This window comes from Trichomycterus rosablanca, chromosome 13 (assembly GCF_030014385.1).
Source record: "Trichomycterus rosablanca isolate fTriRos1 chromosome 13, fTriRos1.hap1, whole genome shotgun sequence".
Lineage (NCBI taxonomy): Eukaryota > Metazoa > Chordata > Actinopteri > Siluriformes > Trichomycteridae > Trichomycterus > Trichomycterus rosablanca.
Window position 1 is genome coordinate 27567657 of NC_086000.1, and position 72089 is coordinate 27639745.

General features: G+C 41.3%; 1 protein-coding gene across 1 annotated transcript; it reads left to right on the forward strand.

The window, feature by feature from the left end:
- Nucleotides 1-20493: 20493 nt before the first annotated feature.
- Nucleotides 20494-53765, forward strand: LOC134325352 (syndecan-1-like). Its single transcript, XM_063007523.1, has 5 exons — nucleotides 20494-20658; nucleotides 48297-48375; nucleotides 48915-49543; nucleotides 50169-50283; nucleotides 52872-53765. The coding sequence occupies exons 1-5, from the start codon at nucleotides 20593-20595 to the stop codon at nucleotides 53036-53038; spliced, it is 1056 nt and encodes a 351-aa protein (XP_062863593.1). The 5' UTR covers nucleotides 20494-20592; the 3' UTR covers nucleotides 53039-53765.
- Nucleotides 53766-72089: the final 18324 nt, after the last annotated feature.

Below are 72089 nucleotides of genomic sequence, written 5' to 3' on the forward strand. Positions count from 1 at the left end.
ACAATACGTTAACATGTAGGATAGCTTAAATGACCATTTGCACCACAGTGTTCACTATGGTGTGCTGATTAACGTTGTGTGTATGCTAAATGCTTGCCCAGCACAGCTGAGCTCTCAGGTTTGAATCACAGTGGTTGTACCAAACTGGCCTGTTGCTCAACAGACACAACTGGTTATGTCTGAGCAAAGGAAGGGTGAACAGAGATTGTCATTATTGCCCCTGTATTAGCTATTTTCTGGTTGAAACACTGGCACAAGTAGTGAAGTGTGACTTTCTGTGGGATTCAAAAGCTTGCTAGTTGAGTGGGTGCAGCTCTTCTTGGCCCACTATGGGGGTGGTGCAAGTGGCAGAAAAATTTTAGTGGAGATACTGAAAATGACTAGTCTGGAAGAAAGGGAAGAAATGAATTAAACATGATATATACACTGATCAGCCATAACATTAAAACCACCTCCTTGTTTCTACACTCACTGCCCATTTTATTAGCGCCACTTACCATATAGAAGCACTTTGTAGTTCTACAATTACTGACTGTAGTCCATCTGTTTCTCTACATACCTTTTTAGCCTGCTTTCACCCTGTTCTTCAGTGATCAGGACCACCACAGAGCAGGTATTATTTAGGTGGTGGATCATTCTCAGCACTGCAGTGACACTGACATGGTGGTGGTGTGTTAGTGTGTGTTGTGCTGGTATGAGCGAATCAGACACAGCAGCGCTGCTGGAGTTTTTAAATACTGTGTCCACTCACTGTCCACTCTAGTTGGTCTACCTTGTAGATGTAAAGTCAGAGATGATCGCTCATCTATTGCTAATGTTTAAGTTGGTCATCTTCTAGACCTTCATTAGTGGTCACAGGACGCTGCCCACAGGACGCTGCCCACAGGGCGCGATGACCATTTTTGGTTGGTGGACTATTCTCAGTCCAGCAGTGACAGTGAGGTGTTTAAAAACTCCAGCAGCACTGCTGTGTCTTATCCACTCATACCAGCACAACACACACTAACACACCACCACCATGTCATTGTCACTGCAGTGCAGAGAATGATCCACCACCTAAATAATACCTGCTCTGTGGTTGTCCTGTGGGGGTCCTGACCATTGAAGAACAGCATGAAAGGGGGCTAACAAAGCATGCAGAGAAACAGATGGACTACAGTCAGTAATTGTAGAACTACAAAGTGCTTCTATATGATAAGAGGAGCTGATAAAATGGACAGTGAGTGTAGAAACAAGGAGGTGGTTTTAATGTTATGGCTGATCAGTGTATATTCCAGGACCAAAAACCCTCAGTGAGCAAGTCTAGGATAACAGTGGCGAGGAAAAACTCCCCAAATATTACAAGGAAGAAACCTTGAGAGAAACCGGACTCAACAGGACCCATCTAATGTCAGCCTATAATTAGACAGCTCAAATAGATCAAGACTAGGTTTCTTAATAAGGGGTTTAATAACTACATCACCACAGACCTTGCGACTGTGCAAAAAAGAAGTCCCTGTTGCAAAATAGGCACCTAAAAAACAGCTAACATTTTTGTTCATTTCATTGAGACAAAGAATAAGCAAGAAAGCGGCATTTCCTCTTGCATGGCAGTCCAATCGGATGTGAAGTTTAGCAGACCTATTTCTCCCTTTTAGCGCGTCCAATTGCCCGATTGCGTCATGCTTCCTCTCCACCAATGCCGATCCCCAATGTGATTGAGGAGAACAAAGCTAACCCTCGCCCCCTCCGACATGTGGGCAGCAGCCGTATGCATTTTGTCACCTAAACTTTGACGAGTGCTAATGCAGCTCAGCACTGTGTACGGAGAGACACACCCTGACAGCACTCTTTTCCCATTTCTGTGCAGGCCATCAATCAGCCAGCAGAGGTCGTAATTGCATTAGTTATGAGAGAGTCCTTATCCGGCTCAATATCTCACCCCTATCTAAACAACAGGCCAATCGTTGTTCATGTGGCTGATGTATTCGAGATCCCAGCTCTGGTGTCCCAGCGTGTGTTTTTACCGCTGTGCCACCTGAGTGGCATGAACAACATTTTTTAATGTTGAAACTTGACTTTCTGTATCTCATAGCATTTGTCAATGCATCAAAGTGTCTATAATGCTTTATTGCAAGATGTTACCACTACAGAGTAGGAATTATTTGGGTGGTGGATGATTCTCAGCACTGCAGTGACACTGACATGGTGGTGGTGTGTTAGTGTGTGTTGTGCTGGTGGATCAGACACAGCAGCGCTGATGGAGTTTTTAAACACCTCACTGTCACTGCTGGACTGAGAATAGTCCACCAACCACAAATATCCAGCCAACAGTGCCCCATGGGCGGCGTCCTGTGACCACTGATGAAGGTCTAGAAGATGACCAACTCAATATATACTTTATATCTACAAGGTGGACCAACTAGGTAGGCGTGTCTAATAGAGTGGACACGGTATTTTAAAACTCCAGCAGCGCTGCTGTGTCTGATCCACTCATACCAGCACAACACACACTAACACACCACCACCATGTCCACCACCACCACCTGAAAATGATCCACCACCTAAATAATACCCACTCTGTGGTGGTCCTGACCATTGAAGAACAGGGTGAAAGCAGGCTAAAAAAGTATGTAAAGAAACAGATGGACTACGGTCAGTAATTGTAGAACTACAAAGTGCTTCTATATGGTAAGTGGAGCTGATAAAATATACAGAGAGTGTAGAAACAAGGAGGTGGTCAAAATGTTATGGCTGATCGGTGTATTTCCAATGGCATATGAAGCATATCTGTCATCACTGGGTCAGAATAAAGATGTCACACTTCACATGCTTTATGAACAACAACCAAAAAAAAGCCTGTTTATCATTGGAAACAATCTATTACTGCATTAGTGATAACATGATCGAACAAGCAGCAGACCTCATCACAGATAAGATTTTCTTTGGCTGCCACTCCTCAGCAGTTCATGGTTAGATCAAGAAGAAAAATATGGAGTAAGGAGAAGAGAAGAGAAGTCAGTATTGAGGCCACATCCAGGTCTGATTTCTCTCATTATGGTTGCTTGTCCATAAAATAATTCCATCCCGGTGTAGATGTTTTTGTCTGTTATGGTTCTGGATTTCTATTACCCCTTTTCCACCAAAAAAAACTTGGTTCTTGAACCGGTTCTGTTCATGTTTCTCTGAACCTTGGTGTTCTGTAGAGAACCGACGCGCGTTTCCACAAGTTTTTGAGAACCAAGCCTGCGTCATCAGCGGTGGGTGTTACTTACTAAGAGTTAAGAGCAGTAATAACATGGCGGAGTGTGTGGATTATGTGCGAGCATTTGTGCTGCTGTTACAGATGTTTGTTTTAATGTAAAAAGCAGCGATCTAACTATCGGTGATAAGAAGACGTGACGTGTTTGTCTCGGTTGTTGTTTTCTTTAGTTTATTGACGTGAGAGGAGTTTTGCGCTTCGCTTTCACCACGACTCTCGGCGCAAATAGCCGATTTGCTCAGCGCTCGACTCGAGCGGTGAAACATCATTAAAGTTCCACAACATGAACATTAATCTGTGTGAAATAAACATCAAATCCACTCTAAAATACCACATGTATCTGTGTTTAGCTGGATTTACTTCACGTGTGTTTATGCAGCTCGGGGAGTTGAAAAAGCTTCATGCTTTATTTTTCACGTTAAGCGTGTTTCGTTCTGTCCGGGTCACTTTTATCTCGTAATATCACAGAATACATCTTTTTAAAGGCGCTTTGAAAATATCAGCGGCAAACTGGTTCAAAATGTAATCAGGTGAAGTTTAAAAGATAAAAATGCAGCATTAAGCTCCATACGAGACTCCAGCGGACGGCATTGTTGCTAACGCGCTATGCTGTACAACATGACACGCCCACAGACGGACGTCACGGTTCGGGCTGAAAAACCAAGTATTCTGTGGTGCCAGATTGGCCCGCTAGTTCACTGTCTGGAATCTCTTTTTTCCGGTGGAAACACGCGGAACCGGTTCAAAATCAAGTTCGGGAACCAGAACGGGCTCCGTGCCGCGTCGGTGGAAAAGGGGTATATGTGACTCTTAAACCTTGTATTATCCTTCCTACCAGTTTTCAGGATTTAGACACCTGATTTTAGTTTTAGTCTAGACTACAAGCCTACCAGTTCTGGCAAGCATATAGACATAAACTGAATTATACCCAGAAAACATTCTTGTGGGCTCATCAAGTGCAAAGGGAAGGGTGGGAGCCGTGGGTGTTGCCTGTCAGGCAGCACCTCCCTACCCCCTTTCTAAGGTCTAGCAGCTATCTGTATTTACAAACTCCTGTCACTTTCTAGAAGATTGCAAGCTCAGAACATGGAAGGATATTGATTATTTGGAGGAAACTCATGTGGGCTTAGGGACAGCATGTCAAACTTCTTACAGACAGTAAATAATGGTGAAAATCAATCTCAGCAACAGATGAACAGAGGGCTTTAGTCCCCAGCTTCACTGTTATTTACTTACTGCTAACAGGAACCTGTCTGTCTCATTTTCTTTATAGCTAAATAGGTTGGAAATAGTTTAGGGCAGCACGGTGGCTTAGTGGGTAGCACTGTCACTTCACAGCGAGAAGGTCCTGGTTTCGATCCCCAGGTGGGGCGGTCCGGGTCCCTCCAAACTGGAGTTTGCATGTTCTCCCCGTGTCTGCGTGGGTTTCCTCCGGGTGCTCCGGTTTCCTCACACAGTCCAAAGACATGCTGATAGGCTAACTGGAGGAGACATTGAATTGTCCCATAGTTACCTAGCCGCTGGGATGCACAGACCAGTGCATTGTAGTGTAGGGAGGGTTGTGTCAGGAAGGGCATCCGGCGTAAAACTGTGCCAAATCCCCTCGGCGACCCCTAACGGAAAGAAGCCGGAAATGCCGACCCGTAACCGAAAAATGGGACAAAGGCTGAGGAACAAGAAGAAGGTTGGAAATAGTTTAGATTTATTTATTTACTTGTAATCTAACAACTGCTTACTTCTTGTCACTTGCCATCACAAACTCATTCATTCACATTTACATTTTCGGCATTTAGCAGATGCTCTTATCCAGAGCGACTTACAGAAGTGCTTCCATAGTAAACATTACCTTACTCTAGTTTAAGTAAACAACAGTCCAAGAACACAAATCTGCTTTTATTTTTTCAAGAAATGAATAAGAGTGTTAGTAAGTAAGTACAAGTCAGTTTAAGTGCTTGGTAAAGAGGTAAAGGTTTTTAATCGTTTTTTGAAGACAGTGAGAGACTTAGATGTTTGGACAGACAAGGGAAGTTCGTTCCACCACTTGGGTGCCAGTACAGAGAAGAGCTTTGATGCTGGTCCTGGGTGGAGGATCAAGTCGAGCAGGACTAGTGGCTCGGAGGTCGCGCGGTATAGAGCGGGGTTTGATTAGACCTCGAAGGCAGCTTGGGGCTGGTCCATTTTTGGCTTTGTAGGCAAGCATCAGTGTTTTAAACTGAATGCGTTCAGCTACAGGAAGCCAGTAAAGAGAACGCAGCAGTGGGGTGATGTGGCAGTGTTTAGGTTGGTTAAAAACCAGACGAGAAGCTGCATTTTGAATGAGCTGCAAGGGTTTAATAGTGGACATAGGAGCACCTGCCAGGAAGGAGTTGCAATAGTCCAATCGTGACATCTGAGTAGCTTCCATGGAGAGAAATGGTTGAATCTTCCTGATGTTGTAGTGGAGGAACCGGCACGATCTTGTCATGTTGGCTACATGAGAAGAGAAGGTCAGCTGGTTATCCAGGACAACACCAAGGCTTCTTACATTATCAGATGGTCTGATCTTGGAGTCATCAAGAGAGATGACTAGGTCCTGGGTTGGAGATTGATATCCAGGAATAAGTAACAGTTCTGTCTTGCTGAGATTGAGTTTTAGATGATGAGCTGACATCTATTGTGAGATATCTCACAGACATGCTGAGATGCGAGCTGAGACTTGTGTGTCCAGAGAGCGGGTATAGTATTGAAGTAGTCAGTTCATCTTCTGCATGTTTCTAACAAGTAAAAGGCAGCTGGACTACCAAAAAAATGTGGTCATGGAGAATACCTGTCATACTCATTTATAGACAGTAAACAGATGTTTAAGAGGATTAAACCCATCACCCCTGGTTATCTGCAGCACTTATACTAGATGACGTGACAAAGTGTCCCCCTAGAGATGAATTGTATGGTGATATTTTATCCAAATGATGCAAATGTAAATATATTCTGCAATAGCTTTTGTTATGGTAACTGCTATGGTTACCAAACATATTCTGTTTCAGAGATTTTAAAGATAAAATGTTTCTGTAAATAGGCGCCAGATCTTCCCAAGAAATCTGAGTGGCCTGTCTGAACATAGCCGAGTTTGGCACTTGTATGAGTGTTTGATTGGAGTTTTACATGTCGGTTGTGTAACAGTGCTCGACCCGGGCCGTGACTTTCTATTGAATCACAAAGCAAAGCAAGAACAAGAAAGAATAAATACAACCCAAGTGCAAGTGCTTTTTTTTGTCAGTGGGTTTTTAACTTTGGCTAAACACCCACTGACAAAAAGGAGACGACTGCAAATAAATAAGGCGGCCAAAATAAAAGAAAGAAGTAGAGAATGGAAGACTCATCTGCAACATCTGCAGCCTACAACAGAGAAAGTGGATAGAACAGGGATAGTGCACAGCTGGGAACTGGTTGTCACAATATGACAGGCTGCTCTGGCTGTCTCCGAAAACTCAGTTCTTGGAAAAAAGGAAAGATAGGAAACCCTCAGACCCCAACTACACCAACTGGCACCGCTCGCACATAACATGAATGAATGGAGTCCGCTCTGGAAAAGGTATGTCACGTCTCTGGGGCAATCTGCTCCTCCATGGCATTTCCATCATGAGGCCCAGAATGCTGAGACACATAGAGGAGTATGATTATTGCATGACTATTCTTATTTTAATGCATTTTTCTCCCGATTTAACACAGTCAATTTGTCTTCCACTGCTGGGGATCCCTGATTGCATTCAAGGAGCGTATATTGCTGCTCACGCCTTCTCCGACTTGTGCGCAGTTTACCTTCTTTTCGCCCATGCACTCTGCACAGATGCCTATATCTGCTAGTCAGCGTTTGAAGACCCCACTCACATAGTCCAGTCATTCCGCCTTAGCAGACAAGGTGGCCAATTAGTGTCTGCTGCAGGCACTGCCAATTATGCCCGCTAGATGGCCAGTTTCGAACCAAAGAGTTCAGAATAAGAATGACTATTCTTATACCGAGCAGTACTGCCTGACTGACTTATTTAGGCGGCATTATTCCTTTTGGTATTTTATCCATTTAGCTACGACAATGTTATTTTTCACAAGGTGTTAATTTGTTACAGCAAAAGTGGTAAGTCCTGTGTATTATGTATGATGTAAGTTTTACAGTCTGGGTTTTTGCCACATATTATACTTTTGACCAGTGGTCCCCAACCTTTTTTGCACCACGGACCGGTTTCATATGAGATGTAATTTCAGGCTTGCACACCAGCACTGAGTTTCTGAACTCCTCGGTTCGAAACTCGGTGTAGCCACCGGTCGGCTGGGTGCCATCTGGAGGGCATAATTGGCAGTGCCTGCAGCAGATACTTATTGGCCACCGTATCTGCAGGGTGGGGACCGGACTATGTGTGGGTGGGTGGGTCTTCATACGCTGTGTAAGGACCCTGATTGGCGGAAAAGATGCATGTGCAGAGTGCAGGAGCGAGAAGAGGAGGGCTGTACACGTGTTGGAAGAGGCGACGTGCTCTCCTCTGATGCAATCTGGTATCTCTCAGCAGTGGAAGACAAAAAATCAGTGCGCTAAATCGGGAGGAAAATGGGGAGAAAATACGTTTAAAAAAAATCATAATGATTTCACTAGTAAACACACACCATACCAACCACCAAGCAAACCAACATACAAAACCATTTAACCTCTTCCTAGCAACCTAGCAAACACCTGGAAATCTAATCCATATGGCAAAATATGTCTTGACAATTGACTTAACACCAATGAATTGTGGGTTAACCGCCATTTTTGAGGTATGCAGTGGTCAAATCTGTTCTGTATTAAACCCCAAGCATTTTCCTTTTGTTCACTTGTTCTTGATGAAGTGGTACGATTCTTCTTATAGATAGATAGATAGATAGATAGATAGATAGATAGATAGATAGACAGACAGACAGACAGACAGACAGACAGACAGACAGACAGACAGATAGACAGATACTTTATTTATCCCGAAGGGAATTATTGGTCTCCAGTAGCGGAACAAGAACAAAAGAAAAAAGAAGAACTAATACAAATGTACAATGTGCATGTATACAATATACAAAATACAAGAAAATGTGCAATTGTGTGTTCAAAACTTTTACTTGAAATATAAAAAAAAATAGCAATTATATTATATAGCAAATATATATATATATATACAGTGTATCACAAAAGTGAGTACACCCCTCACATTTCTGCAGATATTTAAGTATATCTTTTCATGGGACAACACTGACAAAATGACACTTTGACACAATGAAAAGTAGTCTGTGTGCAGCTTATATAACAGTGTAAATTTATTCTTCCCTCAAAATAACTCAATATACAGCCATTAATGTCTAAACCACCGACAACAAAAGTGAGTACACCCCTAAGAGACTACACCCCTAAATGTCCAAATTGAGCACTGCTTGTCATTTTCCCTCCAAAATGTCATGTGATTTGTTAGTGTTACTAGGTCTCAGGTGTGCATAGGGAGCAGGTGTGTTCAATTTAGTAGTACAGCTCTCACACTCTCTCATACTGGTCACTGAAAGTTCCAACATGGCACCTCATGGCAAAGAACTCTCTGAGGATCTTAAAAGACGAATTGTTGCGCTACATGAAGATGGCCAAGGCTACAAGAAGATTGCCAACACCCTGAAACTGAGCTGCAGCACAGTGGCCAAGATCATCCAGCGTTTTAAAAGAGCAGGGTCCACTCAGAACAGACCTCGCGTTGGTCGTCCAAAGAAGCTGAGTGCACGTGCTCAGCGTCACATCCAACTGCTGTCTTTGAAAGATAGGCACAGGAGTGCTGTCAGCATTGCTGCAGAGATTGAAAAGGTGGGGGGTCAGCCTGTCAGTGCTCAGACCATACGCCGCACACTACATCAAATTGGTCTGCATGGCTGTCACCCCAGAAGGAAGCCTCTTCTGAAGTCTCTACACAAGAAAGCCCGCAAACAGTTTGCTGAAGACATGTCAACAAAGGACATGGATTACTGGAACCATGTCCTATGGTCTGATGAGACCAAGATTAATTTGTTTGGTTCAGATGGTCTCAAGCATGTGTGGTGGCAATCAGGTGAGGAGTACAAAGATAAGTGTGTCATGCCTGCAGTCAAGCATGGTGGTGGGAATGCCATGGTCTGGGGCTGCATGAGTGCAGCAGGTGTTGTGGAGTTACATTTCATTGAGGGACACATGAACTCCAATATGTACTGTGAAATACTGAAGCAGAGCATGATCCCCTCCCTCCGGAAACTGGGTCGCAGGGCAGTGTTCCAGCATGATAATGACTCCAAACACACCTCTAAGACGACCACTGCTTTATTGAAGAGGCTGAGGGTAAAGGTGATGGACTGGCCAAGCATGTCTCCAGACCTAAACCCAATAGAACATCTTTGGGGCATCCTCAAGCGGAAGGTGGAGGAGCGCAAAGTCTCGAATATCCGCCAGCTCCGTGATGTCGTCATGGAGGAGTGGAAAAGCATTCCAGTGGCAACCTGTGAAGCTCTGGTAAACTCCATGCCCAGGAGAGTTAAGGCAGTTCTGGGAAATAATGGTGGCCACACAAAATATTGACACTTCAGGAACTTTCACTTAGGGGTGTACTCACTTTTGTTGCCGGTGGTTTAGACATTAATGGCTGTATATTGAGTTATTTTGAGGGAAGAATAAATTTACACTGTTATATAAGCTGCACACAGACTACTTTTCATTGTGTCAAAGTGTCATTTTGTCAGTGTTGTCCCATGAAAAGATATACTTAAATATCTGCAGAAATGTGAGGGGTGTTGTTATGATTCGGGGAGGAAGGACCCAAGGATGCAGAGGAAGTTGGATTAAAGGGTTTTATTTACTAAATAATAAACACAATATACAAGAAAATAAACAGAAAAACACAAATAACAAAAAGGGGAAGCGCGAGGCGCGAACCCTGGTCGCTCACCTCCTGGCTGGGAGCTTACGCAGCCTGCCACAGCAGCGCTGAAAGCAAAACCGCTCCCAGCACTAAAGAGGTGAAGCGACCGGGTTCGCGAGGTGGAAAACCTCGCGCTGTTGGCCGGAGAAGGGGGAAAAAACACGGGCTATTTACAAGCCCGGGTGTTACGGTCGGCAGCAAGGATTGCTGGAACGCAACCGCGTCATTACGCTACAGAACACAGCGGCGCTGTCACCAGCCAAGTTGGCTGGGAAGTGGCCGCTGTAATAGCGCTCCAGACAGCGGAACGCGACGCTGTCACCAGCGGTTTACGCTGGGAGGGGATCGCGTTCCTCTGGGCGCGATAACAGGATCTCATGGTGGCGGCGGCACGGCGGCTCGACGGCTCGGCGGCAGCGGCCCGACGGCGACCTGAAGGCAGCGACCAGGCGGCGGCACGACAGCGGCGCCTCAAATGGCGGCAGCTTGGCGGCGGCGGCGGCCTGGTGGCGCCCCAATACCGGTGGCCCGGCGGCAGCGGCACAGCGGCGGCGGCACAGTGCGGCGGCACAATCTAGAGATAAAACAAATAAAGAAACATAAAAGGGCACCGCAGTGCCAAACAAACTGAAAGAAAGAAAAAGGCCAACAAACGCAGAAGATGCGACGGCTGCAGCTCTGCGCCTATCCCTTAAATAGGGGAAGGCACAGGACACAGCTGCAGCGCATTCGCCCTAACGAGCTGGCCAGGTATTTCAGCCAGCTCGTTCACTGCTCTGTAAGGCCTGTGGCGTCAGGGAGAGATGGCACATTCCCCTGACGCCACAGAACCTAACAGTACCCCCTTCTTAAAGAGACCTCTCCTGAGGTCTCTAGCCGGCGGTCCCGTCCCCTCCAGTGGCTGAGAGCCACTGGGGGAGTGCCCCCCCAAAAAAATTTTTGGGAGAGAACGGGGTCCTCTGCTGGGTCCAGGAATGGTCGCATCTTACTGTTATGATTCGGGGAGGAAGGACCCAAGGATGCAGAGGAAGTTGGATTAAAGGGTTTTATTTACTAAATAATAAACACAATATACAAGAAAATAAACAGAAAAACACAAATAACAAAAAGGGGAAGCGCGAGGCGCAAACCCTGGTCGCTCACCTCCTGGCTGGGAGCTTACGCAGCCTGCCACAGCAGCGCTGAAAGCAAAACCGCTCCCAGCACTAAAGAGGTGAAGCGACCGGGTTCGCGAGGTGGAAAACCTCGCGCTGTTGGCCGGAGAAGGGGGAAAAAACACGGGCTATTTACAAGCCCGGGTGTTACGGTCGGCAGCAAGGATTGCTGGAACGCAACCGCGTCATTACGCTACAGAACACAGCGGCGCTGTCACCAGCCAAGTTGGCTGGGAAGTGGCCGCTGTAATAGCGCTCCAGACAGCGGAACGCGACGCTGTCACCAGCGGTTTACGCTGGGAGGGGATCGCGTTCCTCTGGGCGCGATAACAGGATCTCATGGTGGCGGCGGCACGGCGGCTCGACGGCTCGGCGGCAGCGGCCCGACGGCGACCTGAAGGCAGCGACCAGGCGGCGGCGGCGGCACGACAGCGGCGCCTCAAATGGCGGCAGCTTGGCGGCGGCGGCGGCCTGGTGGCGCCCCAATACCGGTGGCCCGGCGGCAGCGGCACAGCGGCGGCGGCACAGTGCGGCGGCACAATCTAGAGATAAAACAAATAAAGAAACATAAAAGGGCACCGCAGTGCCAAACAAACTGAAAGAAAGAAAAAGGCCAACAAACGCAGAAGATGCGACGGCTGCAGCTCTGCGCCTATCCCTTAAATAGGGGAAGGCACAGGACACAGCTGCAGCGCATTCGCCCTAACGAGCTGGCCAGGTATTTCAGCCAGCTCGTTCACTGCTCTGTAAGGCCTGTGGCGTCAGGGAGAGATGGCACATTCCCCTGACGCCACAGAACCTAACAGGTGTACTCACTTTTGTGATACACTGTATATATATATATATACAGTATATATATATTACCCATACACATTATGATAATCAAGATATATATAGGTATGAATGAATATATGTAGTAGAACCAATATATACATGTAATTATAAATATAAGAGATAAAAATGTCAAAGAATTATCAAGGAATTATATGTAGGTTTGACATGACGGTATGAGTGTCAGTGTGCATGAGTTAAAGTCAAAGTCCAGTTTAACTACCCCGTCGTTGTGTGGTGTTAAACAGTCTAACTGCCTAAAAGGCAGTTAAACATTCTTAATGCAACATTCACATTAATACAGCTGTAGTATTAATCCAAACATGTAACTACTTAAGTAAAGGATATGTATAGCTCTTACGCCATTGTGTCCACCTACAGTTTGAGTTACACTGTGTGCTGATACTTCATCTTGTTTGCCTTGTGTTATGAATAGAGCTGCTTTTGACTCAGTCTTGCATGAATAATAAAGTACGTATAATCAATTTTTTATACATGTTTTGACTGTTTCCTTGTTATTAACATTTTGACCAGATGATGTATGAAAACCAGTTCTTACACCAGTTCTTACACCATTCAGTTCCCTTATTAGGTGCTATGTAGAACCATTTTCATTTACAGCACATTGGCCATCAATCAGAAGAACTGTTATGGGGATTCAAACAACCCCTAGAGGTTAGTTTGGAACCACTACTCGGGAAATCAAGCTCAGAAACAGAAATCAATGAAAGAGGGTTTTAATACCAGTACCCCAAACTACAATCAGCAATGTAACAAAATACTACAGCGTAAGTAAAGGAAGTTAATGTTCATAAGCACATAACACATGTCCAGACGAACGGAGTCGGTTCCAGGGCTTCTAAAACGTAAGTGTCCAAATCTCAAGTATCGCCTGGACCGCTCCCACCTGCAACAAACAGAATAAACACAGCCGAGGTAAAGGCTCAAAAAAATAGGAACAGGGATCTACTAATAATGCTCTAGTCCGACGACCTAACGAGACCAACTGGCAACAAGGATTCCCACACCACTTCTATATATAGTGCTCGTGATTAGACTACTTAAGCCCCGTGCACCAATAAGAAAAGAACAAAAGGTGTGGCTAAAACCCTCCACCAATGTGACCCCGTAACAGTACCCCCCCCTTAACGGGTGTCTCTCGGCACCCTAACCAACTTGCCCGGGAACTCTCTCCGAAACTGTTGGATGAGCGAAGGGTCGAGGATGGCAGATCTCGGCACCCAGCAACGTTCCTCCGGTCCGTACCCCTGCCAGTCGACGAGGAACTGGATCCCCCTGCCCCGTCTCCTGGAGTCCAGCAGCCGGCGCACCGTGTAGGCGGGTTGATTCTCCACTAATCGAGGTCCTGGTGTCTCATTCGGGGAAGAATTAAGTGGAGAATGCAGCACCGGTTTAATGTGGGACACATGGAATGTGGGATGAATCTTCATGTGGCGAGGAAGCTTAAGCCGAATTGCCGATGAACTGATGACACGAGTAATGGGATAAGGACCAATAAATCGGGGGGCTAGTTTGTTAGATTCCACCCTTAAAGGAATGTTTTTAGAGGATAACCAAACTAGTTGTCCCACCTTGTACAGCGGGCTCGGCCGTCGCCGTCTATTCCCGGAGATGACCGTGGTCGCTTGGGCTTGGCGGAGAGCGATGCGCGTGTTCCTCCACATCTTCCTACACCTCCTCATGTGATGAGCTACTGATGGGACTGCTATGTCCACCTCGCCCTCCGGAAATAATGGTGGAAGATAACCCAAAGCGGCCTCGAACGGCGACCTTCCTGTGGCTGCGCTTCGTGCCGTGTTGTGAGCGTACTCCGCCCAGGACAAGAACTTGCTCCAGCTGTTAGGGTGTTGAGCGGCTACACAGCGCAGCGCAGTCTCCACCTCCTGGTTAGCCCTTTCCGTCTGACCATTAGACTGCGGGTGGAACCCCGACGAAAGGCTGACCGACGCCCCCAATGCCTTGCAAAAGGCTCTCCAGACCTGTGACACGAACTGTGGTCCTCTGTCTGACACAATGTCCGCGGGAATCCCGTGGACCTTAAAAACATTGTCAAATACCAAAGTGGCTGTTTCCAGCGCGGAAGGGAGTTTAGGTAAAGCAAACAGTCTGATAGTCTTGGAAAACCGATCCACCACATTTAAAATCACAGTCTTACCGTTCGACGGTGGAAGTCCTGTGATAAAATCCAGAGCTATGTGGGACCAGGGCCGCCCTGGAATCGGCAGAGGCTGAACCAACCCCGCAGGTGGTGCATGAGATGCCTTGTTGCGGGCGCAGACGGGGCATGCTGTGACGAACTCCCTCACGTCAGTAGACAAGGAAGGCCACCAGAAATGTCTCCGAACCAAATCTTCCGTCCTGGCCACCCCCGGATGGCAGGCGAATTTGGAGTCGTGCGTCCATTTCAGTACCTCCGATCTGGCTGTTGTAGGCACAAACTGGCGGTTGGACGGTCCTGTGCCCGGGTCAGGGTCAGCACGTAGGGCCCTCTCGATGGATCGACGAAGCCCCCAAGAGACCCCAGCGATCACTCGAGCCGTCGGAAGTACGGACCCCTCTGCGTCTGTGTCCTCCGCCCCCGGATGGAGTCTCGAAAGAGCGTCTGGCTTAGTGTTCTTGGTGCCTGGACGATAGGTGAGGATAAAATTAAATCGATCAAAAAATAACGCCCACCTGGCCAGTTGGTACTGTTATGGGGATTCAAACAACCCCTAGAGGTTAGTTTGGAACCACTACTCGGGAAATCAAGCTCAGAAACAGAAATCAATGAAAGAGGGTTTTAATACCAGTACCCCAAACTACAATCAGCAATGTAACAAAATACTACAGCGTAAGTAAAGGAAGTTAATGTTCATAAGCACATAACACATGTCCAGACGAACGGAGTCGGTTCCAGGGCTTCTAAAACGTAAGTGTCCAAATCTCAAGTATCGCCTGGACCGCTCCCACCTGCAACAAACAGAATAAACACAGCCGAGGTAAAGGCTAAAAAAAATAGGAACAGGGATCTACTAATAATGCTCTAGTCCGACGACCTAACGAGACCAACTGGCAACAAGGATTCCCACACCACTTCTATATATAGTGCTCGTGATTAGACTACTTAAGCCCCGTGCACCAATAAGAAAAGAACAAAAGGTGTGGCTAAAACCCTCCACCAATGTGACCCCGTAACAAAGAACCATATCATGATACAAAGAACCCTTTAAGCATGCAAATGAACCATTGTCTTGAGAGGGTGTGCAAATCAGTGGTGGACAGTGATCAAGTATAGTAATGTAAATTTTAATATCTGTACATTATTTGCACTTGTAAGTAAACAAATGAAAAACTAAGTACATCACATCTTTGTGCAAAATAGGCATCATCAACAATACAAACATTTACCACTACAAGAGGCAACATCGTTGGTGTAGATCAGGGGTGTCAAACTCACGGCCCGCGGGCCAGATCCGGCCCGCCACGTCATTTTAAACCGACTGTATGATTGTTGTGATGGTTCGAGTCGTTACAGAGACGCAGTTATAATTTAATGGGACACCTGCGCCTTTAAATTCAACTGGCGACATCGTAGTCATGGCAACTAACTTTAACCTCGCTGAGTAGCCATGTGACTTTTACTGCAGTAACGTAAACAATAATAAATAAATACAAATAATTATCTTTCAGTATAATACCAAAGCATCGTCTGTAAGTAGTGGCGTTTATATTCTCAGTTGTTTGTAAATGTTTAGTGAGTAAATCACAACGCTTTAGTTACAAATTTACCGTAATTAAATACAATTGTTACTGTTACTACAGCAATTAGTATCTTTACACAAAATGCTAACTCGTTAGCGCTATTTTACGTTTGGTTAAATCTCATATTGTACCAGATGTAACACTTGACTACAGCTGTGTGCCTTTACTGTATTAAGTTCTTTATTGTTTTTATTGTTTGTTGTTGTATTTTTACTTCATTTTGATGCACACAGTGTATCACACAGCTGGCGAGCAAAAAAAACCGACTGTATTTTGAAGGGAGCTGTCTGTCTGTCTGTCTGTCTGTCTGTCTGTCTAGCTGAGAAAGGGGGATAAACTATTAGTGAGGGCAGAATGATTGTCTTAAAAATACACTGTAAAATCCTAAACAAACTGCATCTTTCAAAACGCAGGCTGATTTTGTGACCTCCAAAGTGACACATCCCGCCAGTAGATGATGTTACACATATTTACACATGATCCTAAAATGTACAAGAAGATAAGTAAGAAAATTAAGCATAAGGAGGAAGTTTAATGAAAGTGAAAACAGGTTTGTGCTTCAGGAAGAGAAACCGGTGTGTCTCTTGTGTTATGAGGCTGTGTCTGTGGTAAAGGAGGACAATATAAATGCAGAATTCAGCCTCCAAGAAAAACAACAGACTGCAATCACAGCAGGATACGTTACAATCGGCCCTTTGAGGGCCACAATAATGCTGATGCTAATAAAAATGAGTTTGACACCCCTGGTGTAGATGATTGAACAAAATTGTATATACCGCCAGTTAGCTCCATAGAAAAATACTAGGCCTAATACAATAATTATATGGACATAAGCATCTAACAGTTGTTGTTGTTCTATTCACTTGCAAGCAACTTATCCACTCATACCAGCACAACACACACTAACACACCACCACCTTGTCAGTGTCACTGCAGTGCTGAGAATGATCCACCACCCAAATTATACCTGCTCTGTGGGAGAGTCTCTCCTGGGAGAGTCCTGACCATTGAAGAACGGGGGCCCCATTGAAGAATGGGGCTAACAAAGCATGCAGAGAAACAGATGGACTACAGTCAGTAATTGTAGAACTACAAAGTGCTTCTATATGGTAAGTGGAGCTGATAAAATGGACAATGAGTGTAGAAACAAGGAGGTGGTTTTAATGTTATGGCTGATACATATATACATGTATATATATATATATATATATATATATATATATATATATATATACAGTGTATCACAAAAGTGAGTACACCCCTCACATTTCTGCAAATATTTTATTATATCTTTTCATGGGACAACACTATAGAAATAAAACTTGGATATAACTTAGAGTAGTCAGTGTACACCTTGTATAGCAGTGTAGATTTACTGTCTTCTGAAAATAACTCAACACACAGCCATTAATGTCTAAATGGCTGGCAACATAAGTGAGTACACCCCACAGTGAACATGTCCAAATTGTGCCCAAAGTGTCAATATTTTGTGTGACCACCATTATTATCCAGCACTGCCTTAACCCTCCTGGGCACGTCTTCAACCTCTGCAGCAATGCTGGCAGCACTCATGTGTCTATTTTTTAAAGCCAACCTCTGGATATGACGCCGAACACGTGGACTCAACTTCTTTGGTCGACCCTGGCGAAGCCTGTTCCGAGTGGAACCTGTCCTGGAAAACCGCTGTATGACCTTGGCCACCATGCTGTAGCTCAGTTTCAGGGTGTTAGCAATCTTCTTATAGCCCAGGCCATCTTTGTGGAGAGCAACAATTCTATTTCTCACATCCTCAGAGAGTTCTTTGCCATGAGGTGCCATGTTGAATATCCAGTGGCCAGTATGAGAGAATTGTACCCAAAACACCAAATTTAACAGCCCTGCTCCCCATTTACACCTGGGACCTTGACACATGACACCAGGGAGGGACAACGACACATTTGGGCACAATTTGGACATGTTCACTGTGGGGTGTACTCACTTATGTTGCCAGCTATTTAGACATTAATGGCTGTGTGTTGAGTTATTTTCAGAAGACAGTAAATCTACACTGCTATACAAGTTGTACACTGACTACTCTAAGTTATATCCAAGTTTCATGTCTATAGTGTTGTCCCATGAAAAGATATAATGAAATATTTGCAGAAATGTGAGGGGTGTACTCACTTTTGTGATACACTGTATATGTGTGTGTGTGTGTGTGTGTGTGTATGTAAATGCACGTGTATATGTGCACATGCATGCACATATGGGTGTATGTATTTATTTTAGGCATTTAGCAGACGCTTTTATCCAAAGCGACTTACATTACAGTTATAGTACACAGTGTGAGCAATTGAGGGTTAAGGGCCTTGCTCAAGGGCCCAACAGGACTTGAACCAGCATCCTTCTGATTACTAGTCCAGTACCTTAACCGCTAGGCTACGGCTTGCCTAAGGAATGTGTACATATATGGACATATACAGTACATGTAGTAGTAATTTCTCACCATTGCACAACAGTGGTTTGCACATTATGGACACTTTTTCACTTTAAGGCTTTCATTGCACCCTTTTTATTTTTTAATTTATATCTACTTAAAGTTTTTTTTAATCTCTTAAATGTTTCTATATTATTTTGTAAAGTTATTTTTATTTTGTACGTGTTCTTTTTCTCTTGTTATTAAAACTAATGTGCGGGCAGTTGTTAAAGCATTTCACTGCTAGTTATACCATGTATGACCTGTATGTGACAAATAAAACTTTAAAACTTGAAACTAGTAAATGAAAGGTTGTTGGTTCAAGACTTACATCTGCACACTGTTGGGCCCATAGGCAAGGCCCATAACTCATTATTTGCAATGTACACAGTCACAACTGTGAGTTGCTTTGAATAAAAGCGTCTGCTATATGCAAAAACGTAAACATGTGTTGCTACTAGAGCTGGGCGGTTCTGAATCACTGTAATGAATCAGGAATCACGAGTCCGAGGTCTCAGTTAACCCGGATCCTTTGAGTCCTCTGACTGGCTGCTAAGTACACAAGGCTAGTGAGCAGACTCACTAAAAACACCGCGGACTCAAATGATTTGGCTGAACCGGCTTTACTCCAGTCCATGATCTAAGTAATAAGTTAAATATTCCAATAAACAAGCAGTTAAACACACTGGTTTTTGTTATGTGACTGATTTTATACACATGCTATTACTATTATTATTATTATTATTATTATTATTATTATTATTATTATTATTATTATTATTATTATCAGTAGTAGTGATATAGATTAGTAATGCAGCATATTGTCTTGTAAGCAAAACAACAACAAAATATAGTTATATTATTATTAAATATTATCATTATTATTATTAATCATAGCCCCTTCCCATGGTAATTTATTGACTGTTTTGGTGCCACTGTGGCTGCCTGACTGGGTCAAGTTATCATGGCAATTTGTTGTTGACCATCCCCCTTGAACCCTTGACCCATTAATATACCCATCTGATTGGTAGGTGAGTCCACCCCCTCTCCCCCCTCCTTGTCCCTATCCGTCATGATCAAGATTCCACTTAGAAATGGGGTCAACTTGTCACTGACAAGAGAAGTGTGAGGTGCCAAGAGAATAAAGAGAGAAGGATTTATTTACAGTAGATGAGTGCACAGAAGACAAGTGATTTTTGGATGCATTTTCATGCAGTAAATCAATCGCAATCAAGATGTCAGTACAAGTGACTCAAGTGAACCGGATCAGATGACTGAGTGACTCAGATTAACCCGAATCCATAAAATGAACCGAATTTACCACCACTAGTTGCTACTAGTACTCCCAATCAATAAAACTATTGCTAAATTTAAAAAAGATATAAACACTGAATGTTCATTTTGTCACAAATATGAAGAATCCCTTACTCACTTATTTTGGGATTGCTCATTTTGCTAAATTTTTTGGACTGATTTAAATAATAATTATAACTTTAAATCGAAAACTGAATTTATTCTATTTTGAATAACTAAAAGTGATATATCAAATTCAGATGAGACTTATATTGTCAACCTTCTCTTAATATTATCCAAATATCACATTCATTGTTGTAAATTTATGAATAATAGACCAAACCAACACTTTTAAGGCATCCTTTATATCGTACATTAATACGTTAAAACTCTGTAAAAATGTGAAGGCAAGACGTACTTTAACATTGCTAGAAAACTTCTCTATCCCTTAAGGTCATTTTAGAAAATCATTAAATGGTATTATCTCCTAGCTAACTCCAACTTTAGCTAATTTTTAAAGTTTATTTGATTTCTATTTCTATAACCTCGAGCAATTTTTAGTTGATAATTGTCTAATTTTCATTGTGTATGTTACATCTTGGCTGTGATTGATGTATTATTTTGTAATATATTTGTTGTTCAATAAAGTTCATAAAAAAAAAAAAAAAGTTGCTAGTAGTACTTCAGTTTGATGACCGCTGAGACAGAACGCTGTTAGCGGATATAGCCATATATGGTAGTAGGTGGAGCCAAAACTCACCTAAATACAACCGTGTATGTGGGCGGAGTGAATGGAGTCACTCATTCTGCTCTTATCAGTCGTTCCTGCTCTCGCTCAGACTTCTGCAGGCGTCGAGCTGCTCTTTAGCTCTGTTAAGTACTTTTATATTTTTGCTAATTCACCAAACAGCCGCCTGTAATCGCTGTGAGAAGATGAAGATTCATTTAGGAGTCCCGGTCCTTGTTTTCCTCTGCTTGTGGATACCTGTTGCTCAGTCGGTAAGTTTTAATTGAATCAGTGCGACGTGTTTGAGAGTGTGAGAGAGACTCGTTACACTGGATTACATGATTTGTTACCATTTGTTTTCATATTAGCGTTCTGGTTTCTGCTCGTTTCCTCACAGTGCGCACATGGTTTCATTGTTAAACCCCAGAGCTCAGTGTTTTAAAAGCCACGAAGAGTGTATAGCGTGTTTTAGATTAATTAATGACTTATTGGTAAATATCCAACAATGACCGTGTCGAATACAAAGTAGAAACAGCTTTGTGATAGGTCTGAATTTGAAATAGTGCTTTTGGCATGGAGTACACACCTGGCTGGTTCATTGAGAGAAGAGATTGTTTAGACATGCAACACTGTAGTGGCTACAAGTACAGAAAAGATACAACAAGGGTTCATTGTCAAAATACAAAACAAAGGTTCCTCACAGGTACATTTTTGTTTACCAAAAATGGCAATTTAATGGTAATATTCTACAGTTCTTTAACATGTGACCTTAAGTTGAAGAACTGGGGATAAATAAGCCCAACTTTTAAGATCTCAGAATGGCAAGTTATCTAGTTTCTGACTTTTTTTACATAGATCTTAGTAAAATATTTTCTGTTTCTGTTTTATCCTATCTATAAGTCTTTTTATGAAGGACGTACGATTTATGTAAAGATTTTATATAGGATTCTCAAGTATAGCCTATTTCAAAAGCCTGGTGAGGTGTAGGGGCTGTTTGGAGAAACAGAGAACCTTTATATATTTCAGAGGTTTCAGGTTCATTGTCAGACTACAATACAAAGGTTCCCCACAGGTACATTTTTGTTTACCACAAATGGTACTTAATTAGTCCCTATTAATAATATTGTACATTTCTTTAACATGTGGCCTTAAGTTGAAGAACTGAGGATAATTAAGCCAAACTTTTAAGATCGTAGAATGGCAAGTTATCTAGTTTCTGACTATTTTTACATAGATCTTAATAAAAACATTTTCTGTTTTGTTTTATCCTATCTATAAGTCCTTTTATGAAGGACATATGATTTATGTAAAAGTTTTATGTAGAATTTTCAAGTATAGCCCATTTCAAAAGCCTGGTGAGGTGTAGGGGCTGTTGGATATTTCAGAGGTTTCAGGTTTATTGTCAAAATACAATACAAAGGTTCCTCACAGGTACATTTTTGTTCACCCCTAACGGTTCTTTAATGGTCCCTATTAATAATATTGTACATTTCTTTAACATGTGACCTTAAGTTGAAGAACTGAGGATAAATGTTATCTAGTTTCTGGCTATGTTTTTACACAGATCTTAATAGAAACATTTTCTGTTTTGTTTTATCATATCCAAGTCTTTTTTTGTAAAGATTTTATTTAGAATTCTCAAGTATAGCCCATTTCAAAAGCCAAGTGAGGTGTAGGGGCTGTTTGGAGAAGAGGTTCATTGTCATAATAAAATACAAAACAAATGTACCTCACAGGTACAATTTTGTTCACCACGAATGGTACTTTAATGGTCCTAATAATAATATTCTACAGTTCAGTAACATGTGACCCTAAGTTGAAGAACTGAGGATAAATAAGCCCAACTTTTAAGATTCCAAAATGTTAAGATATCTTTTGTTCTAAGAGTCCAAGAATGTCGCTATCAAGGACCGTTAATCAACCAAGATGCCTTTTGTCTTGGACCTTAGTGTTTGCAAAAGTTTTCCAGACCTCCAGGCTACATGTCTTGTAATAGCTTATTATTATTTTTAATGATTGTTATACAGTACTACCATTTAGCATTATAAGGGTTAGTTGGTTTGTCGTTTCGTAGAACCTTACAACTGGAAGAAAAAAAATTATAAACACACTGCCTACCAATCATTCAGTAAACAACCAAGAGATCAATGTTCAATAAAACTTTAAGCAAGTTAAGCTGCATGACTTGTGATATATTAAGTAGGACAATCATACCAGGTTATTTCTTCGATTTGATCTGGCACAATTGTAATAATTTCTGGAATTCTCTAGTTATATTTAGCTATATTTTTTTACATAGGTCTTAGTAAAATTATTTTCATATACACAGCAAGAATCATAAACGCAGCAAGATAAAGAGATGCTTTATTAATCCCCAAGAAAATTATAATACAGATGCCTACCAATCATCCAGTAAACACCCAAGAGTTCAGTGTTTATAAGATGACTGAAATTGCTATTTCAGTTAGTTTTAACTTTTTTTATTCTCTCTATAGGCTATTAGGAATTGCAAGCCAGTCAAAGTAGTGGGCAAAGCAACATGTCTTTTGAGCACTGATGGTCAGTAACGCGTTACTCTAATCTGACCACATTTTTCAGTAACTAGTAATCTAACGCGTTACTATTTCCAATCCAGTAATCAGATTAAAGTTACTTATCCAAGTTACTGTGCGTTACTATTTTTGTCATTTTCCTTAGTGAAAAGATATATTTTTGCTTTCTTCTTGCGTCTCGGGGAGTGACGTCTGTTCTATGCGACAACTAAGTCACGGGCTGCATCCGGAATCGCATACTTAGAGTCTGTACTAGATTGGAGGAAGTATGCACTACTCGGCTGGTAAAGAAGTACATCTTACCAACGTCAAGTGAGGACGTGATGACGTAATATCACCATAGTTACAGACTCATTACAAACCCCACTTGCCAAAATTGAGGATATTTATCGTCTTTTTGTTATTTATTTGTCTTTACTTACACTTGTGAACAGAGGACTCCGTTTTCCACTATCTTTCTTGTTTCTTATTCCGCTTCAATCGCCTACGCAGCTCCAGTTGCATTATGGGATACATTAGCAGACATTATATAACTAATAAAGTAACTTGTAATCTAACTTAGTTACTTTTAAAATCAAGTAATCCATAAAGTAACTAAGTTACTTTTTAAAGGAGTAATCAGTAATCAGATTACTTTTTCAAGGTAACTATGCCATCACTGCTTTTGAGCCATGTGAATTGTATAGTTCAAACTCCTGAAGATTTTCTATGGTTTGTTTCTTTGGGGAAAATCCTTAGAGGCAGCAACAGCAGTGTTAAAATTACTTAGTCTTAGTCAACAAAACAAACAAAAAAGTTTAAAGAAATTGTTCTGCCTAGAAGTTTTCCGTTGAAAGGAGGAACCGTTTAGATAACCTTTAAGGATCTCTAACGTTACAGACAAAACCTGTTCTGCTTAGTCGTTTCCTAGTTACTTTTTCATGCCCTTATAAATACACCCTGAATGTTTTAGCTATCGTTGATCTTCACGGGCAAGGCTGGGCCGCTGTCTTAAAAGTAAAAGTGTTACTGCAACACTGATTTTCCAGATTTCCTTGTGTGGTTAAAAGGAAGCCATAGCTCTCACCTTGCAAGCATTCACACATGACTTCTCAATCAGGAATGCTGCAGTGGAAAGTTCGAATGTCTTGGGGGGTTTTATTGATGCTTGTTGCTTTCAGCCAAGTCTTAATTAGCCTGCTCTTACTATTCGTTGTAGGTCTAAACATCGTTCTGTTTGGTGCAGACCATGCTGACATATGAACAACTTGCTTTGCTATTTACTTCCATGGAATGTAATTACAGTAGGCATGAATCTGTAGTAAGAGCCAAGTGATATTTATAGACCTGCACCTCACTTTCATTCTATAGTTAAGAAGTTATTTCTCTGTTTCAGGGACTTGGACATTAAATGTTTATGCTTTTTTAATATTCGAATCACACCTGTTTAGCATGGGCAATTCTTTTGCAGTCTTACTTATTTCTGTTTAGGGATGCATCGATACCATTTTTCCCAACCGAGTACAAGTACATGTACAGGGGTTGGACAATGAAACTGAAACACCTGGTTTTAGACCACAATAATTTATTAGTATGGTGTAGGGCCTCCTTTTGCGGCCAATACAGCGTCAATTCGTCTTGGAAATGACATATACAAGTCCTGCACAGTGGTCAGAGGGATTTTAAGCCATTCTTCTTGCAGGATAGTGGCCAGGTCACTACGTGATGCTGGTGGAGGAAAACGTTTCCTGACTCGCTTCTCCAAAACACCCCAAAGTGGCTCAATAATATTTAGATCTGGTGACTGTGCAGGCCATGGGAGATGTTCAACTTCACTTTCATGTTCATCAAACCAATCTTTCACCAGTCTTGCTGTGTGTATTGGTGCATTGTCATCCTGATACACGGCACTGCCTTCAGGATACAATGTTTGAACCATTGGATGCACATGGTCCTCCAGAATGGTTCGGTAGTCCTTGGCAGTGACGCGCCCATCTAGCACAAGTATTGGGCCAAGGGAATGCCATGATATGGCAGCCCAAACCATCACTGATCCACCCCCATGTTTCACTCTGGGCATGCAACAGTCTGGGTGGTACGCTTCTTTGGGGCTTCTCCACACCGTAACTCTCCCGGATGTGGGGAAAACAGTAAAGGTGGACTCATCAGAGAACAATACATGTTTCACATTGTCCACAGCCCAAGATTTGTGCTCCTTGCACCATTGAAACCGACGTTTGGCATTGGCACGAGTGACCAAAGGTTTGGCTATAGCAGCCTGGCCGTGTATATTGACCCTGTGGAGCTCCCGACGGACAGTTCTGGTGGAAACAGGAGAGTTGAGGTGCACATTTAATTCTGCCGTGATTTGGGCAGCCGTGGTTTTATGTTTTTTGGATACAATCCGGGTTAGCACCCGAACATCCCTTTCAGACAGCTTCCTCTTGCGTCCACAGTTAATCCTGTTGGATGTGGTTTGTCCTTGGTGGTATGCTGACATTACCCTGGATACCGTGGCTCTTGATACATCACAAAGACTTGCTGTCTTGGTCACAGATGAGCCAGCAAGACGTGCACCAACAATTTGTCCTCTTTTGAACTCTGGTATGTCACCCATAATGTTGTGTGCATTGCAATATTTTGAGCAAAACTGTGCTCTTACCCTGCTAATTATTAGTAGTATTATTTAACTTTACTATTCTATTACTATTCTATATATATTTCTTATTTTTAAACCTGTGGTGTTTTTAACGTGAACCAATGCACGTAATCTAGTTTTTTCTGTACACTTCGGTGTACAGTAAAATGACAATAAAGTAAATCTTGAATCTTGAATCTTGAATCTAATTGAACCTTCACACTCTGCTCTTACTGGTGCAATGTGCAATTAATGAAGATTGGCCACCAGACTGGTCCAATTTAGCCATGAAACCTCCCACACTAAAATGACAGGTGTTTCAGTTTCATTGTCCAACCCCTGTATTTTTGTACTTGCCGATACCAATACCTATGTAGAATACCGTTTTTTTAAACAAAAACACACGTGAGAAGTTTAATGATACCACGTCCAAAAATGCACGTCAACAAGTAGTGATCAAAGTGTTTGTGTGCTGACATGATGAAATCAAGGAAAAATAAATGAATCTGAGTGGATTTGGCAACACGAACAGCATGGATTGTTCTGTAGTGAGTTGGAGGTTAATAAATATTTTTGCAATGTTGGTGTTTTGTTGTTATGTTTTGTAGAGAACAATCAGGTCAGAAATACTGTATAACGTGTGTGTGTGTGGCGGTGTATTCTGATAGAAACTATATTATCCCCCTGTCCCACCTGTTTACACTCCTCTCCTGCGTCTCCCCTCACACCGTGTCCTGCGTTCTCATTGGTTGTTCGCACATCTGAGATCAGATATCTGACGTGCTAGAAAACTCGAGCGCTCGGTGAGCCGGTCGGATCGAGTTGTTGGATAGTTCACACTTAGTGATCGAGAGCCGGGTTTTGATCGCCGAGCGAACGCCGAGTTGCTCCCGAGCCGGCAAATCTAGCGCCGACCCGTCGCTGAGCGAAAATCAGGGCAAAAATCGTGTAGTGTGAACCAGGCATAACGCAGCAACGTGCACTAGGCACACGGTATCGGATGTTTAGTATCGGAGCCTCGTTTGCGAGTACAAGTTAATGAGCGCGGTATCGGGCAAATACCCGATACCAGTATCGGTACTCATGCATCTCTATTTCTGTTTTAGTTTAAGGCTTACTGAAGGCTTACTTTTTCTCTGCTGTGCAAATTTAACTGAATATTGTGCATGAACAATTTTGGAAATGTCATTGTTTGACTGTACAGATAGTCAGTGATGTGTTCACAGTTACTTATGGTCGCTTTATTTGAGGCAGCATATCAGGCTGATACAAGGGCTACGCATTTAAGAATACAAACAATGCATTAAACTGTATTTTCCCATAAAAATCACTTGCTGTGTATAACACACGTACTTGAAAAGCCTCATGGTGAACCCTCTCATGAAAGTGGCCTTATGTGATTCAAGAGTGAGCAGAGTACCAGGTGCTATCTGCAGCAAACACTGAAAAACATGAAGGCAAACTGAACACACCCAAACGCTCCATTATCCAGGCCATTAGTTTTTCTTGTCTGTCATGCCCTCTCAGCATGTTTGGTTTTCTTAGCCTTCCCGGGTTGGCTCCGCTACTTGCTATGAAAGCCTAGCCTATTTTGAGATGAGAAACTTCTCATGAGGTTCTCTGGTAAGAGGGATGAGGGTAATTAAGTGATTAGATCATTCATCCAGTTGGTTCAAGGACTTTTTATACTAATGGTCCTTTTCCTCCATCTGTGCTGTGATGACTTGAACTGTCTGGGCACAGATTAACCCTCTGGCTTGATTTTCAGTACAGTGGATGACTGGATGAATCTGAGCAGGCTAAAGAACTGCATAAGCATGGTACTATTATAATTGTGTTTTTATGCATCTTATTATTGTAAGTATGTGGCCCATTACAAATTACAAAGCCATGGAAATTATATATAAAACCTTACTCTGGTTGGCTTTTAAGCTTTTATTTAGAAATGCTTTCCACAAGTTAGTGTGTGTAGCATTCGGTTAAGACAGTATTTGTGAGGTCAGACAATGATGGACAAAAAGGCTTGGTTTGCAGTCAATATTCCAATTGATCCCGTAGGTGTTAAATGGGGTTGAGGTCAGGACTCTTTGAAGACCGCTGGTGTTCCTTCAGATCATTCCCCAAACTAATGCCACAAAGTTGAAAGCCTAGTATTGATTTGATACCAGTAGGAGGGGTGTGATCATGTTTTGTCTGTATAGTGTGTGTATACATACACTATATGGTCAAAAATATATTGTTGATGCCCATTTTGTACATATTTATCTTGGTAAGGGTCTCAGTGGGTCCAGTTCTACTAGGAAACACTGGACGCAAAGGAGGAATGCCCCAGACAAGGTGCCAATCTTGTTCCTACACTCACGGTCCATTTTATCAGCTCCACTTACCATATAGAAGCACTTTGTAGTTCTACAATTACTGACTGTAGTCCAGCTATTTCTCTACATACCTTTTTAGCCTGCTTTCACCCTGTTCTATGAGCAGGACCCCCACAGAGTAGGTATTATTTAGGTGGTGGATCATTCTCAGCACTGCAGTGACACTGACAAACGTGGTGGTGTGTTAGTGTGTGTTGTGCTGGTATGAGTGGATCAGACACAGCAGCACTGCTGGAGTTTTTAAATACCGTGTCCACTCACTGTCCACTGGTCCACCTTGTAGATGTGAAGTCAGAGACGATCGCTTTGAGTTGGTCATCTCCTAGACTTTCATCAGTGGTCACAGGACGCTGCCCACGGGGCACTGTTGGCTGGATATTTTTGGTTGGTGAACTATTCTCAGTCCAGCAGTGATGTGTTGATGTAATGTGAACTCCATCAGCATTGCTGAGTCCTATCCACTCATACCAGCACAACACACACAAACACACCACCACCATGTCATTGTAACTGCAGTGCTGAGAATCATCCACCACTTGAATAATACCTACTCTGTAGTGGTCCTGGGAGAGTCCTGAAGAAGTCAAGTCAAGTCAACTTTATTTATATAGCGCTTTTTACAATATACATTGTCTCAAAGCAACTTTACAAAATCCAGGACCAACAGATACAAATAATACCTACTCTGTAGTGGTCCTGGGAGGGTCCTGACCATTGAAGAACAGCATGAAAGAGGGCTAAAAAGCATGCAGACAAACAGATGGACTACAGTCAGTAATTGTAGAACTACAAAGTGCTTCTATATGGTAAGTGGAGCTGAAAAATGGACAGTGAGTGTAGAAACAAGGAGGTGGTTTTAATGTTATGGCTAATCAGTATATAAACAGGTAGGAGGATTACATTCACTGTTTACTCTGGCATGTATAACAAAGCTAGCTGGTGTACATTAATGTAGCAAATTTATCTGGTTATATAGATCATCATTTAGCATACAGCATTTCCTCAAGATAAGCAGAAATTGTGCTCAGCTTACTCCAAGAGAACGTTGTCTATAGTGATGCAACAGTAGCCTAGTGGTTAGGGTACTGGACTAGTAATCAGAAGGTTGCTGGTTCAAGCCCCACCACTGCCAGGTTGCTGCTGTTGGGCCCTTGAGCAAGGCCCTTAACCCTCAATTGCTCAGATTGTATACTGTATACTGTACTGTAAGTCGCTTTGGATAAAGGCGTCTGCTAAATGCTGAAAATGTAAATGTAAACAGTGTACCTTCACAGTCAGATGTGGCCAGAGTACCGTTTGCTATCTGTTGTGGCAGCTCAGTGGTTGCAGTCATAACAGAATTATTGCTGTGACTACAGACTGGTTCACATGGTCGTGTCATATTGCCTGATTCACCGAGCCCGTGTCTACACACAGAGAGCTGGCTAAGGCATGTCTTTATCTGCAGAAGCATCCTTTTGTTGAATGATTTGTAAAGCTTTGAATCACACCTCTCTTCAAAACAGCAATGAGTAGTGCTGTGTTTGTGTAGGGCCTACTAGCCCCCCGACACGAAGGTGGATCTGCTTCGTCTCTCGTTGATTAATTAACATAACAACTAAAACCGACTCCCGAGTGTTCTGATTAAGCAGGAGTGAATCACCAGTCCTGAGGTTTTCACACATTGGCTGAAGATCATCGTCTCCGTTATTTTAAGGAGCCGTCAGTTGGGAGCTCTTTGAGCCTTTTATTTGGATTTTCTGATAACCTGCTGGGTGATGAGACTAATCCCGTCTTGCAGACAAGCTTACTATCTTTGATTGTTGTCTGACGAGTGAGTGGCTTACTAGTTTATTGGTCATGTAATTTAATCCATACCATAATAAACAATTCTCTCTGAGTTGCAGTGTTTTACCAGGGGAAGGTTTATTTGTTTGTGGATAATTAACACCTTTTCATTTACATTTGTGGCATTTAGGAGACGCTTTTATCCAAAGCAGTAATAGTCTGAGCTATTAAGGCTTAAGTGCCTTGGGTGCCAGGGCTAACGGTGGCAACCTTAGTGGTGGTGGGGTTTAAACTGGCAACCTTCTGATTACTAGCTCTGTGCCTTAACCACTGCCCTAAATTTCCACTGCCTGACCGAATATAAAAGTAGTTTTAAATTCATTCTTAAAAACATAAATTGTTAAATAATGCACTTCGCTAAACAACCAACCATTAATGGGGAACAATTGTGCTTAGTAAATTTTCATGTCAGGAAATAAATATAGTTTAAACAATGCATTTCTTTGCCAGACAAGCCTAAGAAACCGGGACTAACTGTGTTTGTATCATTCAGGGTCAAAAATAATTTCCCACAGGCCGCTCAGGTGGCGCAGCAGTAAAATACGCTAGCACACCAGAGCTGGGATCTCGAATGCATCGTATTGAATCTCAGCTCTGCCATCTGGCCTGTTGTTCAGATTTGGGCGGGACTAAGCCGGATGGGGTCTCTCTCCCATAACTGGTGCAGTTACGACCTCTGCTGGCTGATTGATGGCGCCTGCACAGAGATGAGAAAAGAGTGCTCTCAGGGTGTGTTTCTCTGTACACAACACTGAGCTGCACTGCACTCGTCAAAAAGTGCAGGTGATAAAATGCATACAGCATGCTGCCCACGTGTCTGAGGGGGTGTGGGTTAGCTTCGTTCTCCTCGATCAGAGCAGGGATCGGCATTGGTGGAGAGGAAGCATGACGCAATCTGGCAATTGGACGCATTAAAAGGGAGAAAAAAGGGAGAAAAAGGGGGGGCAAAATGCATAAACACAATATATTAAAAAAAATTATAATAATTTCCCACAGGCCACTCAGGTGACGCAGCGGTAAAATAAGCTAGCACACCCAGAGCTGGGATCTCGAATACACCGTATTGAATCTCAGCTCTGCCGTCTGGCTACATGAACGATGATTGGCCATTGTTCAGGGACGGGAATGCCGGCCCAGGGTTCCTCATAACTGGTACAATTACGACCTCTGCTGGCTGATTGATGGGAAATAATGCTGAACAGGGTGTGGCTCTCCATGCACAAGGCTGATCCACATATGAACTCGCCCCGTGTAAGTGAAATGAGGCAGTCGGTACTTCACACATGTCGGATGGGCCGTGTGTCAGTTGCGAAGCTCCTCAGACAGCAGTGGAGGGTTGTATCAGTAGAGGTGAAGTGTAACGTGACCAGGGTGGGAAATTTGAGAATAAGAGAAAAGAAGTCAGGTCAATGTTTTATTAATTTAAATGCAGTCTGGGAAATATTGGATGTAGGAATGTGACCTCATGTCTGGCCAATCTGCCATATGCCCATTATTACTGCCTCTGTTTGTTTATTAGGATTTTAACATCATGTTTTACACTTTGGTTACATTCATGACAGGTTACACATAAATCATCAGTTTAGATTTAATGTCAAACACTGTCACGGGAGATTTAGTATTTTCAGTTCACCTAATGCCTAGTTCACACTACACGATTTTTGCCCTGATTTTCGCTCGGCGACTGGTTGGCGATTGATTTTCCGGGTCGGGAGCAACTCGGCGTTCGCTCGGCGATCAAAACTCGGCTCTCAGTCGCTAAGTGTGAACTATCCAACAACTCGACCCGACCGGCTCGCCGAGCGCTCGGTGACTGGATTGAGTTTTCTAGCACGCCAGATATCTGATCTCAGACGGGCAACTGGGAATGAGTGACATGTCGAACAGCCAATGAGAACACAGGATACAGTGTGAGAGGAAATGCAGAAGAGGACAGGGGCTTAATTAATATAGTTTATATCAGGATACACCGGCACACACACGTTTTTTACAGTATTTCTGATTTGATCGTCCTCTACAAAACATAATACCCACGCTGCATTGCAAAACTTACTACAGAACAAGCCATATACTGTTCGTGTTGCCAAATCCACTCAGATTCATTTATTTTTTCTCCTTGATATTACGCTGCACATCAGCGCACAAACCCTTTGATCTCTCGCTACTTGTTGACGTTCATTTTTTTGGACGTGGTATCATTAAACTTCTCGTCACTTCTCACGTGTGTTTTTGTAAAAAAAAAATAAACAAAGAAAGAAAGAAAGTAAAAAAGGGAGACCAGAGAAGCTCGCCTGCGATTCCAGTTGGTGATGGATCGTGTAGTGTGAAACCCCCTATCGCCGATCAGTCGTGTAGTGTGAAATATACACCGACTGAAAGACTCCCGAGTGCAGGAGATTCAGTCGTATAGTGTGAACTGTACAGCGACCTGACGACTTGGAAAGTCGTGTAGTGTGAACTTGGCATAACTTGAAACAGTGAGGCGACAGTGCTACCCACCGAGCCACCATGCCACCCTCACCGTCTCTGCTAGCTATCTAAACTTCATTAAAGTATGCTTAAAATGGTCAGATTCCTCATTGTAAACACAAGCAACACAGCTCACTGTCATTCTCATTGCACTGCAACAAAACAAAAGACCTTCATGATGAAATGCCGTACCCACTACACTGCTGGAAAGTGTATCAACAAGTTATTTATCTGTTTCTACCCCTTGAGTGTGCCTAGTTAATCTCAACGCTAAATTCCAGGCCTTGATGTGTCTCAGCCTGTTGTCACATGCGTCAGAGCGTGAACCATAGCTGAGCATGGCCAGTGAAAGTTTTCATTGGTTCATCCTTGTCACACCCAGCTCTGTGTAAGATGTTTGTTCTGCTGTGTTTAGTTTCAGTGACTCAGGGGTTCATGACGTTTACAGGTGTGGAACATGCTTTTTGATGTTCCAGATCTATTCCCTGGATTTCCTGGATCATCAGTGACACATTCTGCATGCTACAGCTTATCAGAAATTACTGGTGCACACGATCCATTCTAATCAACGGTACAAACTGTGATAGATACTTGGTGCCTTTTACTAAATCATTAGGGTGGCTCAGTGGGTAGCACCGTCTCCACAGCAAGAAGATCCTGGGTTAAATCCCCAGGTGGAGTCTGTGTGGAGTTTGCATGTTCTCCTTGTGTCTGCATGGGTTTCCTCCGGAAGCTCCGGGTTTTCCAAAGACATGCAAGTGAGGTGAATTGGAGATACAAAATTGTCCATAACTGTGTTTGACATTAAACACTTGAACTGATGAATCTTGGGTAACGAGTAACCAAAGTGTGTAAAACATGATGTTAAAATCCTAATTAAATAAATAAATAAATAAATACTAAATCATCACGAGTTATGATGTTTTTGTCTGACTCCAACTACTGCTGAGATCCAGACCACAAATCTCAGCGGTGCTATTGGATGGTTGGGTGTTTTCGCAGACATGATTAGCTGTGTCTAAAGGAAGGAGGGTGGTCGAACAGCGTAGCCATTGGGAAGTGCAGTCGTCGGTGGCTCTCGGTGCCAGTCCCAAGCTTGAATGAAAAAGGAGGTTTGCATTAGGAAGAGCATCCAGTGTAAAAACTCCAAGCCAAGTTAGTTATGCAAACTAGTGATCCGCTGTTGTGACGCCTAAATACGGGAGCATCTGAAATAAGATCTCTTTGACAACTATGTGTCATGCACTTAATTCTGATTACCGATTAGTTTTTCTCTGTCGACTTCTATTGACTTTGTGGGCGTTTGTTACAATCATATAAAAGCACAGGCTAAGCAAAAGTTTAGACGTAATACAGTTTTAGGTTTTAGGTATTTAAAAACTCCAGCAGCGCTGCTGTGTTTGATCCACTCATACCAGCACAACACAGACTAACACACCACCACCATGTCAGTGTCACTGCAGTGCTGAGAATGATCCACCACCTAAATAATCCCTGCTCTGTGGGGGTCCTGACCATTGAAGAACAGGGTGAAAGCAGGTTAAAAAAGCATGCAGACAAACAGATGGACTACAGTCAGTAATTGTAGAACTACAAAGTGCTTCTTTATGGTAAGTGGAGCTGATAAAATGGACAGTGAGTGTAGAAACAAGGAGGTGGTTTTAATGATATGGCTGATCGGTGTATATGCTAATAGGGCTGAGGAATAGATGCCACTAGTATGATGCATAATCGGCATGTTTGCAGCACATGTTGATTTGTTTACATCTGGTTTTATATTTTCAGTATGTCAGTACAGAGATTTCAGATGTTTTTTTCTATGTGGGTGGGGGGTGTTTACAGTTTACATATAAAAGGTTTCATCAGTGATCAAGTAGCCAGGGTAGGACGTCTAATTTGCAAGCTTTATACACTCATTAAATACTCTTCCCCTTTAATGTGTCATGGCTCCAGTGGTGTTTAGATTTTATTGCGGTACTTTACATGCTTCCTCCAACTCATCAGTGAGTTGTTAACGGTCAGTTTTGGCAATAATTTGCTTATCATGATTATTTAGAATTTCACGTAACCTTCACACTTGCCTACTCGGTGTTCTCATCTTGAACATGCCGCTAGTTTATTTCTTTCTGCTAAATGCACTGCCAGTGTGGGCTGCTGCTGAATACCTCCACATTCCACAAGCTCTAATCTGCTGGTCATTCAGTGCAGCCCTTGAACCCCAATCTGCTTGTGAAGGGCTTTGGAAGATTAAAGAGATTGCACAATAGGGCTGCTTTATTATGTACAGCTATGCTACAGCATAGCATAACACTGAACATGATTTCTGGCAATTTTATCACTAAGGTGAGTGTACTTTAGTAACCATAAATAAAAAAACTTTATGATCCTGCCATGAATGTAAGCAATGTGTTTTTTTTATTAGGGCTGTCAAACGATTAAAAATTGTAATCGTGATTAATCTCAGAATTTCATATAGTTAATCGCGATTAATCGCATTAAATAAAATCTGTGTAAATGTTATAGAAAACAAGGTTTTTTAAGTGAAATGTTAAAAGTGGACGTTTCTACACGAAGTGAGTGTGTTTTGACCCTTTTGGGGCTTCCATAGTTCATGGACTAGCGTGCTTGACTCCGGTATTCAGTGCCGTAACGGATTAAGTTAATGAAGTGTTTTGCTCCCGACAACTTGTGAATATACCGTGTATTTATTTCTTTATTATGCAAGTGCATCCCTACGACGCTCAGTTATATTATTTTAACAAACCGCAAATGAACAACGGTGGCAAGTCTGACATTAAAACGTTGGTTCGCCGCTCAGGTGGCGCAGCGGTAAAAAGAAACGCGCTGCAACCAGGGCTGGATTCTGAGAAGCGTCGTATCGAATCCAGCCTTGCTTTACCGGTTCGAAGCTGAGTGGCTATATGAGCAACGATTGGCCGGTTGCTCATGTCGGGGGTGGGACAAAGAACCGGATGTGGGTCTCTCTGTCAGAATGCGGTTGCGTTCTCTGCCGGCTGATTGGAGGCGCTTACACAGAGATGGGAGGGGGTGCACTTAGGGTGTGTCTCTCCGCATGCAACGCTAGGTGGCGCCAAACTCGTCAATGTGTGGGTGGCAAAGATGCATCTGGCTGCTGCTCGTGTTTCGGAGGGGATACGGGTTAGCTTCAATCACCTCCGTCAGGGCAGGGTTCGGCGTAGACAGAGAGGAAGCACGATGCTAATTGAACAATTGGATGCGCTAAAAAGGGGAGAAAAAGGGGTAAAAATTTAATAAAAAAAAAAAAAAAAAAAAAAAAAACGTTGGTTCTACCAGTCAAGTCTCAACATGAACTAGAATTTGCGTTAATGGCACTTTTTTTTAATCGCGTTAAATTGAGATTGCGTTAATGCGTTATTATCGCGTTAACTTCGACAGCCCTAGTTTTTATTTTACTTTAGTAACCTGATTGTAGAAAATGAATCTATAGTCTGCCACTAATCTGAATGACTACCAAATAGGTGACCTCTGGTGAAACTGTACTTTCACCGTCAATATAGACAGTAATGTCTGTGTAGACACCCAGCTAGCCCATAGCACCGCTGTTCAAATTTCGACCCTGCACCCTTTAAGTAATAGTCATATTATAATGAATCTAATTAATCAACCTAGCATGGATGTCAATGATTTACCAGTTAACCATCAAAGCAGCCATTGTTCTTAATGCTGTTGGCTGGAAAAGGTCGTTTTAAACCTCTGACAGTAAAAGCGGCGGTACAGACTCGCCCGTTCTCAATCCAAACAGAAAACAAACTTTTGTTATATATGCATTTATAAACCATGATCAAAACTATTAACATTAAAATCACAAACGGATTTTTGCATCTGCAGTGCTGAGTTAAATATAATAACTCTATTTACATTTATCTACTGTTCTACATTAGTCACATCCATCCAGCTGTTTTTCTTTTCTTTGTATTTAGAAGAAGATATACTTTATTTGTCTCGTATACATATCCAGATGTACAGTACATTGAAATTCTTTCTTCGCATATACCAGCTTGTTTGGAAGCTGGGGTCAAAGCCCACGGTCAGAAATCGTACGGCACCCCTGGAGCAGACAGGGTTAAGGGCCTTGCTCAAGGACCCAACAGTGGCTGCATAGCAGAGCCTGGATTTGAACCGCCAATTTTCCGGTTGATAGCCCAAAGCTCTATTCACTAGGTTACAACTGTCCTAATTTAATAAATAGTTTAATGGGACGCTATAAGCTTTTAAAAAACTAATGATTGCCGGCTATCGGTTTAAAGAAACTGGCGGAATTTCCATCATTACAACTGAGTAGTGCAAATGGATGATTAAATTAAGCAATGTGTACATGGATTCCATGTACATATATTTTGCTGAGTATTTTCTATAAAATTTTTTATTTACATGTCAGTTTATTTCATTAGTAAAGCAACTTTTCTGTTTTGACATAGGACAGTACCTGAAAGCTCATACAGTGGTGTTACGTGTGCATAGTACAGTCTGATCTCAGTGCAGCCCCTTAATTAGCTGTCTGCCAAGTGAAGCCACAATTCTCTTCACAGCTGTGTAACAGACTGAACCACTAACAGTGGGTGGGTCTAGTGGTTTAGATTCACGGCTCTGGCATACAGCCTGTGTCGGGTCCTTGAGCAAGGCCCTGAAGTGTCTCTGCCCCAGGGGCACCACACAAAGGCTGACCCTGCACTTTGACCCCAGCTTCAAAACAAGCTGGAATCGGCAGAAAATGAATTTCTTTGGACCTTACATGCTTAAATATATATACAGTTGCAATTAAAATTATTCAACCTTTAATGCAAATTTGTTTTACTAGCAAAATTTACACATTTTAGCTGTTTGCAGCAAACCAGTCAAACAAGAGCAATTTAAACAGCTTAACACATAACAAGTGATTTCTCCTATAATTCAGCCCACAGTGTGCTCTCATTGCGCATCCCAAGCCCGGATAAAATAAGGGGGGTGCTGAATCAGACATGCCGACCAGAATAATTTGCTTTGCGGTGTGTAAAAATACAGAAGCAGCCAAAAGGGAAAAACGTTCTATGCTACTGGAGTCTCAGAATTATCTAACTTTATGAATAATTTCCCCATAAGAGCACGCATTCGCTTAAGATAGAAGAATTAATACTCACTCACTTTACCGCTTAGGGGTGCTGGAGCCTATCCCAGCTTTTCAATGGGCGCAAGGCACACGGTAACACCCTGGATGGGGTGCCAGTCCATCGCAGGGCAGACACACACACACACACCCATTCACCTATAGGGCAATTCAGTGTCTCCAATTAACCTGACTGCTTGTTTTTGGACTGTGGGAGGAAACCGGAGCTCCCGGAGGAAACCCACGCGGACATGGGGAGAACATGCAACCTTCGCACAGAAAGGACCCGGACCGCCCTGCCTGGGGATCGAACCCAGGGCCGCCTTGCTGTGAGGTGACAGTGCTACCCACCGAGCCACCGTGCCGCCCAAGAATTAAGGGATGCTTATGAAGTATTATAACTTTTATTGTTAAAATGCTGTAACTTTATTCTTGAATTGTAAATATTTCAACTTTATAATTTTTTTATTTGACTTTAATAATAATGTCCCTAAAACAATAGGTCACAATCAATGTTTGGTCTTTTTTTCAGATAGTTGGGGGGGTCGGAGGACTGAGGTTCAAAAGTTACGTCTGCTGCTGATGTGCACTGAAGGTGGGGGAGGGTTAGTCCTAAATCAGCATTCTGCAGTCTGAACTCTCAACCTAACTCCAATCTGTTCAAATTAACCGTCAGCTGCTGGAAATTCATCCTAATTAACCGACAGCAGTAATCAAAACATGACTTGACGGTTAACTGGTTAATCAATTAACATCTCTACTGACAGTACAAACTAGAGCTAGTTGATGTACTAGTGTTCTCTAAACAGGTTTATGCAGTATTTTTAATGAACTAAAGCATTATACTATTTGAATGCTAGTTTTTTGCTATGTGCATGTTCCACTTTAGTGTAAGACCTCAATGCAGCACCACATTGTTTGATGTTGCTGTAAAATCTGATTAACAATGAAGCACCACTGAGATTCACCGCACATAAAACTTAAATCCATTTCAACACACTTTTGAATCATCATCGACAAGAAAAAAAAAACAGGAAAATAATCAAACGCATCAAAACAATGGGGGATGGGGTAGTTACATCCTCAAAATATACTTCTGTCCATTGTTGTTTCATCTGACCACAAACCGTTTGATCCAGAAGGCTTTGTTCCATGTTATGAGGAACAGTTAGTTGAGCTTTAACCCCCACCACCCCCATTTTAGTCATTTACAACTGTATTTCCTCTCCTGCATGCACGACACCAATACTGGGTGAAGTAAGTCACAGTCTAGCACAAACCTCTTTAGACACATTCAAAGCTACCAACCACATCTTTTCACCAGAATCTAGCTTTAAATTCTGGTGCCCAAAGGTGGCAACCTAGCTGTGGTGGGCTTGAAGCTTAAACCAGCAACCCACTGATCGCCAGTCCTATACCTTTATCACAGCTACCACTGTCTACATGCATCTTCTGTATGATTGAAGGGCGGGGTCGGGCTTGTACTTTTAGGATTAACACAGATATTAGGCACTGTTTTGCCAATTATGATACCAATACTGTCCTGAAGTAAGTCATGGTCTAGCACACGCCTCTGTAGACACATTCAAAGCCACCAACCACATCTTTTCACCAGCTTCTAGCTTTACATTCTGGATTCATGTTGGTGCCTTAACCAAACTGAACTGGCCATTCGTCCCTCAGTCACAATCACTTTGCCGGCTCTGGAGCAACTCTGCGTTTGCTCGGCGATCGAAACTCGGCTCTCGATCACTTTGTGTGAACTACTCAACAACTCGATCGAGCGCTCGGCGAGTTTCGAAGAGAAATATCAAGCATGTCAAATATCTGGATCTGAGTTGCCCAACTGGCAATGAGTTCTATGTCGAACAGTCAATGAGAACGCAAGATATGGTGTGAGGGGAAACTCAGGGAAGGGGTGTAAAAAGGTGGGACAGGGGCATAATATAGTTTATATCAGAATACACACACAAGTTTTACAGTATCTCTGACCTTATCGTTCTCTACAAAATATTTATTAACTTCTGACTCACTATGGAACAATCCATGCTGTTCGTGTAGCCAAATCCACTCGGATTCATTTATTTTTTCTGCTTGATTTTACGCTGCAACAACTTTGATCACTCGTTACTTGTTGACGTGCATTTTTGGACGTGGTATCATTAAACCCCTCGTCACTTCTCGCGTTTGTTTTCGTGACAAAACGTAGTTTAGGAGGCCAGGCAGACTCATCTGTGATTCCAGTTGGTGATAGATGGTGTAGTGTGAAACCCCCTATCAGTCGTGTAGTGTGAAAGCCACACCGACTTGAAAGACTCCCGATTACAAAAGATCCAGTTGTGTAGTGTGAACTGTACAGCGACCTGACGACTTGGAAAGTCGTGTAGTGTGAACTTGGAATAAGTACTAGTCAAGTTCTCTCAATGCGGATCCCAAGCCCGGATAAAACAAGGGGGGTCGCATCTGACGTAAAACTGTGCTGAATCAGACATGCCGACCAGAATAATTTGCTTTGCGGTGTGTAAAAATACAGAAGCAGCCAAAAGGGAAAAACGTTCTATGCAAACGTCTAGTGGATTTATCTGCATTACCTCATGCTGGTTGGATTTCTGACCACTTTACTCATATATCTTTGTAGCAGTGATTACCAGCTTTCCATACTGCATTCGTGTTTTCATATATTTCCACTGAATAAACGTAAAGCTAAAAGGATTTGGCTGCACACTTATTTGTGGTGCGAGGGCCGGTGTGGTGCGAGGGCCAGACTGGAAGGAACTTGTCTCTCAAACATAAACTGATCAGGACTTGCTTTGAATGTCGGTCCTGAGAATTGCCTGTGTTTACGTAGACCCTGTCATGACTGTAGACGGGGATTAAAGCAACTGAGCGTACCAAGCAGTGAAAGATAACATCTTCCTGTCGGATGTGTTGGCTGAGATCTTCCAGACCCAGCTTGAGTCACACTGGTGATCGGTCTGTTGAGGAGTGAGTGGTCTGAACAACTTCCGTAGATCTTAATGAAAGGAGTCTCTTGTTGATTTAGTTTTGATATTGAAATACACAAGTGTTTCTTTATTAAAAATTATAGACATGTGTTGTGAATCTGTTCCTCAGTATTGCTAAAAAGAGTCAGTGACTGATTATGTGTGTGAGGAAATGTTGCTTATCTACTGGAATGCGAGCATGGGTGCTGTTCATCTTCAAACAAGTTCTCATTCACACATGCTGATACTTTCCTGAATTTTAGTCATGATGGTCGTAATTTCACCATGAATAGCGTCATCGTTACATACTGGTATTGATATACTGATATTGACATTGTGATAAATTAGTACTGATATCATAATATATTAGTATTGATATATTGGTATTGACATTGTGATAAATTAGTACTGATATCATAATATATTAGTATTGATATATTGGTATTGACATTGATATATTAGTACTGATATTGTTATCATTAAATATTGGTATTGATATATTGGTACTGATATTGTGATATATTAGTTTATATATTGGTATTGATATTGGTACTAATATCGTGATATTACTACTGATATTGTGATATTGTTATATACCGGTGTTGATATATTGGTACTGATATTGTGATATATTAGTACTGATATCGTGATATTATATATTGGTATTAATATATTAGTACTGATATCGTAATATATTAGTACTGATATCGTGATATTATATATTGGTATTAATATATTAGTACTGATATCGTAATATATTAGTACTGATATCATGATATATTAGTACTGATATTGTGATATTATATATTGGTATTGGTATATTGGTACTGATATTGTGATGTAGTACTGATATCGTGATGTCATTATATATTGGTATTGATATATTAGTACTGATATCGTAATATCGTGATATAGTAGTACTGATATCGTGATCTAGTAGTACTGATATTGTGATATCGTGATATATTAGTACTGATATCGTGATATCATTATATATTAGTATTGATATTGTGATATATTAGTACTTATCGTGATATTAGTACTGATATCGTGATATATTAGTACTGATATCATGATATATTAGTACTTATCGTGATCTTAGTACTGATATCGTGATATATTAGTACTGATATTGTGATATCATTATATATTAGTATTGATATTGTGATATATTAGTACTTATCGTGATATTAGTACTGATATTGTGATATATTAGTACTGATATCGTGATATATTAGTACTGATATTGTGATATATTAGTACTTATCGTGATATTAGTACTGATATTGTGATATATTAGTACTGATATTGTGATATATTAGTACTGATATCGTGATATATTAGTACTGATATTGTGATATATTAGTACTGATATTGTGATGTAGTGCTGATATCACAATATATATATTAGTATTGATATCGTGCTGTGTAAGTACTTATATTGTGATATTCACTTCATTCATTCATTCACTTCTTAGCGGACTTTTCTGCATGTCTGGAAATCATAACACTGTGTGAAATATGTCTGCGCTCTCGCTCTTATCCGCACTGTACCTAACTGACCCAGGGACCTGGAGGGGCCATGTGAACGTGGAGGTGCGATATCACACGTGTGTTCTAGTGTTCGGTTCAGGGGCCGCCGCTCGACCTGGGCTATTTTTACGCTCTTTCAGCACCTGGTAAAGCTATGCCAGGCCGAGTGACTTAGCATAGTGGCGTACTGTATTCCTGTTCAGTGGTGTCCGATATTCGTGCTTTTGATGGGCTTGTGCTATTGTGTTGTTAATCAGACAATGTATTATTGCTCATGAAAAGCTTAAGAGTAAATATTACATGGGTTTGTGATGAATACATACAACATTGTGTTACTGACAATCTTTTGAGTCATTTATTAGCATGAAAAATAACCTAATAGTGGCAGTTAGATTTCAAATCAACAATTAAATGATTAATATTACAGCTTTGTTAAGGATGAAGTGCACGAACGCTTGAAATGTTAAAACCTACACCGATCAGGCATAACATTTATGACCACCTCTTTGTTTCTACACTTACTGTCCATTATTATCAGCTCCACTTACCATATAGAAGCACTTTGTAGATCTACAATTACTGACTGTAGTCCATCTGTTTCTCTACATACACTTTTAGTCTGCTTTCACCCTGTTCTTCAATGGTCAGGACCCCCACATGACCACTACAGAGCAGGTATTATTTAGGTGGTGGATCATTCTCAGCACTGCAGTGACACTGACATGGTGGTGGTGCGTTAGTGTGTGTTGTGCTGGTATGAGTGGATGGAGTTTTTAAACACCTCACGGTCACTGCTGGACTGAGAATAGTCCACCAACCAAAACCATCCAGCCAACAGCGCCCCGTGGGCAGCGTCCTGTGACCACTGATGAAGGTCTAGAAGATGACCAACTCGAACAGCAGCAACAGATGAGCGATCGTCTCTGACTTTACATCTACAAGGTGGACCAACTAGGTAGGAGTGTCTAATAGAGTGGACAGTGAGTGGACACGGTATTTAAAAACTCCAGCAGCGCTGCTGTGTCTTATCCACTCATACCAGCACAACACACACTAACACACCACCACCATGTTATTGTCCCTGCAGTGCTGAGAATGATCCACCACCCAAATAATACCTGCTCTGTGGTGGTCCTGTGGGGGTCCTGACCATTGAAGAACAGCATGAAAGCAGGCTAAAAATGTATGTAGAGAAATAGATGGACTACAGTCAGTAATTGTAGAACTACAAAGTGCTTCAGTGAGTGTAGAGACAAGGAGGTGGTTTCAATGTTCTGGCTGATCGGTGTATGTAAGAAGTTCTTCTAGTGAGCATGTTAAAGCTGTGTACATTTGTTATTAAGCAAAGCAGACCTACAGTGGTGACTGATAAGGTCAAGGGTCCTCCTTAGGTGCCCAAAAGTTGCAACCTAGCTTTGGTGTGCTTGAAGTTTTAACCAGCAACCTTTGGATTACCAGTCCTGTACCTTAACCACTGAACACTGAACTTCCACTGTCCACATGCATCTTCTGTATGATTGAAAAGGGGGTGGGCTCATACTTTCAGAGCACAAAATTATTTGGTTGTCCTATCTATGTTTTTTCTTGTGTTTATAAAAGCTATTAGGCACAGTTTTGCCAGTTAGCTTACATGCTTTTAAAGGAACAACAAACAACTGGGGGCTGAGTAAGGTTGTTCTCACACTTGATCTGATTACTTGTATCCGTACCCAGGATCTACTTGGTTCACTTTCCTTTTTGTTCTACATGTGGTCAAGTCATTCCGTTTTCTTGAAGACTGCATATAAGCTTATTTGCTGATGACATGACTGGTTGAACATTTCCAGTGGGCAGATCATATCCCAATGGAATGTGGATCACATAATTACAGTAATATTTTACCCAAGCTCATTCCAAGCCAACCCCAGACTCACATAATCTTTTTAACTATTACTCTAGTAAAGCCATCTTTTTAGGTTACATGTGCCTTATTCGGGCGGCACAGTGGCTCGGTGGGTTGCACTGTCGCCTCACAGCAAGAAGGTCGTGGGTTCGATCCCCAGGTGGGGCGGTCCGGGTCCTTTCTGTGTGGTGTTTGCATGTTCTGCGGTGTCTTCCCACAGTCCAAAAGCATGTAGGTGAGGTGTATTGGAGACACAAAATTGTCCATGATTGTGTTCTATATAACCTTGCGAATTGATGAATCTTGTGTAAGTAATAAGTAATTACCGTTCTTGTCGTGAATGTAACCAAAAGTGTAAAACATGTTAAAATCCTAATAAACAAACAAACAGACATGTGCCTTATTCAAATGATATATGGAAACAAATGGTCTGATTATCTCTTACGTCTATATTTACAAGTAAACTAGCCCATCTCCAGTGGATACACTGGTAGCCCAAGGACTCCTAGCACAGCCCCTCATGAGCTGTACTCTACAGCTTGGATCTACTTGTTCACTTTCCTCCTTCTTCTGCATGTAGTCAAGTCATTCTGTTTTCTTAAAGACTGCATATAAGCTTATTTGCTGATGACATGACTGGTCGAACATTTCCCAGCAAGACAGATCACATCCCATTGAGATGTGGATCACATTATTACAGTAATACTTTACCCAAGCGGATTCCAAGCCAACCCCTGACTCACTTCATCTTTATCTATTACTCTAGTAAAGCCATCTTTTTAGGTTACATGTGCTTTATTCGAATAATATTCGTTATGGAAACAAATGGTCTGATGATCTCTGATGCCTATATTTACAAGTAAATGCCCATGTCTAGTAGATACACTAGTAGCCCAGGGACTCCTAGCACAGCCCCTCATGCGCTGTAGTCTACAGCTGTTCAGCCGGCTAGCTGACCAAAGTAGATTTTGATGAAACCTGAACTTGAATGCCAGACAGTACCCCTCAGGATAGAAGAAGGACCAGCTTTATAACCTCTGAGGAATTTGTGAATTTTTTTCTTTTAGTCAAGGCACCTGAAGTAAGCATTTTGTAATGTAACTCTGCCCTGCTGGCCTTCATTGTAATTGCCCATTGGGCTGAAACACTGGAAAAAGTGATAACTTCAGACCAGTGGCTGCAACCAATAGAAGACTTCCTAGAGATTTATGTATGAATTTACAATGTATGAATGTACTATGCAAAAACATATATATTCTGTCCCCTGAAGATAAAGATTTATGAAAGTGATACCTGATGTAAGCATATTTGTTTGCATAGTCTGAAGGTGGTGTTGTCAAAAAAAGTAATGAGACTTTTATTAGTAGGTAAACATCATACTTACTGTGTCTTAATCACCACATTCAGGATTTATTTCTCCCGTGTGTTCTATATTTTTGGGATGTGCTTTGTACCCACTGTAATACTGAAGACAATTAAAGAATGGACAGCAAAGTTGACCTTCATCTACAAATGCAGATCAAAATAGTACGAGCCTACACACGGCACTGTAATCGTAACATTTTTTTTTTATCAACTGGGATCAGTTTTACGGTTTCTCTGTGTGTCTCCATGTCTCTCAGTCTGTCAGACAGACATTTGCTATAAACAACACTAGGGATGTAATGATAAACTCTACCCACGATTCGATACGAACAAAATAAAATTGAAGACAAATTGACAGTTTCCTTTTATTATTTCTCTTTAAAAAATAAAATAAAATACTGTATTTGTGCTTATCTTTTATTTATCTAAATAATTAATGCCCTTTTTTATTTCTGAGGTAGGTACAGACTATGCCAAATTATTGGTATTGGTATTGCTTATTGTGTAAAAAAAACTGAAATTATTTTAAAACAAATCCAACATTATATAAATAAATGAATAATACAAATAAAAAAAGTATCCTCACAAATACATTTGGCTGAATAATCCCCTACCTGGCAACTTTGTGAAGTGCAGTCAACCAGGCGAGGTGAATAGTGCCAGTGCCCTCTGCTGTTTGAAGTGAATATCGATTAATCTTAAATGAATAAGATTTTTTGTGGTTCATCGTTACTTCCATAAAAAACACCCATATGGGCAAAAGCTCATTGGTCTAACATGTTCAAACCCGAAACTTGATGCATTTGGCTGTCTCTTGGTTGGTTATAAACAAAAAAGAAAAACAAACAACTAACGTTTTCATGTTTTCGCTCAACTGGATTATCCACTTTTTACACATCTTATGTCTTTTGAATGGTTCTTTTGGCAATTTTACAGAACTATCAGGTAGTTCCTTGTAACCAAACTGTCATCATACATGATTTAATATACCAAGTTCATAGCAGGAAATTAAAAAGCTGGTGAGGTGTGATTGTTAACATTTATTTAAAGTTGTAAGCAAAGTAAACTGTCTTTAGTGTCTTTTTGTGCTAGCCAATATGTGAACATCTCAGAAAAGAGATTTATAGAGATTATATAAATACGTAGTCCTAATGAACTATGAACACAAGACCAAGAACGTATTACTGACAAAGTGAACGTAATGAAGAGGTTCTTGTCTATATTGCCCATCCTAGTGTCTTGTAATATATTATTTACAGAACCACTAAAATATATTTGGTGTTAAGAGTGATGAGTGGAACAACTGTCGACATGCTGGCTCCAAGGAGTCTATACATTGACTCAAATTCAGGAACAAGGCTAGGGGGGGGTCAAAGGGCAATGAGGGTCATATAAAGCTACAGGGCCAAAGGATGGTGTGGACAGCTAGACCACAGGCCTCAGGGCTTCATTTTGAGTCTTTTGATCTTGAGTTTGTATCAGCTGGTAAAGGAGAATTCAGCTAACACTTGTAGTTAAGAAGTCTTAAGTATATATTGAGTCAGACTTTAACATGAAGATTTGTGTTATTATTTATATTATACATTTTTGAATTTGTATTAATATTAAGATATTTTCTACTGTTACTCAGGTTTGGAAATAATTGCTTGATAACTAAAACACCTAAGTCCTTGTTGGAATATTTTGCCGTTTAAAATAAACCTCCAGCAGCTGAAGGTTGATTTTAATAAAGAACTAAGATGCAGATATCACACACGTTTAGCAGCATAGTAGGTTAGGAGACTCATGCTGAGATCTAACTTGGCTGAAATTAGACGTTGAGCCGGGTGTCCAGTTTCAGCCGAGTTAGATTTTAGCACAAGTCACTATTATGCTGATAGTGTGTGTGTGTGTTATCGTGAAACTGTTATGTATTTGGATATTTTTGTAATTCGCTATAACAATCTGAGGATTTCAGAATACTTTATTGATCCCAGAGGGAAATTGCAGTTCTTACAGTAGCACCCACTTATGTAGAAAGAATAAACACTCTACTAGCTAAAAACTAAGAAGAAAAAAAGAAGAAAATTTTGCCAATAGAATTTAAAGTTATTTACACATAATTAAATAATTAAATGCTTGCATTATTATTATTGCACATATGAATACAAAAACTGCACTGAATATTGCACAGAATATTGCACAGGTGAACCATAGTGTCACATATTAAGGGAGGAATTATAGAGTTTGATGGCCACATGCAGAAAAGACTTCCTGTGGCGCTCTGTGGTGCATTTTGGGAGAATGAATCTTGCACTGAATGTACTCCTTTGACTCATCACTGTGGCGTAAAGTGGGTGGGAGCCATTGTTCATAATAGCCTGCAGCTTAGACAGCGTCCTCCTCTCCGATACTGCTGTCAGAGAGTCCTTGAGCTGCAGGTGGTTCAGCCCGCACCATGTGACAAAGTCCTTCACCGTTGCCCGGTACTCATCCTCATCACCCCTTCTGATACATCCAACTATTGCAGTCATCAGAAAACTTCTGTAGGTGACAGTTCTCTGTGCAGTAGCTGAAGTCCGTGGTGTAGAGGGTAAAGAGGAAGGGAGAGAGGACCGTTCCCTGCGGAGCTCCAGTGTTGCTGATCACTCTATCCGACACACAGTGCTGCAGGCGTACACGTAGATGTATTTGTTCATTCTCTTGAAGTTTAATTTGACTGAATAGTACAAAATAGACTGGAATGCCTTTGTCTCATTTGCAAGCTGGGGCCAGAGCCCAGGGTCAACCATTTAAGGGTGCCCCTGGATCCAAGATGGTTAAAGGCTTTGCTTAAGGGCCCAAAAGTGGCTGCATGGCAAAGCCAGGATTTTAACTCTCAACCTTTTGATTGATAACTCTACCAAAGCTCTACCACTGTCCCTCGACTGGGATGATTTCCAGTGTTTTACTAACCAACTTATTTCTATTTAGTAAATATAATTAATGAATTTAAAATTTGATGCCTGCAACAAACAGAAAAAATGGGACAGTTTGTTTGTTTGTTTATTAGGATTTTAATGTCATGACAGGGACGGTAGTTACTCATTACACAAGGTTCATCAGTTCACACAAGGTTATATCAAACAGTCATGGACATAGCTGTCCATATAAATATAAACCTATTGAAAAAAATGTATGTTTTTCTTTTACTCAACAGCAGGATGCTACTGCACCAGAAGATCAGGATGCATCAGGAGATGATGGGGAGTTCTCAGGGTCAGGGTCTGGAGAAATGGGTAAATCCTTTAATTTTATTATTATTAAGGTTTAATACTAATTCTAGAACAAGTTCAGTCAAAATAATAATTTAATATATAGTTTGGGTGTAAAAATCCAGAGGAGATTTTTAGTTTGCACATAGGGCTATTTTGTTCCTGGACCCTGGAAATCACTGCTTTTGTTAAAATGAAAACTAGTAAAGAGGAAAGTCTATGTTTGTATTTTAAATAGAAAGAAGTGCTAAAATCACTTTTAGCTGGAGATAGCTGTTCCTCAATCAATTTAATCCTAAAAATCAGCACATGACATGAACTGGTAGATTTTGCACAATGACGGTCTGTAAAATGGAAACTAATAAATTGTTGCATCTGTATTAAATCTCTAAACCTGACTACTTTTAATAGGAACAGGCACTGCCCACCCCAGTAGTTATGAAAAGTATTTAACAATAATTAAAACACACCTAATAATGTTGCTAAATAAATTGTGCAGCCCTATTGTGCAATATACACATTTGTAGTTTGCTCTGTTTAACTAATGCTTATTTCACATTTAGTTTTTAAAGACCCCACCGATGACTTTGAATTGGCAACTGAGGCAACTCCTAACACTTCAGTAACAGACATCCCAGATGTCCCTGTTAAGCTTCCAGTACATCCTGTTACCCAGCCATCCTCAACAGTCCCTCCTGAAGCTGATCCTGGAACACCAGAGCTCGCCCACCTGGCTCCACTCCTGCCCACCACCCAAATACCCGAGACCATTTCACCAACCACCGTCCAGTCAGTCACCCCTTTCGATTTAGGACAAGAACCAGAAGTTGACGAAACCACAGCAGCTCCTGATGCTACACCGACGACCGTTCCTTCAGCTGACAAACTACCAGTGCCCACAACTAAGGAAGAGCTTATGACCACCCTCAGTGAGGATGTTAAAATGGAAACCACAGCATCAGTTCTGCTGGGGGAGTATGAGGATGAAACTACAGTTTCTTATTATGGGGATTATACTGAAGAACTTGGAACTACAGGACTGGCACTGATCACAACAGCATCTAGCGACCCTGCTGATCCCGAAGCTTCAGGTGATGATGTTTTCAAGACAACTCAGGCTACCGTGGAGGACAATTTCTTGGAAGAAAACATCATTCCAGATGTGCACCCGAAGACTGAGGTTAAAAAAGAGGTAAGATCATTTTTAGTTAATGTTTTTATTTTATTTTTCTTTAATGTATTTTATTTTTTATGAGATGAGCACAGCTAAACACTTATTATGATTATGGACCATGATGAGGAACAGATCTCTAGTGAGCTTGGATCTAATGGTTGAAGCCAGGGCTTCAGAATCCCGAGCTGGGACACATTGAGGGGACACATAATTGCACCCTTAGTGCCGGTACCAAGCCCTTTAATTAGGAGGGTTGCTTCAGGCAAGGGTGTCCGATATCAAAATTGCCAAATCAAATATCCAGTCGAATGAACCACTGTTGACGACCTATTAAGGAAGGAGGCGAAAGGAATCATCCACTATTGAGCAACTGGTCTCTGTCCATATATTTATCACAGTTTCAAAGATGTGTACAAGTTACGCTAAGGCACATCATATCTGTTCCTGTGCTGTATAGTGCCCCCCTCCCCCCTTTTTTTTGGATTGATATTTAAATTTGTGTACATCCTTGCATAAAATTGTACAATGCCTGCTGAAGATTAGCAATTAAACATGGTTTAATATTTATATATTTATTTTTATTGCTCCCTCCTCCTACCAGTTTTTACATCAAGCATATTTAATTTTTTGTATTTGTTTACAGGTTGAGGAGGATGATTTTGTCATTGAAAATGACAATGAAATTAGACACAAAGGAAGATCTAGTGCTACTTTAGCTGACGACGAGAACCTCCTGGAGAGGAAGGAGGTCCTGGCAGGTATGCAAAGCATTACAACTATAACGTTATTAATATTGTTTGGTAGTTTTAATATTTTAGTAATCATAGGCCGCTCAGGTGGCGCAGCGGTAAAAACACATGCTGGAACCAGAGCTGGGATCTCGAATACATTGTATCGAATCTCAGCTCTGCCTGCCAGCTAGGCTGAGCAGCCACATGAACAACGATTGGCCTGTTGTTCAGATATGGGCGGGACTAAGCCGGATGGGGTCTCTCTCTCATGACTGGTGCAATTATGACCTCTGCTGGCTGATTGGTGGTGCCTGCACAGAGATGAGAAAAGAGTGCTGTCGGGGTGTGTCTCTCCATACACAGTGCTGAGCTGCACTGCACTCGTCAAAGTGTAGGTGATGAGATGCATACGACATGCTGCCCACGTGTCGGCGGGGGCGTGGGTTAGCGTCGTTCTCCTCAATCAGAGCAGGGATTGGCATTGGTGGAGAGGAAGCATGATGCAATCGGGCAATTGGACGTGCTAAAAGGGAGAAAAAGGGGAGAAAATGCATAAGCAAAATTTATATATATATATATATTTTAGTAATCATAGTTAATTTATTAAACTGCAAAACAAAATCAACTACGTTAGACTCTCTTAAACCACTGCATTTCAACATACATATGTATTCCAGGCTTTTAGACAGCATCTTATGGACTGCTTCTCAACCCATGGCTAATGAAACTCTTGTATTTCTTGTATTTAAAAGTGCAGCGGTGTTATTGGTTGGGCGTCTACATACAGACATGATTGGCTGTCTTGGCCGATGCCCTGCGATGGATTGGCATCCTGTATAGGAGTGTGTTACTGCATTGCAGTACACTGATCAGGATAAACTAGGGGTAAAACATGAACATAGAATAAAAAAAAAATCACATGAATTCAGGCCATGTCAAAAGCCTTTGGTCAGTGTTGTGACCCAGCTAGTAAGGTTGAGGAGAAAGAGTGATGTCCCAATGTGGAATTTTGTCCAATTCAAATATTTATATTAAACATTAACCAATGCAAATACTAACCCAGTATCGGTATCTTGATCCACTAAGCACAATAACATTGTAAAAGCCAAAGTAAAAGAAGTAAGTACAAATCTGTTGAATAATTTTAGATTATAACAAGCATAAGCAGGGTGGCATGGTGGCTCAGTGGGTAGCACGGTCACCTCACAGCAAGAAGGTCCTTAGTTCGATTCCCAGGTGGAGCCGTCCGGGTTTTTTTTCTGTGTGGAGTTTGCATGTTCTCCCTGTGAACTCATATCTCGATATGCTCTTGAGAAGTGGCGATATACGATACGATACGATATAATGTAAACATAAAGTACAATGGCAAGCCACCGCCCATATTTTAGCTTATATTGTTTATAAGTTATCTTAAAAACACAGAATATAAATTGTGACTGATTTACAGTGTTTATATTTTGTATTATTATAAGGTTGTATTTGTATTAATATTGACAACATTTATATTAAACAAACCAGCAGAATCTCATAAGCACATTTATGCTTCGTTTTACTTCAAATTAATGAGCATCAAAAATATCCCAAAAAAGTTGAATATTTGATAATGCTTTGCTATCATTGCAAAATGAAAGCGCACATTAACCAACAGCACCGTGACCCAAATCAACAACACAGCAGCATAAAATAATAACCGCTGCTTACCTGAAGGCTATTTTATATGTTTCCAGAATATTTCCAGAATATATAAATCCATATCCAACTGTGTTTGTCCACCTAACTAATGAAAACCGTCTTGGATCGTTTATTCTCTCAGCTTTCCCGGTAAAAAGCTGAAACTGGTCATTCGTTCACTAAACTGTCACTTGTGCCTCAACAACCAATCAAGAGAAAGATTGAAATTCCGCCCAGAATCTGAATTCAGAAGCTCTGATTGGTTGATACAGCTGTTTTTAAGGCTTGAACCACGAATGAATCTCTTTCATAAATGAACTGATTCGTTTGTGTGAGCAGAACAAATGAATCTTTACCATAGATCAGAGCACAGCTCCCTGATTCGATTCCAATGAATGATTCGTTTGAAAAGAGTCGTGTCGGACAGTGATTCAGTTTGCGTGTGTGTGCAGCGTGCTGAACGGCGCCTTTGTGTTCTGTTTTAAACGTTCTCAAACGGTAACCTGTGTATCCTGGACATATTCGATCAACCGAATATGGCCGTTTTTAACATCGTGTAAAAAGTCAAATCGAATATATCGATATCTGTCATATACCACCCAGCCCTACCCTGTGTCTGTGTGGGTTTCCTTCGGGAGCTCCGGTTTCCTCCCACAGTCCAAAGACATGCAAGTGAGGTGTATTGGAGATACTCAATTAGTCCATGACCGTTTGATATTAAACTTGAACTGATAAATCTTGTGTAACCACTAACTATATGCCCTGTTATTAATGTAACCAAAGAGTGTAAAACATGACGTTAAAATCCTAATAAAATAAATAACAAGCATAAACACAAGGTACTTAATACAATTAGGAAACAAACATCTACCTGCACATACACACAAATTGCGTGTAAAACCAGCACAACACTAATAATGACCAATCGTTCCACATCTTCACAGGTGTCATTGCTGGTGGTGTGGTGGGCTTGGCTTTCGCGGTCATGCTCGTGGCTCTTATGGTGTACCGCATGAAGAAGAAGGATGAGGGCAGCTATTCGCTAGACGAGCACAAACACCCCAACGGAGGCTACCAGAAACCACAAAGACAAGAGGAGTTTCTGGCATAAAGAGTAAACACACTGACTCTTCTTCTGTGCTTGACTGTCACTTAAATCTCCCCAGATTCCATTTGCTTGGTGACACTTTGTTTTCCATCCATGCTGGATGTGCAACACGGATTGATTTTTTTTTTTTTTTTTTTTTTACCTGGAATTGGTGGATGGATCTTTAGGAAAGGTTCAGTTTGGGTTCTTCCCTTTGTAATGAACTCTTTTACTCTGGATTTAGAGTGTCGTTCGAAGCCCCTGTTATGACCGAGTGACTGAAAAAGCCTTATTGTTGTGGTTCTGCTTTCCGCCAATGGAAATCTCCAGCAAACGTGAACTGCCTTCTTAATTCCACTGTGCCTTATCTTCTGTTCCAGTGAACCAAAGTGCGCACCACGTGCAGCAGCAAGAGACCTCACCTACTTTATATGTTACCTTGGTAACAGATAGTCGCTTTAGGGACAGAACATGGAATGCACTTTTTAAAAAAAACATTACAATGCTGAGTTATGTTTTTCACTTGGAACTTGATTCTGTTGTTTTGCTTTGCTTGTGTTTGTTTTCTCTCTTTTTTTTTGCTTTTTGTTTAAATAATTTTGAGTGTTCTATGAGGGGGGAGAGTTGCTTTACAGGATGGCATCACCCAAAGAATTGCCTGTTGTTGATTTATGCTTTCTTTACAACGTTTATTGGTTTGTCAGGATGAGCAATGCAACTGTGTGTTTAAAAATATATGTAAATAATTCTTGATCTTGATTCTTGACTTGCTGTATTTCCAAAGAAAGTAAAATCAGTAAAGGTGTTATATATATATATATATATATATATATATATATATATATATATATATATATATATATATATATATATATATATATAGATATACTCATCCCCTTCATAAGCTCAAATACACTGTATTAAATACAAACAAACATCACAAAAATGACCAGTATGATCCTTGTTGTGTGGAATTGGGTGTCAAAGGACCAAGGCTCACTGAGCTAGATGATGGCTACTGTATATTACTAGGTCAATCGCCTGTATGTGATTTTTATTGGGTCATTTGCCTGTTGTTAGTACTGAAAAACTGTTTGAGCTTTTTGGAAATCGCCACATTTAATCATGTTCGATCTGCTTTAATTAATCTGCACCCACTTTTATATAGAAAAGGACGAGATGTATGATAAACACCACACAGAGCTTAATACCTTTAATTAAAACATGTGGCTTTCATACAAGAAAGGTACTTTTGTGTTAATAGTAGTCACATTCTCTGAATTGAGCTGCTGTTATGGGGTTGGCAACAAGTAACAATGTATTATTGACCAGGTGTCATTGTGTATTATTGAACTTATTATTGGGCTGCCACATTGATTGATACCACAAATATATAGACATATTCATCCCCTTTATAAGCTCAAATACACTGTATTAAATACAAACAAACGTCACAAAAATGACCAGTATGATCCTTGTTGTGTGGAATTGGGTGTCAAAGGACCAACAGTTTAAAAGGCTTACTGAGCTAGATGATGGCTACTGTATATTACTAGGTCAATCGCCTGTATGTGATTTTTTTTATTGGTTAATTTGCCTGTTGTTAGTTGTAACTCGTACTGAAAAACTGTTTGAGCTTTTCTGGAAATCGCCACATTTAATCATGTTCCATCTGCTTTAATCTGCACCCACTTTTATATAGAAAAGGACGAGATGTATGATAAACACCACACAGAGCTTAATACCTTTAATTAAAACGTGGATTTTATACAAAAAAGGTACTTTTGTGTTAATAGTAGTCACATTCTCTAAAACGAGCTGCTGTTATGGGGTTGGCAACAAGTAACAATGTATTATTGACTAGGTGTCATTGTGTATTATTAAACTTAGGCTGTCACAGTGATTAATCTTACAAAAGCAGCAGTTATGATATGTTATTAAGCAATATTTTTGATCATAGACATCAGTGTGTCATTACGACTCAAGACAGTCAGTGAGTTAGCATGTTAAATTCCACTGCTGAGCGTTTTTTCTTTTTATTCATGCCACAGTGCCCAACATGCACGCACACACACGTACACACAGGGCAGGGCGTGAAAGAATACAAAACACCACAGCAGTGAAAGTGATGGGAAAAGATTATCATTATTATTATTACACTTGTACTGATTTGTTGTGTGTGTTTCAATGGTTATGAGGTCAGTTTGTTAACACGATTGGACATGTACTTGTAATGGACCTTTTATTCATTCTAATATTTGCAAAAAATATATGTTAACAGTTAGTATTTGATTATTCTTACAAGATACACCGATCAGGCATAACATTATGACCACCTCCTTGTTTCTACACTGTGTCCATTTTATCAGATCAGCTCCACTTACCATATAGAAGCACTTTGTAGTTCTACAATTACTGACCGAAGTCCATCTGTTTCTCTACATACTTTTTTAGCCTGCTTTCACCCTGTTCTCCAATGGTCAGGACCCCCACAGGACCACTACAGAGCAGGTATCATTTAGGTGGTGGATGATTCTCAGCACAGCAGTGACACTGACATGGTGGTGGTGTGTTAGTGTGTGTTGTGCTGGTATAAGTGGATAAGACACAGCAGCCCTGCTGGATGTTTTAAACACCTCACTCACTGCTGGACTGAGAATAGTCCACCAACCAAAAATTTTCAGCCAACAGCGCTCCATGGGCAGCGTCCTGTGACCACTGCTAAAGGTCTAGAAGATGACCAACTCGAACAGCAACAATAGATGAGCGATCGTCTCTGACATCGACAAGGTGGACCAACTAGGTAGGAGTGTCTAATAGAGTGGACAGTGAGTGGACACGGTATTTAAAAACTCTGATCCACTCATACTAGCACAACACGCACTAACACACCACCACCATGTCATTGTCATGGCAGTGCTGAGAATGATCCACTACCTAAATAATACCTACTCTGTGGGGGTCCTGACCATTGAAGAGCAGGGAGAAAGCAGGCTAAAAAGTATGCAGAGAAACAGATGGACTACAGTCAGTAATATAGAACTACAAAGTGCTCCTATATGGTAAGTGGAGCTGATAAAATGGACAGTGGTTTTAATGTTTTGGCTAATCGGTGTAGTAGTTTCTATTATCAGGAATTACGATTAAAACGGGTTAAATGTGGTAAATGTGTACACTGCGTATGTAATGTTAACATTTTAAATCTGTATGGTAAGACCTGTCTGAATACAGGTGTACAAATGAAAATGAGTGGAAAATCACAATAGTACATCTTTAAAAAATACTGTTACAGCCTGTAAATTCTTGTGTGGCCACAAAAAATAAAACTTGTGTTAGCCCTGATTGATCTGACTGCCAGTGAATGTGCAAAGCAATATTTTTGTGTGTTTGTGTTTTGCTGTTTCTAAATGTTCGCATTGGTACTTTTATAAATAGAGAGAGATTTTGACTCCAGGTTCCCTAATATCAGGCTTCAGATCAGTCTGTCTGTCTCATATTAATAATGAACAAGGAAGTGGTAAAACGGTAAGTGTGTGAAAGTACACAGTGTAATCTGTGCTTTTACAGGACGGCTGGTCTGGCTTTGTAGCCGCCTTTGTGTTGTATTTTCCTGGTTGCTATGCTGAAGAAAATCAGACCTACTTATGTCATCGTTTGTACAAATCTTTCTATTTATTATGCACAGTTGTTTTCTATGTTTAATAAAAGGTAGTCCCCTTTCACTATTGTAGAACCCTGAGTTTGTTTTGTAGCTGAGGGAGTCAAAGCAGCCGTGCCTTATTGAAAAGAAAACCATGAGAACAGGTTTGGAACTGTTTTAGATTGTTGTATTGAGCTGGTATCATATTTCTTTTATTAAGCTGATATGTTGTTGCGCAGTGTGGCCAAAGTAAAGGTGACTCATTTATGCCATGTGTGTATTTTTACAAATGCAAAATCTTTAAAGATAGGCAACCGTCTACCATCATGTTGACCAGCCTACACTATAGGTAGTGGCCACATGACTCATTTACATTTATGTTTTTGGCATTTAGCAGACGTCTTTATCCAAAGCGACTAACAGTACTGTGACAGTATACGGTCTAAGCAATTAAAAGTTAAGGGCCTTGCTCAAGGGCCCAACAGCAGCAACCTGGCAGTGGTGAGGCTTGAACCAGTGACCTTCTGGTTACTAGTCCAGTACCTTAACCACTAGGCTACAACATCCCTACAAACTACGCGGTTAACGTAATTGGTTTCACCAACAACATCTAGAAAAGTGCTGGATGGAGCTAAGAACAGGGTAGACTCAGTGGTTAAAGTACTGGACTAATAATTCACTTTCACTGTTGGGCCCCTGAGCAAGGCCCTTAACCCTCAATTGCTTAAAGCAGCTGTGCCCTTTTAAAAAGAAAACCATGAGAACAGGTTTGGAACTGTTTTAGATTGTTGTATTGAGCTGGTATCTTTTATTAAGCTGATATGTTGTTGTGCAGTGTGGCCAAAAGTGAAGGTGACTCATTTATGCCATGTTCTTACAAATCAAAAATGATTCTTTATTTGCTTTTTAACACTTGCTGTGCTTCACCATCTCTCTTAAATTAAAATGATATAGAACAGAATCTTCCTAGTTACACTGACATGAGAATCACTGTGTTGTGATCGAGTACAGAATAAAGAAAATGATCAAGCCAAACTGTGAAATAGGCAACTGTCTACCATCATGTTGATGAGCTTGAACTATAGGTAGTTGTCACATGACTACAAATATAACATCGAAATGGGTGCTCAGGGGGTGCAGTTGTAAAAACACACGCTGACACCGACCTGGGATCTCGAATGCATCAAATCGAGTCTCAGCTCTCAGCGCCTGCACAGAGGCGGGGAAAAGAGTGCGGATCAGGGTGTGTCTCTCCGTACACAGGGCTGTTCCACAGCTGATCTTGTCTAGTGTAGGTGAAAAGATGCATACGGCTGCTGCCCACGTGTGGGGGCGTGGCTTAGCTTAGTTCTTCTTAAATCAGAGCCGGGGCCGGCATTAGTGAAGAGGAAGCATAATGCAATCTGGCAATTGGACACGCTAAAAGTCGGAAGAAAAGGGGGAGAAAATGTAGTTACACTAACATGAGAATCACTGTGTTGTGACCGTGTACAGTATAAAGAAAACGATCCGGCAAAACTTTGAATGCAAAATCTCTAAACATAGGCAACTGTCTACCATCATGTTGACCAGCCTGAGCTGTAGGTAGTGGCCACATGACTCCAAATATAACATCTAAATACATAAGTGGTTAATGTAGTTGGTTTCACTTACAACATCTAGAAAAGTGCTGGATGGGACTTATAACTGGGTAGACTCAGGGGTAAAGTACTGCACTAATAATCTGAAGGGGCCAGTTCAAGCCCCACCACTTTCACTGTTGGGCCCCTGAGCAAGGCCCTTAACCCTCAATTGCTCGAATTGTATTTAGTCATAATGAAGTTCCTTTGGATAAAAGTGTCTATCAAATGCTGCAAATGTAAACACAGACTTACTAGGCCAGCTGCCATTCTCATTTCACAAGAACTGTAACCAAGGCTGAAATTAAAAGTATGTGGACATCAGACCAGGAGCATGTTACTAAGCCAATTCCAAAACCATTGGTGTCGTATGATGTTCCTCATTCTTTTTGTCTGCTTTTCTACCAGATTTTGCCTTGTGGTTTTGCCCCCATTCAGTTTACAGAGCATTGGCTTGCAATTGACATTCCAGTTCACACCACAGTGGTGGTGTCAGGGCTCTTTGCAGGCAACTGGAGTTTATCCACACCAAACTCGTCAAACCATGTTTTTTTTCCAACCTTGCCTTCATGATGAAACAAGAAAGAACCTTTTAACAAAAGTTAGAAGCAAATTTATCTCATATAATTAATTAATACACCTTGTAATAATGGGTAACGTCTGATGTTTTCACACGCTGACTTGCTTTATTGGGTCCTGCATTGATTACACCGGGGTGATCGAAAAGTCAACATCAGTATCTGTGTTTATTTTAGGCCATGTTTACTTTAGACGTTGATCATTTTTTACCTGATAACTGCAAAACCTTAACCTTACCTTAACGATAAAACACAAAACATCAATAGTGATCTTTGCTACCTGGAAGCTGCTCATACCATCAAGTACAAAGGTCGGAGTGATGGTAATAATTTAGTAAGAATTTAATGTTGCCACATGAATACGTTACTAAGCGTGAAGGAAGCTGACTCATAAAAGTACTCTACATCAGGCTATTTACTTTACGTAAGCTGAAATGACCAGTCAGGTCATGTTTGAATGAGTCATTCAGCACTGGAAATGACTTAAACCCTCACAGCGCTGACTACAAGCTACAACGTGTACGTAGATAAGAACTGATAGAGTTACCGCATATGAGATGATAGGGCGGCTGTTCTTGTGAGAAACTAGTCATTTTATTTGTAATAGTACAAGATTCAGACATATAAAAAGTCCACTGAAGTTAAATCAGACTCAATTTTATTCGCAAGAACACTGGCATGGTAGGTTAAGATACTGGTTAAGGTACTGGACTAGTAATTGGGAGGTTGTTGGTTCAAGCCTTGCCAGGTTGGCATTTCTAGGCCCTTAAGGTCCTTAGCCCTCAGTTGTTTGGATTGTATTTAGTAGTGATAACTGAACGGTTAAGGTACTGGACTATTAATTGGAAGGTAACTGGCCCATTAGTCCCATTACTGCCTGGTTGCCATTTCTGGGCCCTTGAGCAATATTCTTAGCCTTTAGTTGCTTGGATTGTATTTAGTAGTGGTAACTAAACGATTAAAGTACTGGACTATTAATTGGAAGGTCACTGGTTCAAGCCCCATAGCTCTTGAGCAAGTTCCTTAGTCCTCAGTTGCTTGGGTTGTATTTGGAAGTGATAATCAAAGTACTGGACTGGTACTTGGTTGCCCTTGCTGGGCCCTGAGCAAGGTCCTTAACCCTTAATTGCTTAGATTTTATTCAGTAGTGTTAACTCCATGGTTAAGGTACTGGACTATTAATTGAAAGGTTATTAGTTCAAGCCCCCTGCCACTTGAGCTAGTTCCTTAGTCCTCAGTTGCTTGGCTTATATTTGGAAGTGGTAACTCAATGATTAAAGTACTGGACTGGTAATGGGAGGGTTGTTTTTTCAAGTCCCATCAGTGTCTGGTTGCCACTACTGGGCTCTTGAGCAAGGTCCTTAGCCCTTAATTGCTGTGATTGTATTTAGTAGTGTTAACAACAGTTAAGGTACTGAACTAGTGATTGGTAGGTCATTGGCTCAAGTACCATCACTGCCTGGTTGCCCTTGCTGGGCCCTAAAACAAGGTCTTTAGCCCTTAATTGTTTTAATTGTATTCAGTAGTGGTAATTTCACAGTTAAGGTACTAGACTATTACTTGGAAGGTCATTGGATCAAGCCTCATGGCCTTTGAGCAAGTTTTTTAGTCTTGAGTTGCTGGATTGTATTCAGAAGTGGTAACTCAACGATTAAAGTACTGGGCTGATAATGTGAAGGTTGTGGGTTCAAGTCCCATCACTGCCAGGTTGCCATTGCTGGGCCCTTGAGCAAGGTCCTTAGCCCTAAGTTGCTTGGATTGTATTGAAAAGTGCACAAAGTTGAACTTTGTGGATTTGTGTACCTGGATTATTGAGCATGCATCAAGAGATATTCAGAAGTGGTAACTCAATGATTAAAGTACTGAACTGATAATTGGAAGGTCATCGGTTTATTTCCCATCACTGCCTGGTTGCCATTGCTGGGCCCTTGAGCAAGGTTCTTAGCCATTAACTGCTGGGATCGTATTCAGTAGTGGTAACCATAGTTAAGGTACTGGACTAGTAATTGTAAGGTCATTGGCTCAATTCCCATCACTGCCTGGTTGCCACTGCTGGGCACTTGAGCAAGGTCCTTAGCCCTTAATAGCTTAGATTGTAGTCGGTCAAACTGAAAAAAAAATGGCTGCTTAATGCCATAAATGTACTACATGGCTGAAAGTATTTTTACAAGACTTTTGTGGTAAAAGGTCATACTAAAGAATACCATTCAACATGGTAATGTCATATGATGCCACTTTTCCAACAAGTCTGTTAAAATGAGAGCACAGAGTCACAGAGCTGAATCTCCCATTACTACAGCACATACAACAGGGGAAAAATGACATTAGGACCTGAATGATCAAGTAGCTAGGATATTACAACCTCAGAGTCAATGATTTACTATCACCAATGGGCATTTAAGAGCAGCCACTAAAGTACGACGTGAAAATGTATATAGGGACAGGCAAACTTCATCACAGAAAGACCTGAGATGAGGTTTGAACCAAGGACCCCAAAACCCTGATGCTGTGTTCCACCAATAATATTTTCTGTGCCACCATAACTCGATGTAACTCCCATATTAATTTCAATTGTTTTAGTATTAGTTTAAATAAGATCTGTCATGCTGATGAACAATATACCTACCAATATACACTGATCAGCCATGACATTAAAACCACCTCCTTGTTTCTACACTCACTGTCCGTTTTATCAGCTCCACTTACTATTACTGACTGTAGTCCATCTGTTTCTCTACATGCTTTTTTAGCCTGCTTTCACCCTGTTCTTCAATGGTCAGGACCCCCACAGGACCACCACAGAGCAGGTATTATTTGGGTGGTGGATCATTCTCAGCACTGCAGTGACACTGACATGGTGGTGGTGTGTTAGTGTGTGTTGTGCTGGTATGAGTGGATCAGACAAAGCAGCGCCGCTGGAGTTTTAAAATGCCGTGTCTACTCACTGTCCACTCTATTAGACACTCCTACCTAGTTGGTCCACCTTGTAGATGTAAAGTCAGAGACGATCGCTCATCTATTGCTGGTTGAGTTGTTCATCTTCTAGATCTTCATCAGTGGTCATAGGACGCTGCCCACGGGGCGCTGTTGGCTGGATGTTTTTGGTTGGTGGACTATCCTTAGTCCAGCAGTGACAGTGAGGTGTTTAAAAGCTCCATCAGCGCTACTGTGTCTGATCCACTCATACCAGCACAACACACACTAACACACCACTACCATGTCACTGTCACTGCAGTGCTGAGAATGATCCACCACCTAAATAATACCTGCTCTGTAGTGGTCCTTTGGGGTCCTGACCATTGAAGAACATCATGAAAGGGGGCTAACAAAGCATGCAGAGACACAGATGGACTACAGTCAGTAATTGTAGAACTACGAGGTGCTTCTATATGGTAAGTGAAGCTAATAAAATGGACAGTAAGTGTAGAAACAAGTAGGTGGTTTTAATGTTATGGCTGATTGGTGTACCAACCAAACCAGTACAACATATCCAGTTTTAAACTGGTGCCCAACCCACGTTGTGTCCTCATTGTGCCTAATTTTTCTAGGATAAACTTTGGAACCATTGTTTTTAACATTGGTTTTATTTAATGGTGCTCAAATACCCCTCGAATGTGTTGTTTTTGTACCATCCCAACCAACTGACCTCCCAAAGCCTTACTAAAAACCAAATCAGCAACCTCATGGTGTTAACCAACACACACTGACTACAAGAAGAGCACAAAGCGGCTTGGCTTTTTTTCAGGTTAGAATTTGAATAACTGTGTAATTCAAAGGAAGAATTAGGCAAGTCAGGACTTGTTCCCAAATGAAGAGGATGCTGGTACCTCCTTAACTATTGTTCCCTTCACCCTCATTAGAGTGTGACTAATTTCCCCTTGGGTGCTGTAGGCCCGTAGGCTAGTGCTATAGATGAGCAAAAAAGCCAGATTGAAAGCAAGAACAAGAGCGAGCTTTCAAAAAGACCCCACACACAGCAAAAAGCCCACCAAGTTGTGGGATGCCGGGGAGGGGGATCGGCAGAACAGGAAGTGAGTATTTGTTCAAAGCTGTGATGAACTTTTAAGTCTGTAGTGAAGAATTTCTCGTGACAATCGCTCAGCCATGTATGAGATGACAGCTGGGCTGCAGTGGGCACGAACAGCATAAACATCCTATTGTCTAACAAACTCCACACTCTTCTGGCTCTTGATGGACTCCATGTGGTGCAGGAACTGCCAGGGAAAAGATGGACTGCTTCCTTGTTATTAGTGTGGGTAGTTCTTTTATTTATTCCTTATGTGGCCGACAAACTTTTGGTGCCGGAGTTTTTAGAAAATGTTGGATTTGGTCACAGATTTCAAAGAAGCTGCAGATGCATAATAGTGTCTATACACTGATCAGCCATAACATTAAAACCACCTCCTTGTTTCTACATTCACTGTCCATTTTATCAGCTCCACACAGAAGCACTGTAGTTCTACAATTACTGCCTGTAGTCCATCTGTTTCTCTACATACTTTTTTAGCCTGCTTTCACTCTGTTCTTCTTGGTGGATAATTCTCAGCACTGCAGTGACACTGACATGGTGGTGGTGTGTTAGTGTGTGTTGTGCTGGTATGAGTGGATCAGACACAGCAGCGCTGCTGGAGTTTTTAAATACCGTGTACACTCACTGTCCACTCTATTAGACACTCCTACCTATTGGTCCACCTTGTAGATGTAAAGTCAGAGACGATCGCTCATCTATTGCTGATGTTTAAGTTGATCACCTTCTAGACCTTCATCAGTGGTCACAGGACGCTGCTCACGGGGCACTGTTGGCTAGATGTTTTTGGTTGGTGGATTATTCTCAGTTCAGCAGTTTAAAAACTCCATCAACGCTGCTGTGTCTTATCCACTCATACCAGCACAACACACACTAACACACCACCACTATGTCAGTGTCACTGCAATGCTGAGAATGATCCACCACCCAAATAATACCTACTCTGTAGTGGTCCTCGGAGAGTCCTGACCATTGAAGAACAGCTTGAAAGGGGGCTAACAAAGCATGCAGAGAAATAGATGAACTACAGTCAGTAATTGTAGAACTACAAAGTGCTTCTACAGGGGTTGGACAAAATAACTGAAACACCTGGTTTTAGACCACAATAATTTATTAGTATGGTGTAGGGCCTCCTTTTGCGGCCAATACAGCATCAATTCGTCTTGGAAATGACATATACAAGTCCTGCACAGTGGTCAGAGGGATTTTAAGCCATTCTTCTTGCAGGATAGTGGCCAGGTCACTACGTGATGCTGGTGGAGGAAAACGTTTCCTGATTCGCTTCTCCAAAACACCCCAAAGTGGCTCAATAATATTTAGATCTGGTGACTGTGCAGGCCATGGGAGATGTTCAACTTCACTTTCATGTTCATCAAACCAATCTTTCACCAGTCTTGCTGTGTGTATTGGTGCATTGTCATCCTGATACACGGCACCGCCATTGGATGCACATGGTCCTCCAGAATGGTTCGGTAGTCCTTGGCAGTGACGCGCCCATCTAGCACAAGTATTGGGCCAAGGAAATGCCATGATATGGCAGCCCAAACCATCACTGATCCACCCCCATGCTTCACTCTGGGCATGCAACAGTCTGGGTGGTACGCTTCTTTGGGGCTTCTCCACACCGTAACTCTCCCAGATGTGGGGGAAACAGTAAAGGTGGACTCATCAGAGAACAATACATGTTTCACATTGTCCACAGCCCAAGATTTACGCTCCTTGCACCATTGAAACCGACGTTTGGCATTGGCACGAGTGACCAAAGGTTTGGCTATAGCAGCCCGGCCGTGTATATTGACCCTGTGGAGCTCCCGACGGACAGTTCTGGTGGAAACAGGAGAGTTGAGGTGCACATTTAATTCTGCCGTGATTTGGGCAGCCGTGGTTTTATGTTTTTTGGATACAATCCGGGTTAGCACCCGAACATCCCTTTCGGACAGCTTCCTCTTGCGTCCACAGTTAATCCTGTTGGATGTGGTTTGTCCTTCTTGGTGGTATGCTGACATTACCCTGGATACCGTGGCTCTTGATACATCACAAAGACTTGCTGTCTTGGTCACAGATGCGCCAGCAAGACGTGCACCAACAATTTGTCCTCTTTTGAACTCTGGTATGTCACCCATAATGTTGTGTGCATTGCAATATTTTGAGCAAAACTGTGCTCTTACCCTGCTAATTGAACCTTCACACTCTGCTCTTACTGGTGCAATGTGCAATTAATGAAGATTGGCCACCAGACTGGTCCAATTTAGCCATGAAACCTACCACACTAAAATGACAGGTGTTTCAGTTATTTTGTCCAACCCCTGTATATGGTAAGTGGAGCTGATAAAATGGACAGTAAGTGTAGAAACAGGGAGGTGGTTTTAATGTTATGGCTGATCTGTGTAAGCTAAACGGTTGCATATTAAACAGTGGATAAAAACTATTAATTATCATGACCTTTTTGTTACTTCTCTACTTGTTTCTACAAGCCCTCATGTGGCAGGTTTCAAAAACAAGTCCAACATGAAGGTACATTATACTGACCATGAGCTAGTTGGAAATCATGTTCTAGCCCGGTCTTCAAAAGAAACCCACGTCTTTACTAAGCACTTAAGCTAAGTACTAACGTACTTACTAACACTCTTATTTCCTGAAAAAAAAAAACTTTGTTCTGACAGGGTTTCAGCAGATTTGTGTCCTTGCACTGTTGTCTACTTAAACTAGAGTAAGGAAATGTTTACTGTGGAAGCACCTCTGTAAGTCGCTCTAGATAAGAGCGTCTGCTAAACGCAGAAAATGTAAATGTATTTGTAATTAAAAGAGGCCAAAGGTTGTATGAAGGAGCCTCATAATCAACATTCCAATTTATTCCAAAGGTTTTTAATAAGATGGCACGGTGGCTCGGTGGTAGCACGGTCTTGCCTTACAGCAGGAAGGTCCTGGGTTCGATCCCCAGGCGGGGCGGTCCGGGTCCTTTCTGTGCGGAGTTTGCATGTTCTCCCCGTGTCTGCGTGGGTTTCCTCAGTCCAAAGACATGCAGTCAGGTTAATTGGAGACACTGAATTGCCCTACAGGTGAATGGGTGTGTGTGTGTGTGTCTGCCCAGCGATGGACTAGCGCCCTGTCCAGGGTGTTACTGCGTGCCTTGCGCCCATTGAAAAAGCTGGGATAGGCTCCAGCAACCACCCACCCCAACGACCCTAATTGGATCAGCGGTTAAGGAGTGAGTGAGTAAGTGTTTAATAAAAAGTAGATGTCAGGGCTCTATGGAATCACTCCATGTCAAACTGGTGAAACTATTACTTTATGAACCTCACTTTGTGTATAAATGTATTTATTAGGATTTTAACGTCATTTTTAACGTCATGTTTTACACGCTTTGGTTATATTTATGACAGAACAGGTAGTTACTCATTACACAAGGTTCTTCAGTACACAAGGTTATATCAAACACAGTCATGGACCATTTTCTATCCCCAATTCACCTCACTTGCATGTCTTTGGACTGTTGGAGGCAACTGAAGCTCCCAGAGGAAACCCACACAGACACGGGAAGAACATGCAAACTCCACACAGAAAGGACCCGGACCGCTCCACCTGCGGATCAAACCCAGGACCTTCTTGCTGTGAGGCGACAGTGCTACCCTCCTCCGAGCCACCATGCTTGGAAATGTGTGTTCCTGTAATTAAAAGAGGTTGGATTAAAAAAGCCTGACTCATAATCAACATTCCAATTTATCCCAAAGGTGTTAAATAAAGAGTTGATGTTAGGACTCAATGGAATTACTTCATGTCAAACTTGTGAAACCATTTCTTTATAAACCTCACTTTGTGTATAACATAAGGGTTAAGGGCCATGCTCAAGGGCCCAACAGCAGCAATCTGACACTGGGGGGCTTGAACCAGCAACCTTCTGATTACTAGTCCAGTACCCTAACCACTAGGCTACAGCATGCAAAGTGTATACAACTTGCGAGAGCATTTTTATTCCACATAAAGTAAATTAAACTGTGGTCGGCTGAGTACGCAGTGTTTAGTGTGGGTGCTGCACAGTTCCTGGGTCCTCTGGACATGGGTTCAAACTTCACCTCTGGTCAGTGTCTGTGAGAAAACATATTGTCTTTTTGTGTCTGTTGGATTTCCTTTGATTATTTTCTAAAAACATGCGATGAATCTGGGTGGCGCTGGAAAAAGCTATTGCATTAATAATAATAATAATAATAATCCAGACTTGACCCATTAAAATAACTTGAATAAGTTACTGTTTATTATGACTAGGTGCATTGGGTAGGATTTTGGCTATAGTTTATTTCTAGGTTAATTACAAAGTAAAAAAAAACATCTGAAAGATTTCTTTGTGTCTCTACCCCAGCCTCACCTCCCAAACTTCATCCCCTTCAGATACAGTGGGTCAGTCTCAGCTTTCACATTCCTCAGAGTCTTATTCTTATTTAGTTATTTAGCAGGAGCAACAGCAGATTATGGCTTAATAATGCAACAGCTGAAGCAGGTTACCAGCAATTTCCCCAAATATAGAAAACATTTAGGACTTAATACATTTATGAAACTGGAGCAAAGAGGGTTAAGGGCCTTGCTCAAGGACCTAACAGTGGCTGAATGGCAGAGCTGGGATTTAAACTCTCAACCTTTTGGTTAATAGCCCAAAGCTCTACCCACTAGGCTACCACTGTCCCATGTCTTTGAAGTCTCAAGTATTTAGTCATGTATTAGCACATAGTTAGCAGGCATGAAGCTAGGTAACTCATAATAAACTAGCAAGCAAGTTTTCAGTAGTCTCATTATATTAATATGTGAATTTCCTCAGTGTACTGTTTTCTTGGCGTGATCTCAAAACATGTCTAATCTAAATTGCGCCTAAGTGTAAATGCACCTACTGTGGCCCTAATCAGTTTTAAAAGGCTAATTAAGATAAATTATATTTATAAGGTGTGAATGTATTCAAGAAGTTTGTAAGGTTTTGAGAAACCAGTGCTTTTTGGGAGAGCTATGTTCTCATTTCATTTCTTTTTTTTAACGGCGTTTGGTGGCAAGGCATGGACACACCCTGGTCAGGGTGCCAATCCATGGCAGGGCTTTAACCCCTGCCAGATACAGCCAATCAGGCCAGTGTAGACATATCGCTCTTGCACTGTGATAGATTCAAACCCAGATCTCAACTGTGGTGGGTCAGCACAATAGTCACTCCAGTACAGGAAGGATATGTGATGTTTTAAACTGACAATGTAGCATACACAGATTCATGTAAACATTAATAGATTTGGACGTTTAAAACTGGGGCAGTGCTGCTAAGATGCCAAAATGTTGGACTTTAACCATCAATTAATTGTTTGCATTAATCACAACTGTAAGCCAATTTGGATTGGATAAAAGCCTTAATGTTAACCTGATGTACTGATTTATTTTAATGTCATATACAACTTATATTTTGAGGATATTTTACTTTTATTATACATCTTACCTTGGTAGTAAAACCTAAGTGTTAGGAATCTGTAGACCCTTTCATGTTATAGCATTTCAAGGGGAACTTTAATTTGCTGCTGGGCATGGGAAAGCATCAGCCTAATCCATCACACATACGTCTGTCGCATTGGCCCAGATACACCCAACACAGCAGGGGCCTTCTCCTAATGAGGAGCTCACCGACCCTGGTTGTCACATTAAATCGTAAAGCAGACTTTAAGTCCCTCTTTATGACTTCCTTTTTATCCCATTTTGTGGTTATAGAGACACATCTCATACACCAGTGCCCACTGTCCAACTACATCGTGCTTAAGCTGACCACCGAGCGATCGGTCTGTTTATATGCAGTCTGTAAGTGCATGTGTGTTTTTCTTGTGGGAAAATGTATTAGTCAGAAGCATTTGCCTGTTTGTGAGTGGGGGTTTGTGTCTTACCAGTACATATCCTGCTTGGTAAATTATTGTGGTCATTGTATGATTCATGTATAAAAGTGGTAGGCAGTGAGGGGTTTTGTGTTATGTATTACATGTTATACTGTATATTTAAATATCTCTACAGTACATATAATGCAATTCTAAGTTGTTGGCTATCAGACTAGCTGCAAATAAATTAAGTTGGCTTGGGGTATTACAGTTAGATGCAGAAAAATTTAGTATAAGAGTTCATCCATTCATTCATTGTCTGATTTACCACCGTTTTATCCTGGTCAGGGTCTCAATGGGTCCGATTCAGTGGCAAAAAGTAGGAAACACCTCGGACAGGTTGTCAGTCCATCACTGGGCAAACATACACACACTTACACTGATCAGCAATAACATTATAACCACCTCCTTGTTTCTACACTTACTGTACATTTTATCAGCTCCACTTACCATATAGAAGCACTTTGTAGTTCTACAATTACTGACTGTAGTCCATCTGTTTCTCTGCATACTTTGTTAGCCTGCTTTCATGCTGTTCTTAAATGGTCAGGACTCTCCCAGGACCACGACAGATTAGGTATTATTTGGGTGGTGGATCATTCTCAGCACTGCAGTGACACTGACATGGTGGTGGTGTGTTAGTGTGTGTTGTGCTGGTATGAGTGGATCAGACACAGCAGTGCTGATGGAGTTTTTAAACACATCACTGTCACTGCTGAACTGAGAATAGTCCACCAACCAAAAACATCTAGCCAACAGCGCCCCGTGGGCAGCGTCCTGTAACCACTGATGAAGGTATAGAAGATGACCAACTCAAACAGCAGCAATAGATGAGCGATAGTCTCTGACTTTAGATCTACAAGGTAGACCAACGAGGTAGGAGTGTCTAATAGAGTGGGCAGTGAGTGGACACGGTATTTAAAAACTCCAGCAGTGCTGCCATGTCTGATCCACTCATACCAGCACAACACACACTAACACACCACCACCATGTCAGTGTCACTGCAGGGCTGAGAATCATCCACCACCTAAACAATATATGCTCTGTCCTGACCATTGAAGAACAGGGTGAAAGCAGGCTAAAAAGGTATGTAGAGAAACATGGACTACAGTCAGTAATTGTAGAACTACTCAGTGCTTTTATATGGTAAGTGGAGCTGATAAAATGGACAGTGAGTGTAGAAACAAGGAGGTGGTTTTAATGTTATGGCTGATCAGTGTACATTTAGGGCAATTTCTAGTAGCTCCATAAACAAGCCTGCATGTCTTTGGACTGAAGCACCTGGAGTAAACCCACACAGACACAGGGAGAACATGCTAATTCCACACAAAAATAACCCTGGCCACCTGGCTAGAGAATCGAACCCAAGCTTTTTTTGCTGTTAAAATACATTAGAACATACGAAGGCTTGTGTTGGGAGAAGACTTGGACAGTTTGGAGGAAATGTAAAGTAATGCAAAATATTTTAAACAGGCAAAGAATTCAAAAATTGAATAAATATTAATGTTAGGCAGGTGATTTAATTAATGAGACCGGTCTAATATCTTGCACATCACAGACTTTCATGTAATTTAAATTTGTTTCACATAATTCACAAAGACATGCATAACTTTGGTATAATTAATGTTAAATATGATATTAGTAATACAATGTATGGAATACTGTTACAATTAATACTTGCTATTAAAGATACGCTGTAAACATTTAGCATTTTTTACATTATAAAAAAAATCAGTGACCTGAGAATTTTATTTAACTTGGTCTGCTAGCTACAATTAGCCAAGTTAGCTATTATGCTAAACTTTTATAGGAAATTGTACAGATGTTAGCCAAGTAAAAATACATTTGTTAAATTAAATAGCATAACCTTATTAGAAAAGCATCTGTGGTTAAATATTTAACTTTTATTACATGAAGTGGATTAACCTGAAATCAGATGCTTAAATGCTAGCTATCTAACTAGCAAAACTACCAGACATTTTTTTTTTTTAAATACAATTTACTTTTATAATGCTTTTAGTAACTCCCACCTTCCAGGCTGTATTTCCAGGTACAAGATTACATGTAGTAAAATAGTAAGTTAAATATAATTAATAGTAAAAGATTGAAATCACCAGAACTGTAAGTCACACAAGTTTACATGTTTACATAAAACATGATAAAATTATATGAAGAAAATCAGTGACCTGAGAATTTTTATTTAGTTTGGTTTGCTAGCTACAATTAACCAAGTTAGCTATGATGCTAAGTTAAATAGTATAACCTTTTTAGAAAAGTAATGTGGTTAAATAATTAACTTTTATTACATGAAGTGGATTAAGCTGGAATCAGATGCTAGAATGCTAGCTATCTGGTAGCCAAACCAGACTATTTTAAAATACAACTTACTTTTACAATGCTTTTAGTCACTCCCACCTCTCAGGCTGTATTTCCAGGTACAAGATTACATGTGATTCAAAGTTAAAGTTAAATCAAATTATACTGTAAAAGATTGAAATCACCAGAACTGTAAGTCACACAAGTTTATGTGTTTACAAAATAGTGTTTCTTAAGGCAGGGTGTTTTTTATGGGAGTACTGGAGGCCTACTCCCTTACAGGGTTTCAGGATTTCTCTGCACACTTATCAAACATGCTACACAAACACACTAATCCAGCTCATGAGGGCTGGATAATTAGCTCACAAGCTAACTCAGTGTAGTATATACAAAGAAAGCTTGAAACTTTAAAACGCAGATGGGTTTCAGTACTGGAGTTGAGAACCAAGGGTTTGGGATTCTACAAATGCACACATTTAGTGTTGTTTCTATAACTGCAACTCCTACTCACTACATAGGGCACACTAAAATAAGCAAATAACACCTGTGGATTATGATTTTACATTTCATTTACATTACAGTTTAAATGTGTTTATTTTGTATTCTGAATTGTTCCTAAATTGTAAGAAACAGGTAAATGGCTCAAGTTCCATGTTGAGTGTTACCATTTTCCCATTCATATTTCAAGCAGTGCTTTTACTTGAGCCAAAGTCTCTCATGGAGGTATTACAAGAACTGGGGAGTACGATTAGCATTAGTCTCTGTTTTAATATGGCTTTCTTAGCAAGTCTATGTATACACAGTATGATTCTTTCACAGATTCATTAGATAAGATAAGATATCCTTTATTTGTCATATATACATGTACAGGTGTACAGTACAATGAAATTCTTTCTTCGCATATACCAGCTTGTTTGGTAGCCGGGGTCAGAGCGCAGGGTCAGGAATCGTACGGCGCCCCTGGAGCAGACAGGGTTAGGGGCCTTGCTCAAGGGCCCAACAGTGG

Coding starts and splice junctions, on each gene's coding strand:
- LOC134325352 (XM_063007523.1), top strand. CDS start 20,593: ATGAAGATTCATTTAGGAGTCCCGGTCCTTGTTTTCCTCTGCTTGTGG. Junction 20,659..48,296: donor GGATACCTGTTGCTCAGTCG/GTAAGTTTTAAT, acceptor TTTACTCAACAG/CAGGATGCTACTGCACCAGA. Junction 48,376..48,914: donor GTCAGGGTCTGGAGAAATGG/GTAAATCCTTTA, acceptor TTTCACATTTAG/TTTTTAAAGACCCCACCGAT.